The following is a 72,089-nucleotide window of genomic DNA, read 5'->3' as shown; positions in this document are numbered from 1 at the left end:
AAAAAAATAACAATGCAGGGTCTCAACAGAGGGCTTTAAATATTCATCAAAACAAGTTATAAATTGGTGTGCTATCATACTCACTATATTGTACTGTTTAAAGAGCGTTCACTTAAAATGGCACAGTTTACATATTTCTTAAAGAACCTAAGATAAAGCAATTAATGACAAACCACTGACTTCAACCCAAAATTTAGGACTGTATTAGCCAGTAACAGAGCTTTCTTTGTCCTTTAAAGCTCAGAAGTTCCACATCGACTTTCCTCTCTAACTACGGATGTATTTTAATATAAGGCTGTTTTATATGCATTGATAATCTACTGCTTTGTCTGGACATGCTCCTCAATTACTACAGGTGAATTTGTTAAGAATAATTCTTACATAATCAGTATCAGCAGTTTCTGCCTCAACTTTCACTTTTATATCGTGGATACAACTTCAATTTTAAAATATCATTAACCAAACTCTAGCAGTTGCTGTAAATTTGTCCTTCCCAGCTTCCTCGTCTTTATGGCATTGAAGAGTTCACAGACTCTAAATTTGCTTATGTTTGACATGAGTGTTGTGCTTATTTGAGTCTAAGCAGACTTGCAATGTCTCATCTTCGTTGCCAGATTTAAGAGATTTGGAACTAACTAGGAAACACTCTTGTGTTTTTCAGGTAGGTTTAGTTGAGGAGGGAAGACCCACTTGAAAGTAAATGAAAACATGATCATGGATGCCTAGTAAGTACCAATGTTCATTTCTCTGCCTTCTGACCACCAGTTCGGTGTGACCAGCTGCCTCATGCTCTTGCTGCTGTGATGGAGAGTAGCTCCAAATAGTGAGGCAAAGCAGGTCTTTAGATCACTATGTTGCTTTTGCCATGTATGATTTCACAGCAATGAGAAAAGTGAATAATATGGAGACCACCCAAAAATTCCCCAAAATAAGCAATAAGACTGCTTTGTTATGTTATTTCCGCAGTATTCACTAGAATTGCTGATTGTTCTTCATGAAACTTGACTAACCATTTGGCACAAGAATTTGTGTTCTGTTTGTCTCTACATTCTGCGTACTTATTTTTGTTAGCTCTGGCTGTTCTACTTATTGATTACGTGTAAGAGAGGTGACATATTTTTTCCTTTCACTTGAACAGGTAATGGTCTTTGCCCTGCTAATTTAATTATTGCCATGTCTTCAGAATTAGGAGAAAAGAGACTAGCCAACTAATGTGCACTCCTGAATTATGTACAGTGTCCTATATATAAATACAAGTTACAACTAGAAAGTCATAAGAGCAACATCAAAAGTCACTGGTAAAGCTTAACAAAACTGATACAACAATAATGAAACATTTCAAATTATTGGAAAAAAATGACACACAAACATGGATTGTGTGTATGTTTTTGGAAACATGATATAATAGATTTGCTCAATTCAGAGTAAACACAAAACTTCAATATATGAGAAATCTATGCAAAATGAAATAAGGTATGTAAAAATAAAATTACCCATGTCAATAAGCAGGAATTGTGGAAACAATTTACAGTGATGATCTGAAATGCTTCCTGGTAACTTGGGTATCACATGAAAACTAATAAGAATACGTGTTTTGGGGATATATCTGACATATTAAATCAGAATCCAGACATTCATCTACAACTTAATGCTGGTTGCTTTCATGTGATTCTGATGTACTCTTAAGTTAGAGAAACAGAGCTACAGTTGTACACAGTGTGATCTTACCTCTATCATGATAAGTTTTCACTTAGTTAAACGTTTTTATTTTTATCTCCTATTAACTTCTCATCTGAATATAAATTTACATGTCAACTTCTTCAACAAAATTGTAGAAGACTAGTTTAATTAGGTGTTGCCTAATATTTCTTTAAATACAAGGAAGTATGCAAGATAAAACAAATTTATGCATTAATAAAGATATTAGGGGATATAGAGATGGCTTTAAATATGAGAGATTGGTACTCTCATAAAGAATCCAGGTTCAATTCCCAACACTCACATGGTGGCTTACAGCCTCCTGCACCTCCAGCTCTAAGGAATATGATGCCCTCTTCTGGCCTCTTTGGGCACCTAAAATGATGCACATACAAATACAAATAAAATGAGTCTTTAAAAATTGAAGATATGTTATTATAAATATTATAAAGACATTTCAACTGATGGATAATTAAGGAATACTGAGTTAGGACAAATTACTTTCTATGATTGTGTGTGTGCATACTGAGGGGTGCATGCCAGTTGGAAGGTGGCTTCTATGAGCATTAAGTCATAGAATTAATTTAAAACACAGGTATAAGATAAATAAGGGGCTCTTTCTGCTATTTCTCTGAGAAGGCAGTTTACTGTCTTTCTGTCTGTCTGTCTGTCTGTCTGTCTGTCTGTCTCTCTTCCTCTTTTCTTCCCCCAATAAACTTTCCACTTTAAAAAATAACTAAAAATATATATATATATGTGTGTGTGTGTGTGTGTGTGTGTGTGTGTGTGTATGGAAATTGTGTGCAATGTATCACTAAATCTTTCTAGATCCTATTAAATAAAGGTTTTCAAATTTAACAAGAGTTCTAGGATGATGAACAGGGCTGTGTACATGTGATGCATTAATATTTAAAATATTTTTGTCTTCTTTAATTATCTGATGATGTTATTAAACTTCTTATTGCATTTGCTCTGAGACTTAAATGAGATCACATATGTAAATTTAATTAAAGCATTTACACACTGAGAGAGTAAATGTACAGATAGTGGCTGTATTATCGGTTGTACAAAGTTCCCAAAAGTTATGTTGTAAAAATACACTAAACCATGTTTCTAAGGTAGGTTTTAAGAAGCTATAAATCTCAAGAGCCAGTGAGATGGCTCAGTAGGTTAAGGCTTTTGTTGCTAAACCTGATGACCCAAATTCAATATCTAGAAATTACATAGTGGAAGTTCAGAACTGACTTCACTTATTATAGGTTTGTTAATTGTTTGCTAATGATGGAAATGTGTTTTGATCATATTCACCCAACTTCTCACACACAGAGACAGATGTGTTGTGGAAGAGGAAAGGGGGGGGTGCTAAAAAGGGAGGGCTTATAAAATAAATAAAGCAAAAGAATTTAAAGAAAATAAAAATGTATTCATGGGAATTATAGAGGTTCAAATTTGATGGTTACTTCACTGGCCTCATATATTAATATTAGAATCCTTGAGACATAGTGGTCAAAGTTCTGATTGTCGAATGGGATGTGAATATAGAATATAGCATAATCACAGGCAAATGGTGTAGATCCAGTTTTACAGACATGTTTCACCCCATCTCAGTCTCATCTCCTTGATGTGAAATTCTGAAAATAGCTCATTATTTGAATTCTTTTTTTCAAAGGATAACCAAGAAAATATTGGTTACCTATATAGAATTTGCATAGTAATGAAAAGTAACATGGAGATCTGAGTATCTGAGAATGAGAGATGATGGCTGCAGGGACGATGCTCACAGATTGAACACCTTGCTGTCGCAGAGGCTGTGTTTGAAGCTAGCTCAAAACATCAGGAATTCACAGAAGCATCCTCTTGCTTAAAGATTTTACTTTTATCTATCGTTGTCTGCCTGTCTGTCTATCATCTATCAGTCATCTATCTCTTGTATGTGTGTATCTGTGTGTGTCTGTGTGTCACAGCATGTGTTAGAAGCACAGAGGACACCTAACAACTTTCATGTGTCAGGAGTCCAGTCTACCCTTTTACCTTGCTGAATCTAGGTCTCTCACTTGTCTGCTCTGTTCCATATGGACTCCACTGGTTGGCCAGTACAGGAGAAAGCTTCTCTGATACTAACTGAACAAGTACAGTTTTAGTTTATTAGCCACCGAATTCTAGCTTAATAAGCACTAAATAACCACTGCATATAACTAGCAGAAAATCATTAGTAGTCATTTTATCAATATTTTTAAAGAACAGTAGTATTTGGATTTACCTTAAGTCTCTTCCTTTGGTTCTTTGTCACCCAAGCAGTGTTGGTCATGGATGCCTTTTCATGGAGTAGGCCTAACCTCAAATCAGACAAATCATCCCACAAGCCTGATTTTTCTCCTACCATTGACTTAACATATTTTGGAGAAGGACAGCATTTTTAGATCAAAGGTTTTGAGGCTGAGATAGTGTATAAGGTTTCACTTGTGACCAAGTTTCACTTGTGACCATCTATAGACTATCTTCCCATACCAAAGACACAAGAAATGTTTGTAGACATTAGCTGAACTTCTCCGCCTTCAATTGGGGCTTCTGTTCAGCAATGGGTTCTTGCTGGGCTGTTTGGGAAATATCCATGAGACTCCTTTTGCCAACAACTCAATTGGATGTGACTCAGACCTGGTACTGGAACTTTGATTTGGTGATAGGAGATGGCCAGTTGGTACTCCATCTCCCCCATTATTTGGAGACTTCTTTAGAGTCACCTCCATACATTTTAAGAGGTTTCCGCTGCCATTGGTTTCCATACCCCATCAAATGCCCCTCAATTCTGTCTTCCACTGTATCCTTCTTCCTTCCTATATGGTCCTCCTAACTCCCAGTGTACCCATAAGATGTACTCTATTTCCTACTCTCTAAGAGAAGCATGTTTCACCTAGTAACTTCCTCTATGCTTAACCTCTCAGGCTCTATAGATCATAGCTTGGTTATCATTTATTTAATGGCTAATATTAACATATAAGTGAATAGATGCCATATTTATCTTCTGCATCTGGGTTATGTCACTCAGGATGTGTTTCTTAGCCATTTGAGCTTCATCTACTCAGAATTCTGTTTGGAACCATACCCCATTTTTTTTCTCTTTTGGAAATTAAATTATTTTATTTTATTATTTATTTATTTTAACTTTCTTTTTGTTTATTCCTTGTGTCTTTCACAACATGTCTCCTGAATTCATCCCCTTCCCTTTATAAAACAGAATGAGATTTAAAGAAGAGAGAGTCTCTTCATGGAAGCTGTAGTTTATTCAGTGAGACAAGCACTAAACCCCTTTATCAATAGATTTTTTTTGCATTCATGCATGCATGCATGCAAGGGGTTATTCCTAAGAATCTTTGGTTTGACTTCAGGTCTCCGATCTCTCCTACACCATTTACACTGGGCCCTCATTAGGACTCTTCTTGCATTGGTGTTGTGGACTGGAGTTCTTGAAGCTCTGCATCCACATGACCCAACTGCCATGTTCCAGAAGATCATAGATTGGGGTGGATTTTAGGGTGTGCCAACACATAAAACTTTGATTCTGGGTCTGGGTACTTTCAGGGTTGGTCAGACCATGAAGCTCTCTCCTATCATCACCGTCAGGAAGAACTTTCCATCATTGCTCTGGCAAGCTCACCCCTTGCTATGACGAGCAGGGGGCAGGGCCATTTCTCCCACTTCCGTGCCATCAGGGTTCTTCCACGCCTATACCGTCAGGGGTCACGGCAATTGCTACTATGCTGCCCAGTGAGGTGTAGGGGCCATTCTCCTGAGTGCTGCAGCTGATGGAGGCAAGAACAGCTTTCCTGTTCAAATGCCCTCAGGATCAACTCTTCTACCCACCTAAGTCATTGATGGGAAGGATCTCTCCTCCACCCATGATGCCATGTGACAGATGAGTAATGGGTTTGTACCCCATTTTCAATTGGGTGACCTTTTTAAGATCTAGATTCTTGAGTTGTCTATACACTTTTGGATTCAAGTCCTCTATTAGATAAGGAGTTGTTAAAAAGGTTTTTCCCAATCTGTAAGTTGCCACTTTGTCCTCTTTATTGCATTTTTTGCAACATGGAAACTTTTCTGTTTCATGGGGTCCCATTCATTAATTGTTGATCTGAGTTCTTGAGCTAATGTTACTCTCTTCAGGAAGCTTCCTATGTCAGTGAGTTGAAGGCCATTACCAGCTTTCTTCTCTATAATGTTCAGTGTTTGTGTTTTTATGTTGAGGTCTTTGATCCATTTGGAGTTTAGTTTTATGCAGAGTGATAGGTATAGATCTATTCGCACTTTTTGACATGAAACCACCCATTTTGACCAGCCCCATTTGTTGAGTATGGTGTCTTTTTTTTCCATTGTGTATTTATGGCTTCTTTATCAAAAATCAGGTGTCCATAGGTGTGTGTATTTATGTCTGGGTCTTCAGTTCAAATCCATTGATCAACATGTCTGTTTTGTGTCATTACCATGTTTAATTTATTACTATAGCTTTTTAGTACAACTTGAAATACAGATTAGTGATACCTCCAGGAGTTCTTTTATTGTTCTAGATGGTTTGAGAAGGTATGGTCTTGTTGTAGGAAGTATGTCACTGTGGGGGTGGGTTTTGAGGACTCATATATGTTGAAGATATTCGCAATGAGACAATTCACTTCCTGATTCCCAGGGATCAAGATGTAGGACTCTCAGTTACTTCTCGAGCACCATGTCTGCCTGCTTAATGTCATGTACCATCATGATGATGATAATGGACTTGTATTCTCACCTGAAACTAGTGCCAACTCTTTCTGACCACATATCATATGGACATCACAAAACTGAGTGACATTCAACTGCATCAACATTAAATACTGAAAAAAAAAAAACTGAACTAAAACTCCAATAGTTTTCTACCAGCTCCCAATCTTTTATAGCTTATTTCTTAACTATTATTTAAATTTTAGATTTTTTTAAAAGCTTGTAATATTAGCATAGCTTTTAGTATTTTTCCTAAATGATGAAAATAATTTAGAAATGACCCTGATCTGTTTTTGAAACAAAAAATGAAGATCATGATATTATGTTCTCTTTATCGTATTTTGTTGAATTTTTATGCTTATCCAGACCTCCTATATTTTAAAAGATTATAATTTCTCACTGGCTTCATAGGGGTCTTTGTGTCATGAATTTTGATTGGTGCTCATAATAAAAACCTAGAGACAGATATTGGGGTTAAAGCTGAAGATCAGAGAATAAAAGTGGTCAGTCACTAGGGAGTTCTTACCTCTACCTTTGCTCAGACCAAAGGGGCGATCCTCAGAATCTCAGACTACTTCTGATTGCATTGCTACTCAGACCTCCTGTCTCCTCCCACCTTATATTCATTCATTCGTCTCTAGTGTATATCCTGAATACAGTTTCCCCTACCTCAACTCTTCCCAGTTCCTCCAACGTCCTCTCCCATCTGAATCCATTCCCTTTCTGTCTCTCATTAGAAAACAAATAGGCTTTGGTAGAATAATCATATAATACGATATATGTTGAAGCAAAAATTAACACATTGGGAGGAAAAAAAAAAAACAGAAAAACAGAAGCAAAAGAGCCCAAGATCAGACCCAAGAAACAGACTCGCCTGTTTGCACACTCAGGAGTTCCATAAAAACACAAAGTGGAAGGCTTAACATATATGCAAGGGTAAAGATTCATGCAGGCAGGCTCTGCGCATGCTGCCTAAGTTTCTGTTAGTTCCTAAGTGCTTCGATCATGCAGATTCGGAAGATTTTTTTTTCCTGGTATCCTTCATACTATCTGGCTCTTACACGCTTTCTGCCTCTTCTTTAACAGAGTTCATCAAATCCCCTTGACCCCTGAAAAGAGGGATTTGATGGAGACATCCAGTTTAGGGCTGAGTGCTCCAAATTGACTCCTTTTTACACTGATGTTGAGAATCAGAACTCAGGCCCTCGTGCTAATACAGCAAGTGTATTTGAGACATGATTAAGTCTTGACTGATCATTGATACTAAAGATTATTTTTACTGGAGAAGATAATTACTCTTTCGTATGCAAATTCATACTTCATTGCCAATAATATTTAAAGGTAATGTTTAAGAATTGTAACAAAACATTTTCTCCTTTGGATACAATTGTTTCTGTGAGTTTCAAGAAATGACTGATTGCTTAGGCTTTTCTAGCAGCTAAAAAAGTTTGCTCGTTTTTATGGCATGATTCACATATTTTTTAGACAGTTGCTATTTCTTATTAAGTTATTTTATTTGTCAGGTAGCATTTCATTTCTCATTACTGGTAATAAGATGAGAAGTAAATCATTTTGAAATGCTCATTATTTTTGTAATAAAATTATGTTCATCTTCCACCGTAAAAATTTTAGATTAGACTTCTGGGTATTAATGTTTCAGGACCAAAAGAAGCTGCTGAGAGGCTAGGGACATGGTTTAGCAGTTAAATGTGCTTACTACTCTTAGAGAGGACCTAATACGGTTCCCTAAAATTGTTCTTGTGACTCCAGGTTTAGGCTATCTGATGCCTTCCTCTGGCTTCCGTATACCTACAATCAAACAGTATACACTCTCATGGACACACACACATAAATAACAAAGGAAAATCCGTCTTAAAAAAACCTGTAAGGCAGTGATTTCCACTATTATTTTTCTTAGCTGGGAACTCATATAAGTTAATTATATGGAGAGATCAATAATTTCCCCTTATACATTATAACTTCAAAAATAGTGTACTATTAGCCATTTCATCTTATTTAATTTAGTCTAATAATAAACATGGGCTTCAGCTTTCTAAAATAGTTTAAAATAATATTTTCCATGCTTCAAAAATATTCTACAAAAAATACTCTATTAAGCTCCTTATGCAGATCTGTGCTTTTTAAGTTTTCTTATGCTTCTCCTCCTATCAAGAAGGGATCAGTGTGAGCTGGACTAGGTGCTATGAATTGGTAATCCCAGAATTTTGGGAGTCAGTGTCAAGGGCACCAACCGTCGGAGTGAGGCCTGGATTGCATGGTAAATTTGAGGCCAACATGACTTGCCTATGGGGACTTTGTCTTCTAAATTTGTGTCCTAGAGAACAGTTTGTCTATTTACATACATTTGGAGTTTTCCTGACTGGTGAGGGGAGATGACAGGAGTAACTGCCTACCGAATAAAATCTAAGAGTATTATTAAAGCAGATTTTATGGATGGAAGTTTGTGTTCATCCAGTCCTACAGCCACTTAGTCCAAAATAAATAAATACACAGGGGCTGATATTAATTATAAACTGCCTGGCTGATGGCTCAAGCTTCTTACTGGCTAGCTCTCTCTATTAACCTGTGTATCTCCATGTTGTTTTGGCTTACTGGTGATGTCTGGGCCTCTTTCTTCCTAGCAGCTACATGATGTCACTGTAACAACTCATCCCCTGCCTTCCTCTTCCCAGAATTCTCCTAGTCTGGTAGCCCTACCTATACTTTATGTGTGCTGACATCCTGCCTGTCCATTGGCCAAAATAGCTTTGTTCATCAATCAGTAAGAGAAACATACATTTATAGCATACAGAAAGATGTCCCCCATCAGGGTTAATATATTTAGGGACTTTCCATCAACTATAGAGTTTGATGGATTAGTTCTTTGTTTTTGTTTTAGTAGGCAGCGCTGTGTCTTTACACTGGGTTTCAAGGACTGAATGGTACTTTGTGCTAAGGTCCATGGTCTTACAAAGTTCTAGAAGCCTGTTGCAACTTAAGTAAATGCATGTATAAATAATACACACACACACATAAAGAAATTATTTGAGCTAACATGTCAGAAGTGCCAAACTGAAGAAGTTTCGTACTATGGTATTTCCTTTCCCAGCACACACATATATACTTAGCCCAGCATTTCTGTTGAAAGCACCACTGGCAGATCAAACATTATTGACGAAGTCTGTTTCAAGTAAAAGTGTTTAAGAGTTGCATTTAGCCAAACCACTTAACAAGTCATTCAACCAGTGGTCACTGATCAATAGTGTAATAAGCTCCATTAGCTAAAAACACTTTCACATAGGAATAATTTTTAAAATTCATATGAGCAGAAGTAATGCATTATGTGTGTGTTAGAAGGAAATAAATTAAGTATACATTATTATCTATGCAATGGAAATATTTAAGAGTATTTCTTTGGATGGTTAGGATACATCTGAGAGTAAAAGCACCTGTGAGCAATTCTTACCATCCAACTTGAAATCCCAGGACCCACTCAGTAGGGATAGGAAAGAACCAGCTCCCCAAACTGTCCTCTAATATCTATATTTGCCTACAAGAAACGGTGGAGTTAAATTATGTATTTGTTATTTTTTACAATTATTTTCTTAAATGTATCTGAAGCTCTTTACATTTTCATTACATCCATGAAAAGCAGCTATAGAACCAAGAAACAGACACTACTAACTTAGATGTCTGTTAATAAATCTGGCTTCTAAAAATTAAGCTAAGCAATATTTTGAGACATTTAAGAACAATATTCACCTTTTTGCACAATGGAGTAACATGACATATGAGCATATAAAATTCACAGTCACAAATGTGTGTGGCTATGTTACATCACAAGCCAATTTCAGACAATAACTTTCTAATACCTCAAAGTAAAAGTTAAAATCGGCTACAAGTGTCTCCAAATAAAGCTCACATATATTCTTTATGCCTTGCTTAAATCAGAGAAAATGGCATAAGAAATTGAAATGTTTTGCTGCCTACAACTCATTAGAAGAATTTTCTGACACTTCTGTTGACAGACAAATGATGTCCAACCTTATACATCTGTTCTCTGTCAAAAGCTACATTAGCCACATGGGCAATGAATCACAGTCTACACTTTAAATTCTTTCTTCATGTCATATCTTATTAAGCATTGTAGATTTTCAACTACAGCCTTTTATTTCTCTTTTTCTTTTATTGAAAATATATTTTTGTTTTATTTTGCCTTGCTTTATTATTATTCTTTAGATGCTTGTTTGTTTTCTTTTGTTTGCTTAATTTATTTTTATGACACATTTTTCTACATCCTGACCTCTGTCTCCTCCCAGTCCCTATGCACACTTCCCCATTAGCTCGTTCATCTCTTTCTCTTTCTATCAAGAAAAGGGCAGGCCTCTCATGGATATCAATCAAACATGCATACCAAGTTGCAGTAAGACTAGGTACTTCCATTCACATTAAGTCAACCCATGTGTGATAAAAATGGTCCCGACTCCTGTTTCTTTTTCAGTGACAGAAAGAAAGGGTGTGATTTCAATGAAAGGGAAAAAAATCTTTTCTCGATAAAATAAATCGAGAACAAAAGGAATAGATGTTTTACGTACAATATATTTTGGTTATGGTCTCTCCTTCCACAACTCCTTTGTATTCTCCCCCCTCCCACCTTCCCATCCCCATTCAAACATTTTCTGTCTTTCATTAGGAAGCAAACATCTAAAGAATAATAACAAAATAAAATGTTATTTGATAAAGTAGGATCTTAATTTTATGGTTTGAACATAAGCATCACATTTTTTTCCTTAAACCAGAATGAGAACTTCATGAAATGAATACTCATCTTGTTAATTCATGTTTCCAGTGTCATTTTAAGTAAATATTAGATTTTCTGTAAATGTGTGATGATGGTGTAAGCTTCTCTTGACTTTCCTGGTCCATTTTGGAGTCAATAATTTATATTCATGAAAATACACAACTTGAGACAAAATTGCAGAAACTTGAAATAAAAGAAGCCCCTGTTAAGTATTTTGAGTTTTACATTTGGTCAATTGTTTGGTTAAAGACAGAATCACTTACAAGGGAAAGGGGTGGCTCTCAGCCACAGGCCTCCATTATGTTCTCTTCTATCCATTGGCCTATGGCTGAGTGACACCTTCCTTCACAGCTCTTGTAAATACACAAAAGAGTTCGACATTTTTCTGTGTCCCTTTGAAGGAAATCAGACTGGTCTTGACTCACAGATAACTGTAGTTCAACTGATGAGAGCTGAAGGTTACAGCTACAGCTGTCTTCCTGACTTGGAGTGGGTAGCTCTGTGGATCAGTCATTGTCCATTCAATACGATCATGTAACAAACCTTGTCCTTAGTCCATCTCCAGTACAGATGCAGACTTGCTTCCTTGGGTCAGCACTCAGTGGTGTGACCCAGTCTAGGGGTTAGGCTGCCTTTCTCAATGGCTGGATTTGCTATTTTGGCCAGAGCCCATATTGTCTGTGCAGTCTTATCAAAGTTTTTAAAAAGCACTGCCTGTTTCATCATCGTAAAATGAAAACGAAAGTGATATTTGCGAAGTAGCCCTGAAAAAAAAAAAAAACAAACAAAAAGACAAAACAATATTGAGAGTACTGACTGACCCAAAGAAAGGACTGAATAAATTTTGAATTTTGAGTTATTAGAGTCACAATGAATTCTTACTTGGTATACTGCCTGTTGAATACATAAATAGCAGACTGGCTTAATTATTTATTTGTGTGTGTGTGTGTGTGTGTGTGTGTGTGTGTGTGTGTCCATGTGCTTACTACAGTCAGCAAATGGAGATCAGAAGACTATTTGAATAAAGTCGGTTCTCTTGTTTGACCATTCACGTCTTGGGATTTCTACCCATGACACCACGCTTGGCAGCACGTGCCTTTGCCCACTAAACCATCTCATGCTCCTGGATTGTACTTCCATATTTCCCTCAGCCACATAAAACTCAACTGAGCTCTACTGCACCTAAGAGTAGGACAAACAAGATATCTTCAGACTCAAAGCATTTGTATTGGGGTATAGAGGATATATCTCCAAAACCCTTCAGTCCTCTGAATCAAGCATTCAGGTCCCATTGCCAAAGTGAGGGACCAAGACAGGAAATTCTACTGGTTGATTGTTGATTTACCCATTTTTCTTTTGTTTTTACCCATAGTTTTATCTTTATTTTTCACGTGTGTATATATATATATATATATATATATATATATATATATATATATATAGAAATGGTGGAGGGGGTGGGGGAAGTGTGGGTGGGGACTGAGAAGAGTGGAGAGAGGGGAAACTTTGGTTGGGATGCAGAAACAAACAAAAATAAATGCAAATCGACCTTAGACCTTTCCTGGCATTTTGCACTGGTGAAGGGATGTAAATTTAGTCACCATGAGGTGCAACATGACCTGTTGTCCACACGCACCCAGCCATCTCTATGGTTTGTTGTTGTTGTTTTGTGTTTTTTTATTTGTTTGTTTGTTTTTTTCAGTTTTGAGACAGTGCCTCCTTATTATATCCAGACTAATCCTGAACTTGTGATTTTGCACTTCTGTTACACTTCTGGGAGTACACCACGTACGGAAGTCTGCTCTGTGTGGGGAGCGTCCCTGCTTGAGCTGAATAACCTCCCTCGTCTGGTTTCAGTGAAGCATAGCAATTCCAGGGTACTTCCCAGCTCACAGATGTCTAGGGCTCGCACGCTGTCCTTCCGTACTGGTACTTAACTCATTACTTCTCATCATATCTGTTAAGTACACTACATTTTGTTACAGCTCGGATATATGCACCTCTAAAAAACCAGATCCCTATGTTGTGAATTAGCTAAGGAAAATAAAAGGGGGAGGTATCTCTATAACGTAAGAACTCTGGAATTCCTGCACAGCCTTAAAATTTCCTCTGTGAATTTCAAGTGACATCAAGTTTCATCAGCATTTTTCCATCATGAGCCATTGCTAGCTGTAGGTAAGTTAGATTTGAAAATGGTTCAATGCAAGTACATACTATAGGTGCTAAAGCGATGAAACAGCAGTTACGGACACTTGCTGCTGCTTCCCAGAGCTGAAGCTCAGGTACTAGCAATCGCACTGAACAGTCCAGAGCCTTATAGCCTGCTGTGATTCAGCTGAGGTGAGCTGACAACCTCTGCTGTCCTCCATGGACACTTACACAGACTATATGTGCACATAATCTCTCTCTCTCTCTCTCTCTGTGTGTGTGTCTCAGATACATATATACACATAAATAAAAACAACACACTTTTTAAATAGAAGGTATCTTAATGCTATGCTTTATCGAGATCCAATTTGTGATAATTCTAAACTGAATTAAAGAAATATATTTATAAAATACGTGTGCTTGAGTGTACATGCTTACACATATACATGAAAAATAAGTGTTTCTTGTGCAGATTTGTTCGGTGGGACATGTTTCAGGATAGTAACTAGAGAATTCTCATTTCTGTTTTAATAATGTCTTAACCCTTAAAGCCAAAGGGACAGGAATTGCATTGATCAGTGTCCAAGTTTAAAGTGTCCTGCTTTTGTTTCTGCAAAATGCAATAACTTGTCCTCTTTGCGGTTGAAACCAACCTTTTTTTTGTGTCACTATTAACACAATGACATCTGCTTCATCTGACAGGGATTTAGGGTCAGATGAGGCCCTGATGGCATCAATGAACATTTCTTTTTTTCTGTGATTATGTAATTCCATGACGCTGAATTTGTGACAAATATACCTTTATAGTAAAAACTGGGTGACTGGAAAGATGTCTTATCAGTTCAGAGGGCATGCTCCTTTTGCTGAGACCCTGAGTTCAGTCCCCAGGTTAAACACGTGGCTGCTCACAACCATCTATAACCCTGCTTTAGCAGAATGACCACTCTGGCCTCCATAGACTCCAGCACTCATGGGAACATACTTACACACATAATTAGATTCAATACACATATTGTTTTCAACTGGAATTTTTCATTTATTTATTCACCCATCCATCCATCCATTTTATTTATTGATTTATTCATGCACTTGGGTACATTATTGAGTATACAGTGAAAGACGGCATATGGATCAAGAGGAAGGAACGTGGCATGTACCGCCACTTGGTGACTGTTGTCATTTGGAAAAGTTCCAACATTTCAAAATTGCAGACAAACCACCCTTGTCCAGCACCTTTTTAACTTTCATTCCTAATGGTTCTAGATATCAATGCCGTTCCCTTTGGGAAATTTGGTAGAATATAAGAACACATATAATAGTAGCCTAGGCTCTTTAAACAAGATAATTCTTTGGGAGTGGGGGACAAAATCCCCAACACCAGGGGACCAGGAATTCCATCATGCCCTCCCTAAGGACACCAAGAATAGGAAATATTAGAGATTTACTAGACTCACCTGATGGCCTACAATTCAGATGCAGAGAAGCCCATGAAAGGCAAGAATTCAGTTAATTAATAAATACAGAGAAATCAGAATGGTACATTATCCTAGGAGAAGACCAGATGTCAGAACCTTCCCTTTTGGGGGAGTCAGGAGAGGGGGAGAGCAGTGTCACTAAGCTAAACATCTGCTTGCTCCCCAGAAGTTCTATTCCAGAGATCAGGCATTTGCATAGGATCTCCATTCCTTCCATTGGGAGGAATTCAAAGGGCCTTCCATTATCATTTGACTCAGGTTGCCAGGCAGTGATGGTCCACACCTGTAATCCCAACCTCACTCACTCAGGGAGGCAGAGCCAGGTGTATCTCAGTGAGTTCAAGGCCAGCCTGGTCAAACTCAGTGAGTTCCAACACAGCTACACAGAGAAACCATGTCTCAAAGACAAACAAAATAGCAAAAATCAAAAATCAAAACAAAACAAAAACAAAAAAGCAACAGCAAAAAACCCAAAGACTAAAGCATATGATGCCTGGTGTCTATTGTTAGACTCCTCAACCCCTGACCTCAAGTCACACCCCAGTACACATTCCCCTCATCTTCCATTTCATCCTGGGTGCAACTATGAGGTGGAATATTTTCTTAATGAAATGCCACTGGCATCTGCCTCTGCGATTACACATCTGCCTGTCTGTGACATGCAAAAAAAGAAGAAACTTCCTCACCTCAGTATAAGAAGGAAGACTCCTGATTCACTCAGGTGATACAGGTTCTAAAAAGGCTATGTGTGCGGAGCGGGGGGGGGGGGGGGGAACGACACTTCCACGATCTGAGGGTGAATCAGGATTCTGTCAATATGCATAATTTAAAATAACATAAAACTTTAAAAAGAAACCCAGAGACAGATTATTCAGTGGGTTGGTGGGGCACTAGAGGTGTATGGAGGTCAAAGGACAATTTCTGGGAGTTTGTTTTCTCCTTCAACCATGTGAGTTCTGGGATTCAAACTCTGGAGACCAACCCACAGTTCTGGGGGTCACGGGGCTTTGTCGCAAGTACCTTTACTGTCTGATCCATCTCCTTGTCTCAGAAAACGTGAAAATATCTAACTGTCTTACTATGGCGGTGATGTTTAAATGCAGCTTTATGAAGTCCAGGTGAACCATGAGCTAACTTAAGCTGAAATGATCTCAAGTGCCCAGTCCCTTGCCTGAGACAACAGCCCTGTGTTTCAGCACCCAGGCTTTGCCAGGGAATGAAGCATGTCCTTTGGCATGTTAGTCTGGTTCTCTAATTACCAAGTTATAGCCCTTGCATCCTGAGTTTCTTTTGTTTTACACCTCTTTATATTGAGTAGAAGCAGGGGCCTCTGTCTCTGTTACAAGATAGAAACATCAGATTGGATTTTAGATAAAAAATTCACCTATGTGAAATATCTTTTGCAATTGATACAAACATCCCTTCCAGTGCTACTTTGGTAGGCTGCCCAGTTTACCGGTTTGGAAGACACTTCCCTGCGATGCCTTGCCTGTCTGAACAGGTTTTCCTTCAGTGTCACTTTTCTCCCAGCATTTAGTGATGTTGGCTAAGTAAAGACATCTGTGATACAGTCAGCAAAGCAGCAACAATATCATCAGGAAACAGAGCTTTAAAAAGCAGAAGAGTGGCCAGGTACATTGACAGCCGCAGAAGAGATAGTGTCACAAGGCCACAGATTGACAGCATGATCAGCAACAGCAAAAGGTGGTGATGTGTCCCTCCAAAATTGCTGCAGTTTTGATGGTGGAAATAGCAGCAAGAGTTGGCTGAACATTTTAAGAGAGTGAACAAGGCAGAAAAGAGAGAGGTATACAATTAGAAGGAGATGAAGCCAGAGTAGAGAGCTAAGGATATGTCTTAGTTCAGGATTTTACTGTTGTGTTACAGCACTGTAACCAAAGGCAAACTGGGGGAGACACAGTTTATTTCATCTCACAACTCACAGTCTATTGTCCATGCAAGTCAGGGCAGGAACAGTGGCAGGGACCTAGAGGGAGGGACTGATGAACAAAAGATGGAGGAGCGGTTCTCGCTGGCTTTACCGGCTTGCTCTCTTACTTTGGCTTGTTCACCCTACTTTTTTATATACTGCATGACCATCTGTCTAGGGGTGGTACTGTTCAGAGTGCCCTAGGTCCTCATATATAAATCAGTAAGTAAGAAAATATACCTCAGGTTTCCGCACAGACTAGTCCGGTAGACACAGTCTCAGTTGAGTTCCCTTCTTCCCAAAGGACTCTACCTTTGTATCAAGTTGACATAAAATTAGCCAGCACATGATGCGGAGGACAGAAAGCTGTGAGGGCCAGAAAACACAAATCCTGTCCAAATCACTGGAAAGGTTTGACAGAGACCTGGCAAACCTTTAGACATGAAGGTCTAAGATACTGTCTTCATTGCTTTCCTTATTGCCTTGAACAACCTTATAAGAATCAAGTCAAGGGTAAAAGGGCTTGTTCTGGTTCCCAGTTGGATAGAATGCGTGATGGAAAAGGCAAAGAGAGAGGAATTGAAGGCAAGCTGGTTATACCGCATCAAAAAAGAAGAGAAAGCATAGAAGTGGTGGTCAAACTATGAAACCTCAAGAACTGACCCAGTACTCCAGTACTTTCAGTAAGGCTCTGCAACCCAAAGGTTCCACAACCTTCCCAAGGAGTATCAGAAACAGTGGACCAAGTGTTCAAACATGAGGGCCTAGGACAAACATTTGACAATCAAACCACAGCCCTCACCCTAGGTTTAGGACCTATAACGCTGGCTGAAGCCAAGAGCAGGAGAATCTTGATATCTAGTATTCCGCAGAAGCTGCAAGCCAGCCATTGCCAAATGCTGAGGAATGCCCACTTCCTGCTAGGCCTATAAAAGAAATACATCATGTGCAGAGCTAAGGGTCCTAGCATCCTAGAACAGCACCTACAGCGTTCATGTTCGCTTTCGGGTTTGCTTATGCTCAAGCTCCACTATTCTACTCTTGGTTGACATGGGCTCTCCTGCCTAAGGAATGGTACCAACCAGAGTGGGCTGATTCTTTCCATATCAACTAATTGAATCAAGACAGGTTCACAGGCCAATACAGTGTATATATACAATCCATCAGGAAGACTCTTTTGCCCAGTGACCCTTGATTGTTATAAGTTGACAATTAAAACTAAGCATCTCACCAAAATCACATGATCACTCTTTGGTTCAGAAAATATAAGACCTTTTTGTTGTTGTTGTTAATTCAGGGTTCTTGCATCTATCTAACTACATTGACTTGGTGAGAAATGATTAGAGTCAGTGTTATGTAGGTAAAGGTCTGTCACCATTAGATGTATGGGAAGCAGAGACAATGAACTATGGAGGGCATGGCCACCAGTAGTCCCATTGTCTGTGGCTAATAAGATCTTGTACATGGAATTTGGCACAGGGGATAAGTCTGAAGGAAAGGTCATGAGATAGAAACCAAGGTCATGGGATCACACAGCTTGAACTATCAGACCCTGTCCAGCAGAAGACTCAGTAGTCTTTCAGCTTGTTTCACTCTCTAATGCATTTGCAAATGCAACATGAACCCCTTAAGGCATTTACCTTACCCAGCATAGACTGAGGGTGTCTGGAGATATTATCTGCCTGTTTGTTCACATACTTCTAAAGATCCCTGGATTTCTGGCTCACCAGCTTTTGCCACATTCCTATGTACACAGATGGAAAATATAGGGACAAGTGTTATATACTTAGTTAACATATCACCAAAGTTCATCAGAGAATGTTGTACACTTCTGATGTGTAAAAGTCTCTGAAATGAGTGTAACATAGTAAAGAAATTTTTATGCTACATGATCTGGTGAGAAGCCAGGTCTCAGCCTATGTAGTCCCATAATTAGTGGAAGCAGAGAGTTAAAACAGAGCTCATCTGGAACCCAGTACACACACCAAACCTGGGGATTTCAGTGTTATAAGACAGGAAAAAACTAACTCCAATTCAACTATCACTTCTGGGCAGAATTTTTAAAACTTGGGTTTTTTCTAATTATACACCTTTACTGTTTTTATTCTATACATTTTAGTCTTTAATCAATGTTTTTCTCTTAGTTCTCGTATTCCTTTAAAAATATTTTTGTTGAGCCACACTTTCTCTTTTCTTTTATTGTTAATTTTGTTATTATTAGGGAAGACAATAGAAAACTAATGTGTACATCACAAACTCCATCTTAACTGTTCATATTCTATGCTGATATTTCCAACAATCTTAATATATCCCTGCTCTGGAATGTTCCTAACTCTCAAAGTTGTAATAACATTTGACCGTGTCGTTGGGCAGTTGTCTATTTGTATACTTATGTTTTATAGCTAGTATGAACCTCTCTAATTATAAATGATAAACATACCTCCACACTGCGAAGACAGACAGACAGAAACACACACACACACACAACTTTTAAAACATCGTCGAAAAGAGCTTTGTGAGGTCACCCTGCCCTTACTCTGATATTTATAAATTTGGTAGCATGAATAAATTTGATTTTGAGTTTTATGTTACTCATCTTGACTGTCAGCCCTGGGATGTTGGTTTGATCTGCAGTTTTGCATTTACCTCAAGTTTACTTTATAGTGTAATTCCACAACAGCTTCTTGTGGCTAGCATGCTTTCTGTCATTTTCTCAGATCTAAACATACACACACACACACACACACACACACACACACACACTCACACACACGGTAAACATTGAATTATAGGCTTTGGTGATGTCTGTGTTGTGAATATATCAATCATGGAAAATTTCAAGTAGCAGTTACTGAATGGTCTTTGAAGTAACAACAAAAGAATACTACTGGCTCCTCATGAAGCCCCATCAGTAAGCAAGTGTATTAGGACCAATTTGTGAGTCAGGTCTCGTATTTTATGTCAGAGGCTTCTCATTTTTGTCTTCCTGGGGCCTTATTGGATAGAGAACTGCCTTGAATAACATATCATAAGGAAAAAAGTATTTTTCTCCCTTCTTCTTCATTGAGCATCAATGGCACGCAGGTGTCTACCTGAGAACAAGATAATACATCCTTATTTTTCTCGTCTTGATTTATTCTTCCACACTTACAACTGTTGTTTTGACCTTCCCAGGAGACTGAATTCTAATGTTGTGTGACCTCTGAGCCCAGGGGACAGTGAAAATGTCTTGTTCTAAAATGTATTAGTTGTTCCTTAACAGTCTCTTTGCCATTAATGAATAAAGAATATAATCTCTCCTCTCCTTTGTATTTTTCTGATGTGTGTCCGTACTTGCTGACTTCTGTTTGTCTTTCATTTATTTGTTTGTTGCTTTAGCCAGGTAAACAGTGAAAATCTTTCTCATGAGTGTCTCATCAGGGTTTGAGATGGCCTTAAGCTGACTTCATACTTAGCCATCTTCTCTTTCATGGAAGGCTCATATTCATGTTTTTATCCAGACAAATGCTAAACATGAAAGATATGTTCAATATGACCTAACTCTCCTTTGTTCTAGGAAGCCCATTAATCTTCTCTTGCCTTTCCTTGGCAAAAATAAGATATGGTTCCTTCCCACAGAGGGCTCACTGTGGGACATACAACAAGGAGCCCACAGTGATCATTTCCTCTGTGCTTAATGGTCTAAGAAAGTAATAAACCAACATTTTCTCTTGAGTGAAGTGTGTGTGTGTGTGCGTGCGCACGCACACGCGCGCAATTGTCTAGACCATGCTCGTGCATGGAAGAAGGAAAGGCTAGGCAGGCTGTTCTCAAACAAATCTTCCATACAATGTCTCCCACCCCACTCTGCATCTCTTTATATCATCATAGCATATTGGTTGCACCTCTGCATTTTGATTACATCTTTTCCAAAACAAGAATAGAATGTGGTGCCAACTATGGGATGCAGTAACTCTTAGGTCTTAATTAAGGGGGCATTAACTTTGATTTTAAGACAAACATCTTTTTGCTCATAACTCAGGGTTGTCTGTACTCTACATTTAGTCTTGAGTGTTGCAGTGCCCCCAAGTATATATGCTCCAAACCCAGCCAGTGTGTATTAGATCTCAATACTTTAAAAAAGATATTTTACTTTTAGGTATGTGTATGTGATTGGAAGTATACATGAGCATATATGGAGGCCAGAAACCCCCTTGAAGCTGAAATTAATTGAGGGGGTAGGGTAGAGGGGTTGAGGTAGAGGGGTTGAGGTAGAGGGGTTGAGGTAGAGGGGTTGAGGTAGAGGGGTTGAGGTAGAGGGGTGTTGAACTTCCTGATATTAGAGCCAGGAAAGGAACTTAGGAACCATACAAGAAGAGAAAACACCTTTAACCACTAAGTCATCTCTCCAGCCATAGATCTTGATACTTTCATCAAATTAGCAGCTAATAATCATGCAAAAATGATGTCTTTTTCTAATCAACTGCCAAAAGTGGATCTCATATTGTGGATTCAAACAAAAGAACACTTATACATATGTGGCTAGATAAACATCATGCCTAACTTCATATTCATGAGATGAGAAACTAGAAAATGTAGACAAAATATCACAGCAGATGAAATCAAATACACCCTAGTTCCATCTTCCACCAGAAATCTGGTCTGAACATTTTATTTTCCCCCCATGCAAATGAAAATATTCCTGGAAACGAACTTACTGCTCCTCATTTTCTTCTAGTACTTGAGTTCTGTGATCCTTCCTGCCCTGCTTCATACATAATATACAGTCAGCCAATCAAAAACTTTCTTTTAATTTTACTGGTAGGGTGCCCTTTTCATTTTCTTAATCAACAATTTTCCCTTTGGATTTTGTGTCTCCATGTAAACTACAATATTTTGAAGAGATTTTATGTGTATCACTTTCATTGATTGACTTATTTCCTTTCAGTACCCACAATAACATTGTCTCTTGTGGTATGAATTTGCATTTTAACAGGTATTAGGCCTTAATCCAAAAGCACACATTTCTATAATGGAAACTCAGGTATCTGTTAATGGGAGAGATTCACGTAGGGGACAGATGATCCCTATTTTGTTCTTAGAGAAATCTTAGTAATTAGACAAACATCTGTGACCTTCTGCTCATAAATCTGAGTCAAATTATGGGTGTTAGTCATTTCTTTATTCTATTTTAATAAATTTTACTTGACTAACTAATCTAAAATTGAAGTGTTTATAAAACTATCCATTTGCCAGGATACACACCAGTTGTAGATATTTATGTAGAATCCCTTTGAAGTTCTCAGAGCTGCTAAACTAGATGTGCAGTTCTACCCAGCAGTCTCTCTCTCTCTCTCTCTCTCTCTCTCTCTCTCTCTCTCTCTCTCTCTCTCTCTGCAGTACATTGCATTTATTTTCTTGGGTTATCCTACATATTCTTGGATTATTATTTTTCAGGTAATTATGAAATAACTAAAGGTGGGGGACACAGTATGGAGCCAGAGAGATGGCTCAGTGGTTAAGGTCATGTACCCCCTCTAGGAGAGGACTCAGGTTCTATCCCAGGACCTACAGGGAGACTCTATCTTCCATCACTGCAACTCCAGTGGATCTCATGCCCTCTTCTGGCTTCTTTAAGGCCCCAAGCACACAAGTGTTGCACAGACATACATGCAGGCTAAATATAAATTCATTTTTAAGTGAAGGTAATGTATTATTGTCATTTTTAAGCATCCCATACAAGTGTGTGAAAAAGTGTATAGGTTTGGAAAAATTATTCACCTCAAACATTTTTATGATTTCATCAGTCTTAATTTCAGGAAAGCTGGAGTGCTTCTTTCTTTCAGGAGGGACTGCACAACTCAATGGATTATTATTTCATCTGTAAAATGTGTGAGCTTTAAGGAAAATGGCTGCAATAAAGCTGACAAGCTTTAATTCTTGTCTGAAGTTCAGTTTTGGTTACCCAGGCACCTGGTAAAGTGACATAGCTGAGAAAGAGTTAAGGCTAAACATACGATGTTTTACAAAACCGTATCATAAATCACATGATAAACATACAAAATTACAGATGGAACTGATGTTATTGACCAATTCTGAGAATGGAGTAATTAGACTTAAATTTTTCACAGTGAAGGACTTTTACATGTGAACCCTGGTGTGCTCTCTCTCCTGGGTGGGGACAGCTTTCTTACTTCATTGTCCTAAAACCTATAAATAAAGGCAAATAAAAAAAGTCATAAATTTGAAAAGTAATTACTCATGTCGTTGAGGATAAGACAATATCATTGGTGACACACAGAATACCAATTTCAGGCCATAACAACTTTCCAATATAGCAATCACACACATTGGGGCAGACAGAGACCTAGAAAGCCGCTCGCTCACATCTGCTGCAGCTGTGAAGCATAAACCCTGACACACACCGTTCCTAATTTATATCACTGGAGAGAGGGGGGAAAAAGCGATCCTGTGCCTTTAACTTCCCTTTCTGAGCAGAGAAGGCTGCACAGCCCTGACAAGCTCACTTGTTCCCGTCTTTAATGTGCAATCTGTTTTCTCCAGCGGAGGGCACTCAGTGTATCACAAACTCGAGCATTAGCACCGACCAGCTCTGAGCACCATCAGTCTCCGGAAAGCCTTCTGAATTAGACAAGGGCTGCCTCTCAGCACAGCTACAAAACACTTTCAACCTGACCAGCTAAATGGATAAACCTAGCCCGCATAGCTTTTAAACTGGGGTCTCACACAGCACAGGCGGCCTGCTTGCTTCAACTACTGAAAAATCCCGAGGATGAATTGCTTTATCTGGGAATGGCAAAAGCCAGCACAATAAGGAATGCCAGGTACTCTGAGGATTTTCTTTCTGTCTTTCTTTTTTCTTTTTTCCCCTTCTCCGGTCTCTGTCTTTCTCTCTCTCTCTCTCTTTTCCACAGAGAAGTTGGTTACCTCCGAGATGGGCTGTAGCTCTTTTCACAGATTGCCAATTTACCGCTAATGTGTCCCTACTGAATTATACAATGGTCCTCAGAGCTTAGAGGCCCTCCCCCATCCGACCCCCCACCCGAGCGGCTTCCTCTTTCCTGCCCCTTCATCCCACCCCTGCTGATTTTTTTTAAGTATACATATGTTTAGTGTGTGTGTGTGTGTGTGTGTGTGTGTGTGTGTGTGTGTGTGTGTGTGTATGTGTGTGTGTCTGCCTGTCCTCTCCGGGGAAGTTTACATGGGGCTACTGGCTCACATGCGGGCTCAGAATGGTTTGAATGACAGCTGCACAGTGTCATGAAGGTGGTGGTGAATTCTACCGGAGAGACCAAATAAGAAGAAAGCAGAGAGGAGGGCAGACTTTTTTTTTTTTTTTTTTTTTTTTTTTTTTTTGATGACAAAGGATGGGTAAGCGAACTTTGGTTGTTTTCCTCTTTGCAAAGCTGATCCTAACCGCTCATCTTCAACCGGGCATTAGCTGCTGAAGGACCAGGAAGCAGGCACAAAAGCAGGAACCTCTCTACTTTACCAGTTGCCTCACTATAGTTGCTATTATATTTTTAGAACCTTTCCTTTTGGCAGTTTTTTTTTTTAAATCCATAAATGCATAACGCGGACTTAAACACACTCTGGAGAGATAGCTTTAAGACTGTCTCTAGCGTCTGCATACCCAGAGCCTGGAAACAGAGCATGAAATAAATACTGTGTTTGCTTCTGTTTCCTGATAATATGAGCCACGCTTGTGTTCTTCGGGTTGCTGTCAGGATGACTGTTAACACTTGGCTGTGTGTGTGCAGGGGTGGGGTCCCTACTTTATCAGAGGTGACACCCGAGGCTTGTTTGATCTTGGAAGCTGCATCCTGAATACAGCTTCCAAATTTCCAGGAGTGATTTGCCAGTTTTATTTTTTTCAAGTGTGACTGGCTTTTTTCCCCCTCTGTTTCTCCTGTCTGGGAGAGCTGGGTTGTATTTTATTGAGTCTGTAGCTGACAAAAAAGACAGAGTGCAAGATAAAGTTAATTAAAAATAAACAAATAAATAAATAAAAGAAGAGGAAAAAAGAAAAAAGGCAACTCTTCTAGAGAGGGAGGATTTTTGGACTAGGATTTTGGCTGATTCTCTTGGTTAAAAGATGACTATTAAAGAAGAAAAGATATTTCAGCCTGCAGTAGGTTCCTCCCACCCAGTTCTGTCTGTCTCTCTTTCCCCAGTTAAGAAATGATTTACCTACTGTTGAAGGTGGGCAGGAGTCCCCTCACATGCAATGGCTTGAAAATGCAGCATAAATGCTAATAGATTACAAGTTTGCAGGCTTTCTGAAGTTAATGGAGGCAGAGAAAAACCAGTCAGAGACTTGAGCAGGTCAGGATGCTGGGGATGTTGGTATTGGTCTTCCTTGCTATTTCTCAAATTTATGCTGTTAAAAAAAAAAAAAAACAGCAATTGCTCTAATAACATAAGTAGTTAATATTCTGCACATTTTGAATAAGAATTTAACATCTTAGCTAGCACTGGGGGTGGCTGTGGTATGTGTGATCACCTATCTTAGCTCATGCATCTCTGGGCATGGGGCCAAAGTATGCAATAATGTATGTTTATTAACCAACTGAGGGCATCTCACATGGCTATGAACCATGCTCTGTGGGCTGCCTGTTCATATTCCTATGCCAGTTTTCAGGGCTCAGACTGCAACCCTTGTAGGCAGTCAGTCAGTATGTAATTCAGGCAGAACAAACTTGGATTACTTTGACTACATCCCAGAAGCTCTTTTGCTAAATCACAGCCTATTTGTTCAGCTGGGAAAGAGGTGCAGGAACCAGGTTTCCTAAATCATAGTTCTGACCTTACTGAAAGCTGCAATATAGTCCGGTGGGTTGACACAGTGACAGTCAAATGTTATTGTTATTCAAATGTCAGCATTCAGGAAAAAGAAATGCCCTGGGCTTTCCAGGGTTGGGACAGAGAAGGACTCTGGAACTCAGAGGGTTTTCACAGTTTTACAGCTCTGTGATATTAAGAAAATGAAAGAAAGACTGAACTCTAAGCAGCAAGCTTGGAGCACTAGGGGAAAAGAAGATTTTTAAGTGTTGAAATGTGTTCTTAAATGAACTATCCCATTCTCACGCTAGAACGGACACTCCCGATCCCGACAAGCCGGCGTGCGGTATTGTCACTCTTTGACAGTGTGCATCTGTGTTCTGTTTGCTATGACAGGTTTCCGTCTAACCCCGCAGCTGAAAGGCATGAGTGTGTCTCTGGTGCTATTTCATACCCTGCTGCTGGTTATGCTGACAGGGGCTCAGAGAGCTTGCCCGAAGAACTGCAGATGCGATGGCAAAATTGTGTACTGTGAGTCTCACGCCTTTGCAGACATCCCAGAGAACATTTCTGGAGGGTCACAAGGTTTATCCTTAAGGTTCAACAGCATTCAGAAACTCAAATCCAATCAGTTTGCCGGCCTTAACCAGCTTATATGGCTTTATCTTGACCATAATTACATTAGCTCAGTGGATGAAGATGCCTTTCAAGGGATCCGCAGACTGAAAGAATTAATTCTAAGCTCCAACAAAATTACCTATCTGCACAATAAAACATTTCATCCAGTCCCCAATCTCCGCAACCTGGATCTCTCCTATAACAAACTTCAGACCTTGCAATCTGAGCAGTTTAAAGGCCTCCGGAAACTCATCATTTTGCACTTGCGGTCTAATTCCCTAAAGACAGTGCCCATAAGGGTTTTTCAAGACTGCCGGAACCTTGATTTTCTGGATTTGGGTTACAATCGTCTCAGAAGCTTATCCCGAAATGCATTTGCTGGTCTTCTGAAGTTGAAGGAGCTCCATTTGGAACACAATCAGTTTTCAAAGATCAACTTTGCTCATTTTCCTCGTCTCTTTAACCTGCGATCCATTTACCTGCAGTGGAACCGGATCCGCTCTGTGAGCCAAGGCCTAACGTGGACCTGGAGTTCCTTGCACACCTTGGATCTATCAGGGAATGACATCCAAGCGATCGAGCCTGGCACATTTAAATGCCTCCCTAATTTGCAAAAATTGAATTTGGATTCCAACAAGCTCACCAACGTCTCCCAGGAGACCGTGAACGCATGGATATCCTTAATATCCATCACTTTGTCCGGAAATATGTGGGAATGCAGTCGGAGCATCTGTCCTCTATTCTATTGGCTGAAGAATTTCAAAGGGAATAAAGAAAGTACCATGATATGCGCAGGGCCAAAGCACATACAGGGCGAAAAGGTCAGCGATGCTGTGGAGACTTACAACATCTGCTCCGAGGTCCAGGTGGTCAACACAGAAAGATCACCCCTGGTGCCTCAAACTCCACAGAAGCCCCCGTTCATTCCCAAACCTACCATCTTCAAACCGGATGCCATCCCAGCCACTCTGGGGTCAGCGAGTCCATCCCCAGGCTTCCAGATCCCAGGTACGGATCACGAGTATGAGCATGTGTCGTTTCACAAAATCATCGCAGGGAGCGTGGCTCTGTTCCTCTCGGTGGCCATGATTCTCCTGGTGATCTATGTGTCTTGGAAAAGGTACCCAGCCAGCATGAAACAACTCCAACAGCACTCGCTTATGAAGAGGAGGCGGAAAAAGGCCAGGGAGTCAGAGAGACAAATGAATTCCCCTTTACAGGAATACTACGTGGACTACAAGCCGACGAACTCTGAGACCATGGATATATCGGTTAATGGATCTGGTCCCTGCACATATACCATCTCTGGCTCCAGGGAGTGTGAGGTATGAACCGTGACCCTCCTAAAACCATTTCTACTGCGGGGAAGGAGAGGTAAATGCTTGAGGCTCTAGCGGTGTGTCTAATCACTAGAAAGATTAACGACCCTTTTGCTTTGGGGTTTTGCTCAGTGTGAAAGGTTACTTAATTAAATTGCAACCACCAGGAAACTGACTACTTTAAAAAAAAAATGGTTGAAACTTGAAAGAAAATCATTCAAGGATGGGATTAAGTTGTAATAAAATACTATGTTAAAACACCTGTTTTTTTTTTTTTTTCTATTTTTTTTCTTCTAAAACAGTTTGTATAAAGGGGTTCAACTTAGAAACATGAATTCTCACAAACAAACTCATTCTGAAATTTATGTCTGGTTCTTGGTGATTGACTTTTTGTAATGGTGTGAAGTTGGAAGGGCCAGTGTAATTTAAAATTCAAGTAAGCTAACCAAAATGATAGGAGGTAGGACAGGTTTAAACCAAAGAGCATTTGACCCAAGGTTTGACTTTTTTTTTTTTTTTTTTTTTTTTTGCTGTTAATTTTTAGTTTGAATTGAAGCATGCAAGCAGGAAGTCACAGCCATGTCACATGTGTTACCTTAATTATTATACCAGCACAGAGAATATGGAGGGCCTACTGTAGAATTGTGTAGAATTGTATAATCTTCTAAGTATGCTTTCTTCCTATTGCCATCGCTTTCCTTTTGGTTTTAATTACTGGGACATGGATCACTTTCCCAAGCAAGGTTCCTTAAGTGATTGCTATCTGTGTTTTATTAGACGGGAACTGAATTTCCATATTTTGCCTGCTCCTCTAGTAACTAATAGAACACCAGCTTCTAGTGGATGACTTGGCAGTCACATCATGATGAGCATCAGAGGGAGTGCTCGTGACCTTTGTCAGTTTGTCACCCTCAAAAGGAAAGACAAGAAGAACTCTTGTCAATTTGACTCGGAATGCTTCCGAGTAAAAGGCGTAACTTTCAATAGTCTTCCTCTTTTGCATAGAATTCTCAAAGGGGTGTCTGGGTTTTATGTTGAGTTCTTTCCATTTATATGAGAATAAGTTTGGTCCAGTTTCTGAGTATTTAATTTAAAAGATCTCTTATCAGAACACTTTACCTGAATAGAACAATGGTCTCCTGCTTCCATTTTGTGACTGAATTATATTGGATGTATGTTCTTTCCTTGGTAACATCATACTGTGTAACATCCAACTACCAGGTTTTATTGCCAGAATACTTTAGCTAATAGAAGTTTGTTCTGGCAATTGGCTTTTTTAGTATCTGATTTTACCTAATTTTCAAAAGTGAGTTTTAATGAGTGTTCATTAAAGATGGTGCTCATTCTAATGCCACTTATAACAGTTAGGAAACATAATTTGTTCTTTGGTAACATATACCAAGGTTTCCACAGTCCTAAATATAGACTATAATGAGTGTTTTCATATGCTTCGGTGAATTTAAAATAATTTCAAATTGGATTCTTGGAACTGTTCTTTGCTAAGTTTGTTTTCTCTTTCTCTCTCTTTTTTTTCTTATTTGTGTATCATTGAAAATAAAAGACATAATCCCAAATAATAAATCCCCCAAAGAAACCTGTATAAGCAATTGCCCTTAAAACTGGAAGAGAATAAAAGCTTTCTATGAAAGTCTAACAAGGCTTGATGTTTTTCTTGCAAGCCCTCATTGGTACGTTAGAGGTGAATGTACAGAATGCAATTTCATCTTATTTTATTTTGGGTATTCCTTATATCTATGACTCCCTGAAAGGTTGGTGCTAATTGAAAATCCATGTCTATCCATTTATTTTCTCTGGATTAGGAAGGTCATCCAGTACTCACCAAGAAGGCAGGAAGACTTCCAAAGAAGGGCTAGAAAACAGGTGTTCGAAACTTTTTCCAGAGACGTTAAACTATAGATACTTTCCTTCAAAAATCTTAGACAATACTATGGTATAAAAGAAGAGATCTCTTATCTCATAAAAATGTAATTGAAAACACAGAATACCATATTTACCATATATATATTTACCACATATATACCATAGAGGACCATATACCAATGAAACTGAACAGGCAGGATTGATTGTTGAAGCATTGATCAACAAGTAGCTTGTAAACTGTTGTAATCATTCTGTTGAGTCAAGTGGAACCTACTTGGGAGGATCAAACACTCTTTGTCCTGGGATTTGGAAGATGGTTGGCTATGTATCTTTTACAATGTTACCTTCATTGAGCCAAAGCAAGAACTTAAGAAAGTTAAACCTTAAAAATCATTTGTTTATTCAGAATCAGAAGTGAATTCCAATAATGCAGCCATCTCTCCTTCTTTGGATATTATATTCAGATATTGGAGTAATAGATGATTTTTTTTTGAATTAGTTAAAGAACTAACTAGGGAGGTCCTCAACACATCCTCTTTGTCACAAAATGTTCTGCTGTTGAGAGAATGGCCCTTTTAAGAAAAGTTCTGTGCAAAACAGCCAGGAAATGAGGCAACTATTTTCCCAAATTGATATTTCAGAAGTTACAGTATACTGTCTTTGAGACTGGAATGTTTATATAAAATCATAATATCAGCAGGGTAGATGCTAAACAACTATTTGTATGTTTGTAGTAAAATTATTATGATAAAAACTTAATAAAAACTCTATCAAATAAAGAAGTAAATGTTCCACTAGAATACATTATACTGACTGGTAAATTTCTATGCCAATTCCTTAAAATATAAGCTATTCGATGGGAGATCATTTCAACCAAATTGTGATAAACTAAACATAGTTGTCATAAACTAAACATAGTTGCAATACATGCTTATTCTGGTTACTAATTTATGAAACTGTTAGGATCTCTCACTAGGATGGGAACTGTGAGCAGCCACTCAGAAAACATCACCCTCAAAGTCAGTACTTTGCCCTGTGTGTTTTACAAGGGGTAGTTTTGTGCAATTCATATGCAAATTTCAGACTAGCAAATTGGGAGAGAATATTTTAATTGCATAGGCAGTAAAAATTTCTCACATCTATAAAAGAAGAATTCAGCAGATAGTTGTGAGTGATTAGTCTGATTAATGGAATAAGTATGAGAGGCATATACATATATGTCACCCTCCCGAGTCAATCAGTGCTTGGCTGAACAGTCATCTAATTCGCTGTCCTCAGAAGAACTAAACAAAATTAACTGGAAGCTAATGGATTTCACCTAAAACGTAGGACAATGTTACTAAAACCAGAAGCAACGGCAATTTCTTATTTTCCAAAACAGCTTGTGATATCTTATGGGATTTCTTCTCATTAATCATATCACAGGGATAATGACTGCATACACATCGTAGTATATACCATCTCACCCCTAGGTACGGTCAAGAACAACCTTTGGAATACCTGGTTCTTCTAAGGTTTACCTTCTCAACCGATTGAAATAACGATATTTACGAAGTTAGCCTACTTGAATGAAGAAAAACGGAAATCAGCTTCTAGTTTGTCTTTCACCTTTTAAAGCATGAAAGGCAGTGAGAAAAGTCTCCAAGCTTCTTCATGGGAAGGGCTTAAAATGTGAAGTCCTAAGAGTTTATCTTGAAGCATCCATTCCATAATGCTAACAGGGTTACCACTAAGAAAAATGTCAGCATGAGCTGTATGTTTTCCACATTTTTGATGTTTCCATTACATACGTTGAAATAAGTGTATAATGTAGACAGTTGACCCTTGTCTTTCACAGCTTGCTGTAAAGTGGCATAGGCTTCAGCTAAAAGTTTGTGTGGACATAACTGATGGTATTAGATCAAGTCAAATGCTTGACTTGAGAAGTAATGTTATCTTCTTTTGGCACTTTAGAAGTTGGCTTTTTGTGGCTTGATAAATGGATTCCCAAGAGTAAGAAGTCTGTAATATATATTGAAAGAGGGTTCTTAGGTGAGGTAGGCCAGTGCAGTTGTCTCATTAACCACTTACTGAAATAGTTATAGAGTATACAACTCTTATTTTCATTACTTAAATGAAATCAGGGTGAACATTTATAACTGAAGTTACATCTGGCAGAGTCATGTACAGATGATTTGTGTGTATGTGTGTATATGTGTGCTTTTTATAATAACGTGTACATGTATGCTTCAGCTTATTCATATGTCTGTTAATAGATATATATATACATTTGTACAAGGCAACAGTGGTAAGGGGGGAAATATATTTTGCCATAGAGTTAATGACTAATTTCTATATTAATGAAAATCATATGGTATGAGCATTACTAAGGTTTATTAGAAATATAGCTGTCAAGGTGATCACGTATTCTATTTTATAAAAACATTTAATGTATTCCAATTTTAATCTGTATGACATACTGGCATTTTATTGTGATAAGGGATTAGTTATTCTCTTTCTTTGACCTATAACTCATGTTATATTCAACTAGCATAGGATTTCCAAAGTCAAAGCAGTCTTTAATAGAGTAAATTTTGTAAAATCTATGCAGTAATGTGCAAAATTAAGTCCAGAAAGATGAGACATACAGAAGAAACCAAGCTATTTTTTTTCCTTTGTCTTTGAGTAAAGGAATAAGGGCTGCTCAGGTGAGTGGTTGGTCATACAATCCCCCCATTTGGGAGAAGATGTACATACCACACATCAGCATGATGAGCATTCAAGCATGCAGGCATACATACCTGTGCTTGTCTTATATTCTGCCAAGTAGCTACTTATTCTGAAAGCACTTAAAAGTATGAATGCCTTTTAAAAATATCGATTGTCTGAACTGATCCAATTAAAATCTCTTTGTGAATGGTGTTTTCATTAGAATTTGAAACCAGTACTTGTGAGGAGTGACAGCTGCCAACAATATCTGACATGACAAATTCAGGAAAGCCTTTTTTTTTTTTTTTTTTTTTTTTACTGACTAAAATGGTTCAGTTCTGTTCCAGAATTCACTGGGAGCAGTATCTAAAGGGTTGATTTGATGCATGGATTGTGCGGAGAATCCAAGCTGAGGAGTCTAAGGAGTCAAGTATATATAGAATTCATTCAGTATAATAACTTGCATAATTCCATTATCTTTTTCCATGCTGATTTTTTTTTTCTGTATTGGATGAGGCACATCACATCCACCCTCCAATTTGCCTTCACATGCAACAGTGTGTTTTAGAGGCTATTCGGTAACATCACCATTGGTGACTCATCTGTCTGTTCATGTCTCCAGAGTTCTGTGACCCAGTAAATCAAAGGGAGTGTGACACCTTGTACGTTACCAAGTATTGGGAGTTATGAAACATTAGTTTGTCTTTTGGTTAGGAAAACATCTGAAGTGATGTTGAGTACCTTTTAAAAATTAAAATTGCTTTCTACAGAATGAGAGGAGCCATAATTCATCCAGTCAGTTTAATAAAATCTCAATATTCATAAATGGTAGAGAAATTATGAGTCTATTTTTTTTCATGCTTTCCATAAGCCATTGAAATATTAAGTAGGGGTTGAAGAAAGTTGACAAAATTCACAGTATTTTCTATGGTATCAAAGTATTTATTTTCAAACCAGTAGTTGATACATATTAGCAAATCTACCCTTAAAATCCTGCTTTTAAAAAAATGAAATAATGTTTGCTACTCAGAAATAAAGTTTAAATAAATTCAACAGTTGAGAGTTTACTCTTCTGAGGAAAGATGTTTGATTGCATCATATACATTGAGATTTTTATTTCAACATGTTATTACATTTACTTATATATGTGTGTGTGTGTGTGTGTATAATTCCATATGTGCATGGAATGATGCACAGGTAGAGTTCAGATAATAATTTTCAGGTGTTGGTCCACTCTTTCCCCCATGTGGGACTGAGAAATTGCCCAGGTCTTCAGGCTTAGTATAAGTGCGTTTAATCACTAGGCCATCTCATTGACCCTTTTGCAATGTCTATGAACATAAGATTTAAAAGTGAAGTACCAGAAAAGCTTTTAAAACTTTTTAAAAGTTTAAAAACTATTTAGATATATATTATTCCAAAACTAAAAAGAAACATGACTAAAGGGAAAACATTGACCTTGTGAATTCAAATAATGAATTCTTCATGTATAAAATAATGGTACAAGACAAAATCATTATATTATGTTGTAGTGATTTTGTTTATAGCATTATTTTATACATGGAAATACTTTAGTGGGATAATCTCCAATATAAGCATCAAAATACCTCTGAAATACTCTCATACTCTCTTTAATGATCCACACATTTAACATCCATACTCTTTTATACATGTTGCTGAAACACAATATGTATACACTTACGTGTATATATTAGAATAACACAGACTTTTGTGTGTGTGTGTGTGTGTGTGTGTGTGTGTGTATGTGTGTGTGTGTGTATGTGTGTGTGCATGTGTGTGTGTGTGTGTGTTTACTAAATTACAGTTTGTGTGATTTGTCTTCAGAGTAAGTACCACATGAAAATGTTCAATAGCATCCTAAATCATAGGAGTACCTTTCTTGTTCTTTCTGTTGTTTTTCTCTGTCCCGCTCTAGTCTGAAATTTGAATAATCCTCACTACCACCTCATGAGCCATGTGTCTTGGGCTTTAACTCAGTTTTCTTCCATCCTTCTTTTCCCAAATAGCAGGGCAAATGGCAAAGATATAATCATTAACCCTAGATATAAAGGTCATCTTATTAATTCCTTGTTTGCTTTTCTTTAAGTGGATATTGTCCTGTCCCTGTAATCATATAAAGAGAGAAATCATATATAGATTTAAAACTTCTACATGAATTTACAGCACTTACTTCTACATAATATTCCAGTGCTTAGGAATCTTCACATCACACTGAATTAAAGGATGGACTAATGTTTTCATTCAAAGCAGATGAATATAAACTAATTGCTTAAGAGAGCTATTTCTTTGGATTTCCAGTGAAATGTATATTTCATATTACAAGTATAGAGAATTATACTTCATTTCACTAGGGGGATTTTGAAGTTGAAAACTCAACAATGTCAATATTACTTATGTAATAGCAATAATTATCATTATTCAGGGAAGTCAATTGCCACCAATTCATTTTCATTATCTACTTTCACCTTCAAGGAGTAACAGTTTTGTTTACTAGCTTTCTTTTAAAATGAAAAGTCATCAGATGTATCAGATTAAAATAAAATAAAAAAAGAACACAAATTTTGTATCTTATTTCCTCATTTCTCTTTTCTTTCTCAAATCATTGCTGCAACACAATTGAGGTGTTGAAATCTATTAAAAGTTGGTTTATTGCTTTCCCTACTGATCTGACAAATGTGTTAAATGCACTCATGTTCAATTAAATCTCTCAGATTTTCATCTTATCACATCCTGAATTTGATCACGATGATGTCACTAGTAAACAGTTTGATTGTTGCAGTTTTGGCAACAACAATTGACAACAATCTACTAAAGACACAAGCAAAAGGAAATAGAAATAATTTCTACATCTTCTCTTTTGTTGTCATGATACAAGAAGAAAACTGGTATTTCTTTCTGTGTTCACAGATCTGTAGAAGTAAGAGCAGGGAGGGCATCCATGGACTGTTCTAGGTTGACTGCTACCTACTATGCAGACCAGTCTCTCACTGGTCCAGTGGTTAGATCAAAGGGTGAAAAGAGGTCACAGATTTGGAGCTGACTCTTTTTGGTTTTCCTAGATTGGACAAGTAAATATGTTACTGACCTTTCCATGATGTAATTTTTCTATCTATTGAACTGGGATAATAACTTTCCAAGTAACTGGCTGACATGATTAATGAGGTACTGTTTGAAAACTCCACACTCCTTCACTGTAAATATAAATGATTATTAAATGGAAGCCTTCCTGTCTACTGAAAAATGCAATATCCAATCTTGATGCATTATCTTCTTTGCTGTTATTAGTTATAATGATGCCAATAACGCACGTGATGTGGAAACGAGTGTTCTGCTTATGTTTCTTCTGAACTGAATAATAAACCTGATCTTTCTGGCCCCTGTCTGAGGTGCAATTAAATTTTGGTACAGGTACAGTAATATTTAATAATACCTCATGGTTTTTAAAATATTACATTGACTGAGACTTTTATTCACCTTTCTAAGAAAGCAATACTTATAATTCGTTTATTGGTACTAATCCTTAAAACAAGAAATTTTTGGGAAACAGACCTCATAAATGTCTGGTCTCATTAACTATTACTGCTCAGTTCACTTTCTTAAAAAACCAAAGTCCATCTAACCTCCCCCAAATGTTCATATCCCTAAAATGGGAGTTTTCAGGAAAATATAGGAGATAGTTTGTGATTTAGATACTAATTTCAAGAGGATGTGATACTTCCATAGTGTATGTCTCAGTAATGTCAGTAAGATTTCAGTTGACTTGACCAATAACCCCTTCTCTTAGACACACATGTAAAAATGTAATGTAGTCTCTGCATCATGCATAAGGAGTAATTAAATGTTGAAAACTATTTTCTAAAGAAAATCCGGATCATGGTACAGTGCATATGAACACAAACTAAGGTGATTTCATTGTTGAGAAGTAATTTAATACTGTAGGGTTATCCTTATATAAGCAGTTCTTTGGTGATTGAAACACTGATATGTGAAACATGGTTATCTATGTATCTCTTATCTATCCACCCTATGCCTGTCTCTATAAATCATGCATGTGTATGTAACATTTTATATTTGTGGACATACATATTCATTGACTATAATCCAAGTTATTTTTATAAAAACCTACATCACCTCATTCTTATTTTCCCCATAAATCTAACATAGTATGAAAGAATAACATTTTTAGCTTTTACTAAGGACTACTTAACAATGAATGTTACTAAGTAAGAGGCTAATGCTGGTCAGGGCCCTTATCAAATAAAAAACAAATACAGACAGAACAGACAAGAAGGACCTCCATTGGTAGAGTGCTCACTTAGTATATATAAAGCCCTGGACTCAAACATCCCCAGCAATAGAAAAAAATCATGGAGAATTCCAGAGGTGAGACAGGAAATCCAGTTTTCAAAGTCACTGTGGCTACTTGTGAATCTGAGGTCAGTCTGAGAGCATGTGGTACTTGTTGGGGAAAAGAGAAAGAAAGAAAGACAGAAAGAAAGAAAGAAAGAAAGAAAGGAAGGAAGGAAGGAAGGAAGGAAGGAAGGAAGGAAGAGAGAGAGAGGAAGAAAGAAAGGAAGGAAGGAAGGAAGAGAGAGAGAGGAAGAAAGAAAGGAGAATGGGAGGGAAGGAGGGTAGGAGGAAGGGAAGAAGGGAAGGAAGGAAGGAAGGGTGGAAGGAAGAAAGGAAGAGAAAGGAAAGGAGATTGGGCGGGAGGGTAAGAAAAAGAATGTATACTAACTTTAATGGGTTTAACAACTGGCTGGCTGTAAGATTGAACAGGCTGAATCACACCTAATTTCTCATCATGTTTTAATTTGCTGATCAATAACTGGGGTCATAACCATGGGAATAATCATGGGATGGGATGAGGCACACAACATTAGGCAGACATGAGCTCCTGAAACCTCACTGTGGAGGTCACATTGATCTGGATCCTAGATTTCTAGGAATGATCATTTCAGAGAACACATCAAAGAGTAACTAAGGGTCTGATCACTTATCATTTCTCAGCACAGTTAACTTGATACATTCTGGCATATCCCTTCACAAAAGTCTTGGAAAAAGACAGTTAAATAATGTTAATTTTCATACAGGTGTCAGAGTTCCTCCTCAAGTGGCTCTGACGTTGGTTCTAGGTGGGATCTGTGTAAGTAAACTGACTCAGACCTTGGAAATGATTGTAAAAATGTAATTCTCTGAAGTCTAACTGCAGGTAGATCTCAGATAACTTATTCTAGCACTCCTCTGCTTATACAAACTATTTAACATTGTTCTTTCCTAGGAACCCTATGACCCTCTAGCCAGCCTCTCCTTTGTCTGGCTTTCTGAGTTCTTTGTTTTCCTATCATTACAGCAACTCTGTCACTATGTATACACTGATGGAGTGATGACCCTAGGCCTCCCATCATGCCTTTGATCCTATTTTACTTACAGGTAATAGTTAGATAACAGCTGTTCCTACTTCCAATTCTAAACCACAGAGGACAGCCTCCCAAGCACTATTCATCTCGACTTTATCCTTCTGGCCTTCTTTCTGGTGCATCCTGAGACACAGATTTTGCTACTGAAATCCAAATTTATTTTTTCTTTTAGTCAATTTTAAAAAAAGAAAACATACTTAAATGCCAAATTTGAAATTTGAAAGGCAAGGGGATATAAAATTTACAAAGTTGCAAGCCAAAATTCCTTGAATGTCCCTGTTCACAAATGTGTCCTTTCTCAAATGACAATATGGTAAGAATCACTTTAAAACAGTATTCCATTGTATTCCCCTTCATCTTGAGAATAACTAATTTCCTCAGGATTGTGTGTATGATCAGCCACTGGATACAAAGATAGATAAACTAGGATAATTACACTGTATATGTGTGACTCATACTAAACAATTAGTGTATTAGTATTAGCACTCCTATATCTGATATAATTATCTAAAAATATAAACAAATATAATTTTATCGATTAACTTAAAGTTTTTGTTTATTTCCTGTTATAACTTTATTAGAGGAACATTTTTAGAAATTTTGAAATGTTCAAAGATAAAATTTTTTATATATTAAGCAAAACTACTAAAATTTTAGTGTAGAGAGAAATCTTTGAGAAATTTAAATGTTTACCTCTAACTTATTATAACTCAGGTGGATGAGTATAGGCATGTGTCTTAAACAATATAAACCTGATATTGAAACCTAGATGTTTAAAGAATCTAAATGGATTCTTTAAAATCCTCATTTTATGATAATAAGGAATATTTACTAAAATGATGTACTTTATTATGTTAATATGATATTTCATATTTCCCTTAAACCATTAAAGAGTTATGAAGGTTCACAGTTCATACCTAGTTCTGTTTTATAATTAAAACTTTATTGAAAGAACTTACAAATTAAAACATAAGGAAGACAGGCCTAGTTGGTACATATCTTTAAACCCAACATCAGGGTGGTTTGGGGCAAGGGCAGAAAAATCTCTGTGAGTTCCCTGTGCAAAAAACAAACAAAACAAACAAACAAACAAAAAGAAAAAATGTGGAATTTTATATTTAGATTGTTCACTTACACTTTCAAATATATTCAATTCACATGTACATCACCAAAAAAGGAAAAACCCACGACAGGTTTAGAACTAGAAAAGCCATTAACTTTATATCCTTCTTCATGACTCATATACCCATTCCCTGCATTCCACCCTCCCATGGCACCTTCTATCAGCCCTCCCTGTTATCCTGTAGCCACACATACATGTTCACATGTATGCATATTGGATCCTAGTCACCCCTATTTTTTCAAAAACCTCCTCATGCACATGGATTCTTAGGAGAAAAACGTGATCCAAAAGAACAAAGTATGACAACTTTTCTCTCACTTTCAAGTTACTTTAAACAATACATGGCTTTTTATGTGACCATATAATTGACAAAAGTGTCTGCTTTTTGTGCATGCACACCAACATCACAGCCTTTTGCAACAATCTGAAAGCCTTGTTTTGTTTTGGGTTTTGTTTATAGTTTGTCCTTTGATACAGGGTCTGTAGCTCAAACTGGACTCAAACTCCTTACATGGCTTTGAATTCCTGATGGTTTTGCTTCTACCCCCCCAAATACTGAAATTGCAGCAACACCGCAGTTTCAATTTCTGCATTTAATGTAATAAGTTTTATTTTTAAATGTTTTTCTATTTGTTATTCATATATTCATAATATGCCATCTAAACAGACATTAAGTCTACATTATATGACAGGGGTTTTGTTGTTGTTTGTTTTTGTTTGTTTGTTTTGTTTATTTTATAGCAATCCCTATTGTGCATGTAGTAGGAATTCATTATGTATTGATTATTTTCTCTACATGTTCAATTTTATATTTCAGTCTTTAATCTCCTCAGAACTTATTTGAGCACAGGATGGGAAAATAGAGACTAAATTGTTTTTCTCATTAAAGAGTCACATTTTTATCCAGAATCTTTAACTTAGAGGTAGAAATGAAGGCATTCATGTATTCCAGACACCTTTGTACTCTCTAAAGCTGTCCATATTTCCTTTGCAGTGCTCCAGAAGCATACTTGTAAACATTAGTACAAATTTTCTGTTTATGAACAAATACATGTCCATCATATAACATCTATATTCAGCATAAATTTCTTAAAGACCACCTTAATTCTATTTTGATATGTACATTTGAAATAAACATTTCAATACTTCTGTATTTTCCCCTTGAAAATACACACACACACGCACACACACCATACACATACATGCACACTTACTCAATTTACCTAGAATATTATGAGTCTGTGAATCCTTTTAAAGGAATAGGAATCTCTGATTATGTAATCATTGTGGATGAGGTGATAGTGGTGCCATGCTCCGTTTAGATCAACTCCTCACCTAAACAGTAGCTGCCTGACATTACTCTAAACTTTCAAAATATTTATGACAGGTTGTAGTTGTTATTTTTATTTAGTATATGATTTTAAATTCTAGTTCAAAAAATTTAAATGGAAATTTTATAAATTATACATTAATCTCTCATAAAGAATGATATTTAAATTTTTATAGTAAAGTTATTCCTTCACGTAATTCTTTCCCAGATTGGTACTCATGGACTGGAAGATTTTATTTCTTCTTTTGTGTGTGTGTGTGTGTGTGTGTGTGTGTGTGTGTGTGTGTGTGTGTGTTTCCCAGCAGGTGTTTTAAGGTCAGAAGACAACTTGCAGGAATAAGTTCACCCTTCTATCATGTGGGTCCCTGGGATTGAACTCAGGTGGCCACACTTGGCAGCAAGCACTACGATCCTCTGCGCCATCTCCTTAGTATCCATTTCTTCTTTTAATAAATGGCTTCATATGGCTTTCCATATCAATGACTTATGTTTAATAATTTATCATTTTATGAAAACATTAAAACAGTGCAGAAATTAACTTTCCTTGAATGTATAAACTATCCATAAAGTTTGTCATTGTAGAGGCCCTTTTTTTAATTTTTGGTGAAAATATTATATTTTTTAAAAAAATATCGGTTTAAATTATTTGGCCTTCCTTGAATCAGAATTATGAGCTACTGGATCCTAGAAAATTCCTCGTGCCTTCGAAAGTTCAGAGTGTACAGCAACCCGCTTGCATCATAATTGCTCTGTCTTAGATTCCTGTAGTCATGTATGTGTCATGTGCTCTCATGTGTTAGTGAACTATCTCTGAACACAGTGTGGGAGCACCAAATCCCTTCTTGCTGAGCTTGCCAATGGCTTCATTATCGCTGCGTCAATCATTTTTGATTCTGTGCCTTACTTAATATTTCAGCAATATTAAGCTCTAGGACTTTTCTCCCTTTTTCTCGATGCTCCTTTCTTTGGACTTTTTAATTTAAGACACTCACCCCCCCCACACACACACACACATGTTTTTATAAGCTCAAATACTTTCTACCTGAGTACCATATAATGCTTTCCTTATGTAATAATCATCACCCTCTTCTCATCTCTTCCTAGCTCTAGCTCTCTCTCTCTCTCCTTGTCCCTCTCTCCTCCCCTTCTCTATCCCCCTTTTTTCCACAGAGCTCTGAATAATGGCCCCACTCACTCCTTCTCCCATTCTCTTAGGAAGTCAATGTCTTGGCTTTCTTTGTTATCTTCATCTCATTTGTCTTCTTCCTCTTTTCATGCCTTCTGTAAACCAAGTTTTAGAATGCTACTCAACTCTTCCGAATTAATTTCTATCCCCAAAACACCATTAAAACCCTGATGTGGCCAAGATAATACACAGCTTGCGATAATGAGCTCTCTAATATCTGTCATTACTTTGAGCCCCATCCACCCATGGAAAAATAGCATGGAATCTCTAAGTCCACTAACTCATGCCCTGTCTTGACTCAGTAGGAGCTCAAAATACTAACTGAATGAAAGAAATTGTTATACTTTTCAAATTTCCCTTTGCTTTCATTACTGCCTTTGAAATATAGACTCTCAACAGTATAATTTTTTATATAATTAGTCTTGACTCATTGTGATATTTAGTTCATTATGGGTTAATGTAAACAACAGTCCTAGGTTTCAATGTGATAATTTTTAACACACACACACACACAGCCATATATATGCATACACACACACCCATATATATGCATACACACACACACACACACACACACACACACATATGGCATACAAATAAGTATTGTAAGAAAACTGAGATAGGGCATTTCATTTACTATACTGGACAAATCTTTATATGGCCATGAACACTCATATAACCAAATATTAGTGTGTAATATTTCATTTTATTGAGGTTGCAGTTGTTCTTGTTAGTTATTTGGAATAAAAAAATTTGGGGTAATCTCTGAACTTGAGTTTATGCTAATACATTTAATGATTTACAATGTGTAGTTATATTACATGTCATTTCACCATTCTAAGGTTTTTACTTGAAGGTGGTGTGTTTTGGTTATGATCAAATATATCTCCTGTTCTTTTGGCTTTTATAAACACTGTGATCATTAATGATATACGTAATTTCTCCTATTTGTACGAGCTGTGTATTTTCAGATTACTATATTAGATACTCCTTTTCATTGCTTGTTCATAATTTTACTGGCTCTCATAGATTGTACAATAATTCATTAAACTTTTAGTTTTTATAACCTCCTGCATTGTGAATCACGGAGAATAACATTTGTTGCTTTTTATTATTAGAAATGGTATTTTGATTATATAATCACAAATTTATTTTCCTATAAATTACTTTAAAATTTGTTTTACCAGTGTCTTTGTTGTATTTTATGGAGGTTTTCTCTAAAAATATTAAATAAATTTTCATTTTACTTTTACTTAATAGATTCATGGTGGTTTTCTTTAAATCTTTATTTTGCCATGCAAGTCATTAACTCAGCTCAGTTCACATTATCAAATATTTTCTATAGTTCTCCCAACCCCTTTTCATTTAATCACAGTTCTAATGTTTTATTAGCAACTTTAAACATTTTAAGAGTTCTTTATATGCATATATTAACATTTTATTCATATATTTGACATGCTATGTTTAAGGATTATGTATCCATTAACCAATATGTATAGAGCCTATGCACAAATATTGATAGGAAAGCAATTACTTTTCTATTAAACTTTTTAGTTTGGTGTGTTTACCATGCTGACATTCAATATATATACAATTGCATTCATTTTTCTTATCTGAAAATTCTGGCTATTTTCATATAATCTCTGTATTGAATTATAAAATAATAAACTATGGCAATCATTGATTTGAGATTTAGTTCCAAAATAATTATGTGAGATGTCATTCTGTAAATATGTTTCTCATATTGGTAAATGAATAAAGTACTATTGGCCAATAGGAAAGCAAGATAGGCGGGACTAGGAGACAAGGAGGATTCTGGAAGTAGTAGGGAGGAGATTCAAGATGCAGGACTGAGAGAGCAGAACTCAGGCCCCTCTCTTCGGTAAGATGAGACCACATTGAAATATTTAGATTAATAGAAATGGGTTAATATTTAAGGCATAGCTAGCCAATAAGAAACATTAAAAATAGGGCAACAGCATTGTATCAAAAAAAAAAAAAAAAAAAAAAAAAAAAAAAAAAGGAGAAAACTGCTCATAACAAAATGATGCCGAACATGGACCTGAGAACTTCCACTTAAAACTTAACAAAAAGCTTTAAAAAGGGGGTTTTAGAAACAAAAGAACAGAGACAATAAGCAAGGCTTCTTGATAGCATTTTTCTCGGTTGGGCTCTGTTTTGCACGGCTTCTTTAAGGGAAGTTTCCTGACTCAGCATAAGTGGCAAAATCCCCAAGGCTTTTAAAGAGCTCTGCTAGCAACTGAATGCTGTGTAGGAGAGTTGGCAATGGCAGTGACCACATCTTCAAGCCAGCAGCATGCTGCTGGGTGCAGCGTAGACTAAGGCAGTGAGCACAGAAATCAGTTCTGGCGGTAAAATAGCCACCAATCTTGGATAGACTGCGGCTAATACAGCTGTGGCTTTCACTTAGCAATGTTGTTGTTTACCAGATAAAGACTTGTGGCCTGAAAAAGAGTAGCATCTGGCTGGGCAGATGCTCAAGTAAGTCTGTAGAAAATAAGGACCAGAAAGATATTCTTTCAGGAATATGCATATGTTTTTCCATGGGACTGTCAGCCTTTTTTCTACAAAGAATAAAATAGATAAAAGGTTTCTTAGCCTCAGCACATCTGTGGTCTCCATCCACAGTACCTACATCACTCCCTACCTTTCAATAAAGGTAATCAACAGTGCTTACACATCTTGCAGGATGTCCTCCATGGAAACTCTCGAATGAGCACCATTGTACTACTTAGAATTTGTTTTCACAGGACCTAGTAGACTGTCTGTAATTCATGAGGGATCACTAGCAAGCCTAGCGCCCTGGGTTAGAGGACATATCTAAAGGCAGAGACATAATCCACACACAGATTGAAAGCTACTTCTTAAGTAGATTCAGACTCTCTTCAAAATTGTGGGATTTCTGTGTGCAGGCATTTTTAAAGTGTCACTAATATCTTAATTCAGGGCCCGCAGATAATTACATAAGAGTTAATAACAATTGCCCCTCTTACAGAGGACCTTGGTTTGGTCTCTAGCACCCATAGAGAGTGCCTTCTCTTCCTTCAGCTTCAGGAGATTTCCTCCCCCTTCTGGCCTCTGTGGGCACCACACTTACATTCAAAATCCCATACATGTATACATATTTTAAAAATGGAAAAAACACTTTTTAGAGACTTTGAATATATAATTGATATGCTCCAATAGTAGTACCATAAGGCTTCTATGAATTTAAAACTGATATTTATGTTAGAAGTTAAAAATAAATATTTATGTTAGAAATTAAAAGTAAAGGTTTATAGACACAATAATGGTATTGCATAGAGAATGCTGTGTAAGATGTGATATTGGTGGGCAAACATGGTAAGGATAACACAACTTCCTTTGAGATTTTTAATAATTTTATGACACATTGAGAGCACCAACCAGTCCTAGGGAGTTAGTTGCCCTGCTCAGGTGTCTGTGAGTTTGACACTCTGCCTTTGCTCATTGCCTAATCTAGTATAGAAAGGGGCAGGAACCTACAAATGGTTCCTGCATTTGGTTCTGTGTTAGATATTTTGCAAAAGACAGAAAGTAGAGAATCATAAAATAGAAAGTGATTTCCAAAACACTGGACAAAACTATGCAGAAAAAAACCAGCCTCCAGAAAAAAAAAAAAAAAAATGTGAACTTTGGCCCAGACATTTCTGTAATTTTCTTCCCTCTCTAAGAAGACAATTTTTCAAGGGATATGCTCTATTGGAAGAAGCAATTTTCACGGATGGTAGAATTTTCTCCTATTATGTGGGGAAGATACGGTTAAAGTCTTGATGAAAGATTTCTTCCAATTGAGTTTGAGGCTCACATGTAATGAAATCTGAACAAATTTGAACAAATGCCACAGAGTGACATAGAGATGCTGAAATTAAAACGAAAAATCTCATTTTTCTTTTTTTTCTCTAGAAATACATTGAAGTCTAAATCACCTGGGAACAAGCAATTGCCTTCCCACATTTAGCCATAGAGTCATGGGCAGAATGTGCAGCCTATGCCAACTTTAGCTATTAAAAATGGTCTCCTATTTATAAAATAATGATTTTCTTTGTATGCCACAGAGTGATACCAAGATGCCAGGTGGTACAAAACATTATGCAATTTCTGTGTGTAGTGAATGCCTTTAGCAGATAGTAACTATTTCTGTCTCGTTATTCTGTTTTCAAAGTCCTCCCCCAGACATCATTTCTTTTTGATAATGTTTGTTAAAGTCTAATTTAGAATATGTCTTATGATTTTTTAAATATGTAATTATGTAAGGTTATATATACAAATAATTACATAATACATTATATCCAACTAACTACATGAAAGTATGCATATGTTTGTATGTGCTATATTCACATATGCTTATATATGTGTGTGTTTGTGTAAATGTTATAGTATAACTTATTTTATTTCATATATTGAGTGATAAGGCATGTGTGCATAGGTAAGATACAAATGTGTATGTGTGCTATATAAAACTAATACATTAAATACATAATGTACAGCTTATATACTGTATATATACATAACACACATATATATACATATTGGGGCATGTGGGGTTGTAGATGAAGATTTAGTCTCTAGATGGTTGTTCTGTTGAATTCTTCAAGGCAGTGAAAAGTGTCACATAGCAGGAAATGTAAGAAAAGCTCGACTGGAGGCTCTGGAATGATGAAGTCACATCTGGTGCATCTGTTAGAAAAGCCCCAAGTCAGTAGCTTAGCTTCTGAGGTAGTAAGCTGGGGTAGAACATTTTAAGAAGTAGGACACTGATAATGAGGGGGAAAGTTGGAATGTATCAGAATTAAAGCAGAAACATGAACAGAACTTGACTGTGAGAAATCAACACAATTTAAAATGTCATCTAGATCCATCTTTGACAAAGTCCAGTCCACAAATTACATGTGCCATGAGAGATGTGTCACTGCAGGTACAATGCATCCTCAGAGCCAAGCACACTACAAGCTTATTTTCCAGTGAATTTAGGAATCTGGATATGATTTGTAACTTACTGAAAAGGCCTGAACTACCAAAATGGAGTGGAGAGTCCTCGGTATCATGAATATCCCTATATCTCTCACAAAAAAATTATATATTTATAATTCCTTTCACAAATAAAAATATAAGAACAGATAGAATCATTTGCAAATTCTGCAGAGCAGTAGGGAAAAAATCCATATTCTTCATAAAATGAAGATATCTGGAGAGAAAATTGAAGAGGTAGAAAGCACAGCATAACTTATTCAAATCAAAAAGAAGACAAATTCAAAGAAAGAAAATTGGAGGCAAATATACCTATGTATGTTAATGTAAATGTTCTGTATACATTTTAGCAAACTTTACTCCAAAATGTATAGTCATGATGAAGTGAGAGCTAGCCTTGCAGGAGCTGGGTTAGGATATCATCATCAACTCAATGCATGAAACTCATCGTGTAATTGGCAGCTAATCACCTCAGCATATGCAAATTAAGCAGTTGACAAAATCCAACATATATTTTCTAAAAAAAAAAAAAAAAAAAAAAAAAACTATCATGGAATGGGAATAGGAGGAAATGGGAAATGTCTTTAACCAGAGAGCTGGAGAAAGAAATAAAAATGATTATTGATGATATATCAGGGTGCTAATAAGATCAGGGACAGATATAGATGCCCAGGATCACCACCCCATTCACTTCAAAGAAACTGTCTAGCTAATTCAGAAAGATAAGAGGATAAAATAGACCTGGAATAGAGGAGAATTGGCAAATTACTTTCAGGTTCTAATTGCAATGTAAAAAATGGAGGACATAAGATAATATGTTAAAAGTACTCACTACAATGAGCAACCAAGCTTATAGCATACAATTTTTTTATGCAGTAAAAATAATTGTGTTTTTGTATTAAGAAAAAACACAACAAATTTAAAACTATCATTTATGATATCACCCAAATCAGGAAACACTTAGGGCAAATCTCATAAATGTACTATAGATTTCTGCTCAATGGAAGACTTCAAGAGGTCAGCCTTCTTAGGCTGACCTATACATCCAATAACAACAAAACTGACATCCTATCAGACTTATTTTGTAGAAATAGACATACTTTAAAATTCTATATTTCATACCAAAATACAAAGGATCAAGGATAAGCAAATGAAAACTGCAAAGACAGATGGTACATGTTATTACTCAGTGCACAGTGAACATAGGAACATGTGAAAGTCATGGGAACCAGTGAATGACAGTCTGAATATAAATGTACACATGAAGACAACTGGTCTCAGGCAACATTGGAAAAATAGTTAGTATAGTGGTTTCATCAAAAGATGGTTTTTATCCACACTTAAAAGAAGAATGACTCCATATGTCCACGCTTCTTTGACTCTGTGTCTCACAGGCTTAAATAGGAAGCACGGTTCAAGATTGCACACTATTGTCTTTGTGCATCTCAAAGTATTCATGCTGAATGGAGATGGAAAGTCAGAAAAGGAACACCTTAAGGGACTGTGAAGCTTAAAACGAATCTGGCAAATTCATACTAGCAATCTAGTGTTGGTGGGACTGCAAGGAGACACAGAAACAGTCAAAGAGAGGAGAGGTTTGTTCACATGGTGTTTTGTCTTGTTTTGTCTTCTGTATCAACAAACACATTTTCTAAATTATAGAAAATAATCACTTCAAATAATGCAGCACACATAAATCTATTGCGGTTCCCCAAAGCTGCCAAAAAATGCATATAAAATTTAAGGAATACAGAATAAAAAGAAAACAAAATTACAAAACAAAACAAAAAATAAGAGACCTGGGGAGCTTGCTAGGTAAGACTGAAGAGTAGAAGTAATAACGAGGAAAGGCAGACTCCATTGCTCAACTTTATTCTTTTCTGATCTAATGTCTCGAGTTGTTACAGGAAGACTTCAGGTCATGTCTCAATGTTAAATATCTGTGGGCTGAGGGACCAGTAGCATGATTGACAGGTAATTATGCATCAATGTAGATAATGTGATGTTTTGAAGAATAAGATTGAGTTTGTAGCTTAAAATTGGGCAATAGATTACCAATGGAATTTAAGGCAGAAGCACAAATCTAAAGAGTCTTTCAAAGCTGTGTCTATACATTATACATATTTTTAAATTTAGTATTACCTTTTCCTCTTATAAATGTCTGTCTCCTCGAGGAGACATGTAGTGGGTGTCTGTTATATGTATAACAACAGCCATAAACATTACCTGAGAGTGTTTTTCTTTCTATTTTCCAATATTAAAAACAAACAAACAACTATTTCCTTAGTTTCATGAGGACTTTTTCAGAAGCGAATAATAAAGTTTACTGCATAGCTATGTCCCATCTATGGAAGTGATTTGTGCAAACCCATTAACAAAGCAGAGCTGTGAATATTCTTACCTTTCAATCAACTTCCTATCATATAACTTTTGAGAGAGTGTATTTTCTAAATTAAAAAAAAATTAGATTAAAAATCACAGTTCTTTTCTGTCCTCAGCCTTATAAATCATTTCCTTCTCTTTGATCTCAAATTTTCTTTAAATGCCAATATCTAGAACATTTCTTACACCCACACAACAGCAACAACAAATTCTTACTTCTTCATTTTCCTTTCTACAACATATACTTGTTTCAAAAGTAAATCAAAAGTGTATTTGCTCACTGTATAGTTCCTGATTTCTTACTGCTGGTGAAGTTGTTGCCTGTTTAATTTTTCTGAACCTGTATCTTTTAAAGCACGTTTTTCAGTGTTTATCACACAATACATGCACATTTTCCTTTTGAAAGTTTTACTTAATTGATACATAATAAAGGCATATGCACCCTAATACTGTTTCAGATGACGGTTCTGGTTTTATCTTCAACCTATAAATTATGTTGGATGTATTTCTTACCAGTAACAGGTTTCAAATAGATTTCTTTTGCTGTTTGGCGTTGCGTTTTGGCATTAGATTTAGGAAGGAGAACTAACATTTTTCTTGTAGCTGCAAAAGTATAGGTCTTTAACAATAATTCCAGTTAATGTATAGTTTCATTACATAATTGCCTTCATTTTTCCCTTTTCTTTGCTGAGCAATTTTCATATTACCTCAGTAGATTCTCAAATATTTCAGAAAGCATATGTTCTTTTGTATTCTTAAAAACATGGCCTTTACATATATAAAAGGAATTTTTAAAAGCTTGATTATATGAGTGAAAACAACAAACAAAATTTTATCCTTACTATATAAACAAAGAATTAGATATTTTTATTTTCTCTCATGGTTAAGCTATTAAAATGACACTTGTGTTTTCATACATACTCTTCCCGTTCATTTTTATATTTCTTCATTTTATTTTCCATTAGGATTTTGTGGCTTTATCAGTAATGTTTTCTTTCTCCACCTTGCAATGAACATTGTCTGTGGAGTCCTATATCATTACAGCATAGCGATTATAATTTCACTGAAGGACGTTGAATTTCACTTTCCTTACGTTTGAATTCAGTCACAACTCAAAATTGTAGTAATGATAGTATTTGCAAAGCATTGCAAAGTCATATAATGTGCATCTCTGACATAGACTTAATTATTCATCTTGATTTTTTTTTTCTTTCCACTTCTGTCCCTTTGGTTTCATTGGGATTGGCCGTCACTATTACTGTCATTTCCCTTCTTTTTTGTGATTGTTTCTCAACATTTCCTTCTTCATTTTTTTCTTGCTTTTCCATTCAATTTTTTTTTTAAGTTCTCCACTGTCTCTTCAATTTTCAACAACTTGCTTTCCTCTGTATCTCTTCAAATATAGATCATGTTTGTTCGTGGTTGATCATCACATAATTATGTATTTTTCAAAAATTTGATGTAATGGTTTAAACGACTTGGATTACATTTGAACTTAGGCACACCTTGCAGAATGGCTGATTTAAATTCATGAGAGAAACTGACTTAACACACAAGAAAATTTTTGGCAAGGAGGAATGGATCCACTTCCTCAGCAGTTGGCGCATGACAACAATCATGAGATAGGATAGCTTTTCTTTATGCTACACAATATTATTGGTTAGCAAGCTCACAATGTATTTATACAGGCTTTGCAAAGATGTAGAGTATCTGGGCTGACAAGTGCATCTCGCTGTTAGGTTGTGTCTCCTGCTTGCAGCAGCTGTGGAAGTTGATTAGAAACAGGTGCAGACCCCGTTTAAATTACCAGTTGACTTTCTTACTGGATTTTCTGTACTGGAATTAGGACCTTTCTCCCAGTCCTTATATCTTCCCCATATCTTCTCACACTTGCCCTGATATTTTTCTATTTAATATTTTTTCTTATTGTATATATCGATCCCAGTTCCCTCTTCCATCTATCCTCCTGTGCCACTCCCCTCCCAAAGACCTCCTTTCCCATTCTCCTTCCACTTCCCAGAGAGGGTGAGGACTTCTATGACTGATCATCAACATCTGTCAAGTCTTTTGGAGTAGGGCATAAGCTCTCTTCGGTGTCCCTAGGCTAAGGGAATGTCCCTCCATGGGGAATGGTTTCCCGAAGTCTGTTCTTGCACTAGGGGTACATCCTGGTCCACTGTGTCCTTGATGATTTTATGTTATGCAGAAAGCTATAAAGAAATACAAATAATTGTAATTTGAGCTACCATCACACACATTCTCATAACAAAAATATCCTATGACATTGTTTTCTTCCTGTGGTGGGAACCTTCCACAGCCCAGAACTTTCGTTCTTCTCTGAGTATGCCCAGTCATTATCAAAGGTACATCTGTATGAATGTATTTCTTTCCTTTCCTGTGCTATATTTTTAATGTTTTGTATTATATTTACTCTGATTTCTGCATGAATACTATACTCAAACATATAATATATTGTCAATGCCCCTTTACTTTTTTAAATCTCTGTTTTATCCTACAGTTCTTAAATTTTCAGCTTATAGTGTTTCCTCTCATCTTATCAGGTACTCAATCTTCAGTTCAGTTTTTAAATGACACTGAATTCAACAATGTCAATGCTGGGATACTTCTAGGCATGGAACTTTCTCTTTACTACCTTCATGCTCCCAAAGTAGCAAGGCCCCCGTCCCAAATCCTTCTTAGACACAATTCTTTTACATTTCTGATATGTGTCGTTGTAGACATGCTGTAGACAACCATAAGCTGAAGATCTGAGAATTTTCTTTGTGGCACTGTGGGGGAAACAGTGGAGTGTATGTGCTGTTACATGCTTGATTGGCTGCTTTTTAGGATCACTCTCTCCCAGTGTTGATTGTAGTTCTTTAAGATTAACTTGTTTGGAAATATCACTGGCTGGCTGTCTTCTCTAATAGATTCAGAAAGATATCTGCTATCTATGAGTGCATTGTTTTCCCTTGCTTTACTGTTCATTCCTACTTAAAATTCTTCATACGTATTTGGTAAAAATTTGGAGAGGAAATAGAAAGTTTGACTGGTTATATACCATTGTAGATTTCAGAAAGTCTATAAATAGACTATTTACACCTACAAATATCTTAGTCAACTGTTATGAGTTCCATTCTTCTGATATACCCAACTTTAAAATACACTGATCATGTTGCTGTATTAGAATAGATGTATTTTATAATATAATATGTATACCAAATGAATAAATTCAGTTTTGAAATACCTAAATACATCTAATATTCAGATGAGACAATGTGATCTTCACAGGAGGCAGATCTCGTCCTTTGAACAAATCGTATCTATTTTATCAGTCTTTAACTTTCCTTTCAGTATCATGAATCCCAGGGCAGAGGGAGGGTGGAGGGAACATCTAAAAATTGAGCGTATTCACATTTCTCATGTTGGTGCAACAGTCTGCAATGCTTTGCAGTTGCTCTCTTTGCAAAGCTGAATTATTTAAGCCTGTTCTGAGGCCATGATAATTATTTCACAAGCTGTGTGCATTTTCAAAATCAGCTAAATTCTTGAGGGTGCAAGCATTTTGCAAATGCTGATTATGTTTCTTTTAGTTATTTGTTTAAATGAAGTATTATTCTTCTGGTCCTAAGTTGAGCGATAGGAGAGTTGCTTGAACCCAGGAACTGGAGGCTAGTTTGAGCAACATGGTAGATTTGTTGTAAAAAAAAATAATACTAAAGTAATTTTGTTTGAATTTTTAAACAAGCTACTCTTAGTTATTGTCCTATTAATTAGTGTAGCCACAAGTAACTCTATAATAGAAAATAACTCTTAATATAAAAGCACAGTTCCACCAATCACAATAAAGCTGCATTTAGTTAAAAATTTGGAAGGCTACCTATGAAATAACACATGAGCTATCTGCTCCCCAAGAGTAATGTTTCCATGTGCTCAGGGGGAATGTAGCATCCTAGACAAAAGGCAATTTTCAAGATAAGTATCAGAGACTACTACTGAAAAATCAAGATAGCAGGAGACCATTTGACCAACCTTGATGTATTGCTTATTCATAACTCTGTCAGAGTAGTAAGATCTGTGTAACATCCTATTTATTGAATATTGTAGTGATCCAAGTTGATAAGGTTACTAAAGTCCTTCATCTCATACCAAATCGTTCAGTACTTGAGATAAAATTCTTCCTAGAACAAGATTCATACAATGACAAAGGTTTTAAGTGAATAAATAAAAAGAGAAGCTTCAACTCAGTTCTTTTCAGTACTGAAATTGATCAGGCTCTAGTGTTAGAAATTAATCTTTGTCTTTCTCCTAGTACCAAATTGTCATATTACTGGTTTATATGTAAATATCTCATTTAACAATTTTATTAAGGTTTCAACATGCTCCTTTCCCCTTTCCTTTCATTTCCTTTTAGTTTACACTATTTTTTTTTTTTTAAGGTAGGGCACTGTTGACTTTGGGCTGGAGATCCCAGCTATGCTCCTAGACTGAGCTGATACCTCACTATGGGTTGGTTCCACATGTGATCAGTGATGTTAACACATCTTTCATATGCATGTTGTGCATCTTCCTTAGGTTTAGTGACATTTGCCATTTGTAATTTGTGTATTTATGGTATGTTTGATGTTGAAATTGTGGAGTTTCTTACATATTCTGCTTATTAATCATTTGTCAACAGATTGTATGCTGTTTTCTGGGCTGCCCCTGTCCTGCTGTGTACTTTATCAACCCTGCTTGTCTCCTCCTCTATTGCTTCTTGTGCAATACCAGCTTCACCGTCTTTGATTTCCACAGCATTCTCTCTCTCTCTCTCTCTCTCTCTCTCTCTCTCATGTGTGTGTTTTCATAGGGGTAGATGTATTGTTCAAATATCCCTTCCACTTTGAGTTTATTTCTGTAACTTGTGAAAAGCAGAGGTCTAATGAGCTTTTCCTTTTTCCTTCACATAGAGATAAAATCCCTCTGCAGCATATTTTGAGACAATTGTCCTTTTTTCTGGAATGCCTTTGCAATGATTGGTTGGGGATTAGTTAGCTATGGTCCTGTCTTCTGTCCTTCTGATGTAAGTATCCAGTGTTTATGCCACAAACATGGTCCTCCAATTCCAATCACTTCAATTTTTTTTTGGGGGGGTAACAGGGATCACAAAGCTTTGTACTTTGCCCAAGATAACATTTGTTTTTGTTTCCCCCCCCCTTTTTTTTTTTTTTTTTTTTTTTTTTTTTTTTTTGCATTGATTCTTTGAATTGCTTTCCTGATTTCTACTTTATTGATTTCAATCCTCCAATTGCTTATTTCCTGGGGTCTATTCCTCTGGGGTAAGTTTGCTTCTTCTTTTTTTTTTTTTTTTCTATAGTTTCCAGACTCTGATGTGACTGTCCTCCATTTTCTTCATGTGGGCACTGTGCAATGAACTTTCCTCTTAGCACTGTGTTCAAAGTGTCCCTTATGTAGTGTCTTCATTCCCACTGAATTCTAGGAAGTCTTTAATTTCTTTGTTATTTCTTCCTTGACCCAAGAATGGTACAATTATCCATTATTCAGTTTCCATGAGTTTGTGGAATTCCAACTTTCAAGCATGGTGGTCTGATATGATAAAAGGGACTATTTAATTTTTTTTTTTTGAGGTTTGCTATGTGTGTGGTCAATTTTAGAGAAGGTGCTGTGTGGAGCTGAGAAAAAGGTATATTCTTTTGTGTTTGGATAGAAAGTTCTATAAAAGTTTGTTAAATCAATTGGGATATAACTTCTGTTAGTTCTTTTGTTTCTTTGTTAAGTTTCTATCTGAAGGTCCTACCTAGTGGTGAGAGTGAGGTAAGTGTAGTCTCCCACTACCAGTGTGTGAGGTTTTATGTGAGATTTGAGTTTTGGTTATATAGTATTTGGGGAATAGATGTTCAGAATTGAGACTTTGTGCTAATGGATTTTTTTTCTGTGTTGAATATGAAATGACCTTTATCTCTTTTGAGTATTTTGGTTTGAAGTCTAACTTGTTAGATATTAGGATAGCCACACCTGCTTGCTTCTTGGGTCCATTTGATTGGATGATCTTTTCTCAACCCTTTGCTCTAAGTTAGTGCCTGTCTTTGAAACACAGGTGTGTTTTTTTGTATGTAGCAGAAGGATGGATTCTGTCTTCGTATCCATTCTGTTAACCTGGGTTTTTTATAGACAAGTTAAGACCATTAATATTGAGGGAAAGTAATGACCATTGATTGCTAATTCTTGTTTGTTTTGGATTTGTTGTTGGCAGTGTTATTGTGAGCATATTTGCCCTGCTTTTTCTTTTGCATTCTGGTAAAGTGGGATCATTTATTGCCTATGTTTTTGTGAGTGTAGTTAACTTCCTTGGGTTGGAGTTTTCCTTCCAGAACTTTCTGTAGAGCTGGGTTTATAGATATGTATTGTATAAATCTGGTTTTGTCATGGAATATCTTGTTTTCTCTATGTATTGTGCTGGTATCCATGTTCTTTTAGTATTTGTAGAACATCTATCCAGGACCTGCTGGCTTTTAGAGTTTCCATAGAGAATTCAGATATAATTTTGATAGGTATGCCTTTAAATATTACCTGGCCTTATGTGGCCAGTAGACTTTTTTTTTTTTTTTTTTTTTTTTTTTTGTTCAGTATATTTAGTGTTTGGTACGCTTCCTGTACTTTCATAGGCATGTACTTCTTCAGGTTGAGAAAGTTTTCTTCATTTATTTTGTTAAATATGTTATCTGCACCTTTGAGCTGGGCTCTTTGCCTTCTTACGTTTTTTCATGGTGTCCCATAGTTCCTGGATATATTGTGTTAAGGATTTGTCAGATTTAAGATAATCTTTTGTTGATGAATCTGTTTCCTCTAGTTTATCTTCAGTGCCTGAGATTCTCTCTTCCATCCCTTGTGTTCTGATGGTTATGCTTGCATATGTTGTTCCTGGTCATTTACCCAGCTTTTCTGTTTCCAGCATTCCCTCAGTTTGTGTTTTCCTTATTATCTCTATTTCAGTTTTCAGGTCTTGAACTGTTTCAATTGTTTCCTTCATCTGTTTCATCTGTTTAGTTGTTTTTCCTTGGCTTTCCTTAAGAAATTTGTTCATTTCTTGCATTTATTTGTTTTGTATTTTTCTCTATTTCTTACAATCTTTTATTTTTTTCTTTGCTTTTTCTTCCATTTCTTTAAGGAATTTTCTCACGTCATCTTTGAAGGCCTCTATCATTTTCATAAAGTTGTTTTTTAGGTCATTCTCTTCTACTACATCTGCTTTGATATGTTCAGGTCTAGTTGGTGTAGAGTCCCTAGATTTTGGTGGTGTCATATTGGTCTTTCTATTTTTAAATGTTTTCTTGTAATGCCATATCCTCCTGTGATTAAAGGATTTATTCCAGTAATGAGAGTGTTTGATTTCTTTGTTTATAATTTATTTTATTTAAACTTGAAACAAACTTGTTTTACCTGTCAATTCCAGTTTCTACACCCTCCAGTCCTCCACTGTTCCATCCACCAACCCCCCCCCCAGGCTCCTTTCTGCTCCCCGGGGAGTAGACTACCATGGGGAGTCTTCAAAGTCTATCATATTTGGACCAAGGCCTAGGCCCTCCCCCATTTATCTAGGCTGAGAGAGTATCCCTTTATGTGGAATGGGCTCCCAAAGTCCATTTGTATACTAGGGATAAATACTGATCAGTTACTAGAGGCCCCATAGACTGCCCAGTCCTCCTAACTAATACCACATTCAGGGGGTCTGTGTCGGTTATTTGCTATTTTCCCAGCTATCAGACTGGAGTACTGGAGTCCATGAGCTACCCCTTGTTCAGGTCAGCTGTTTCTGAGGGTTTCTCCAACCTGGTGTTGACCCATTTGCTCATCACTCCTCCCTCTCTGCAACTGGATTCCAGGAGTTCTGCTCAGTGTTTAGCTGTAGGTGTCTGCTTCTACTTCCATCATTTACTAGACAAAAGCTGTGTTTGTCTTTTTGTGACTGGGTTAGCTCACTCAAGATGGTTTCTTCTTGTTCCATCCAATGCCTGCAAATTTCAAGATTTCATTGTAGTACTCCATTGTGTAAATGTACCACATTTTCTTCATCCATTCTTCAGGTGAGGGGCATTTAGGTTGCTTCCAGGATCTGGCTATTACAAATAATGCTGCTATGAACATAGTTGAACAGACGTTCTTGTTTATGAATGTGCATCTTCTGGGTGTATGCCTTAGAGTGGAAATGAGATAGACTGATTCCCATTTTCCTGAGGAACCACCATACTGATTTCCAGAGTGGCTGTATAAGTTTGTATTTCCACCAGCAGTGGTAGTAGTGTACACCTTTCTCCACATCCTCTCCAACAATAACTGTCTTTGGTGGTTTTGATTTTAGCCATTCTGACAGGAGCAAGATGGTATCTCAGAGTTGTTTTTATGTGCATTTCCCTGATTTTAAGCACTTAAGTGTCTTTCAGCCATTTTAGATTTTTCTATTAAGAATTCTCTATTTAGTTCTGTAGCCCACTTTTTAATTGAATTATTTGGTATGAGTGTTTGGCTTCTTATTTCTTGCTTTAGTTGGTGTTGATTATTATAGCTTGTTTCCTTGTGTTCACTATGAGGTTTATAATATATTTTAATTACACAGGCTACTGTGAAGGGCAGTGACTGAATATGAAGAAGCTATCCCACTTGAACCCCAATAAAGTCAATACTTTCTTTGTTATTGTTAACCCAACACCTTCCTCCATTCTTGCAAAATCCTCCTTTGATTATTAACTGCATATTGTCCCCATGGCCTGTCTTAGACTACAGGTTCTCTTCTCTGGATGATATGAATAGCAGTGTTCACAGAAACACTTTTAATATCAGTGTGCTTTCTCACCCCAAGGACCTTGGGTTCTTTTTAATCAATTCTGTCTTCTCATTAAATTTCTTTTTCATAATAATTTAACTCATTTCTCTCTTTTTCATGAATTTTTCCCCATCAGGTTTCTTTAAAATTGTCGTTACAAATTTTACATGTGAATGCTCTCTTGTATTGATGACCATCTGGCCAGTTTCTAGAGCCATATTTTGGGGATTAACTGAATACACCATGAAAGCTCTTGATGTTTGTTACTTTGAAAAGTGCAGTCTTGGTTCAAGGATTGTCTCTCTCACTTTTCATTATCTGCTTGAGCCTGGGTCAGTCTGTTTCAAAAGCATCCTCATAAAAACATTTCTTCCTTAACTATTATTGTTGTACCTCCCTCTCTCTTTCTCTCCCCTAACCTGCTACACATGAATTCTTCATTCCTTAATTATGACTGTTTCTCCCATTGCTCTATTTCTTTCTCTTTCCCTCTCCTTTTCCACACCCAATCCACATCAGACCCCCCACACTCAAGGAAAAAAAAAAGATAGACAGATAGACCAATAGAAAGAAAGGAAGAAAGAAAAATGTAAGAGAAAGAGAGAGGCACATTTGTATATGTAAGTATAATTTGTGGGGTCCATTTAGTGGTACTAATACGTTGATGGATTTAGGACCAGTCACTTGAGATCAGAAGCTGGTTTCTGCAGAGATATGATTTTCTTTCTCTTATTAGTCATTAAATACTTGTAACCCTTCATCTAGGCGGTGATGCCTTGTGCAATTTCTCCCATCAATACTGAGATGTCACCTGGTGTTGCCATTGTCCAGGTCTTCTTTAGGATCATGTTGTTAGTGTGGATTTTCACTCCTCATGTAAGAAATATCATTTTGCTGAAGATATGAATTGTTACCGAAATCTGCTACTTGTTAAAATTGGGTAACAACTGACTGTGGGGTGCCCAAACATAACTGATAGCTCTATAACACAGCTTCACTTAAGGTTCAGTGAAAATCTCAGAAGTGGGTGGGAAGATTGTAAGAACCAAAGGATAGTATGTCTGTGGCAAGACTGTATCTGTGTGTGACAGGAAAGCTGCACCCATAAAATCTTTTACAAGTCTTAAACGAACTGTTATTTTTTGTTTATTTTGACTTTCCAAGACAGGATTCCTCTGTGTAGCTTTGGAGTCTGTCCTAGAATTCACTTTATAAACCAAACTAGCCTTGCACTCACAGAGATCCACTTTCCTCTGCCTCCTGAGTGCTGGGATTAAAGACTTGCACCACCAAAACTCAACAGATTGTTTTCTGTGCATCTGAAGAAAGTTGGATTTTTTTCAGCACTAGTTGATTCCAAAATCCATTTTTTTTAAATTTTTTTAAAATTTATTTTATATAACAAAGTCCATTTAAATGAAAACAAACATTTATAGACAATGTTTGAGAATTTGGGCGTTGTTCTTTCCAAACTATTTCCTGCTGGTAAGGGGCACTGTCATCGGGGATTCGAAGAAGATTCAGAAATCCTGGCTGTAGTCTGTAAGGCTGCTTTGTCCAGCTGTTTTGAATGTAGGATCACCTGGTACTCTGTTTCAGGCAGTCTGGCTTGATCAAACCACATTAGTCTGGAAGGAATCCACATCTTTTCATTTTCTGTGGAAACAAAAATAAAAATCCTTTTCCCCAGTAACTTGTCCTTGAACTTAAATTTTGGAGTGAAAGCATTTTTTTTTTAAATTTAATTTATTATTTTACATGTTGATCCCAGTTCCCTATCCCTCCCTCCCTCCCTCTCTCCCTCCCTTTTACCCTCTCTGCCCTCTCACATGCACCCTAACCACCCTCCCCTCCCATCCCCCCACCCCAATTCCATATGTAGGGGAATGCCATCCAGTTGGGGTCATGTAGATCTGACAGGTCATGTAAAGTAGGGACTAGGGCTTCTCTCCTGTCTCTAGATTAAGGCAGTTATCCCTCCATGGGGGATATGTTCGCAAAGTCCTTTTGTGCACCAGGGATACATCCTGGCTCCACTGTCTGAGGTCCTTTAGACTGCTCAGTCCTTCTGGCTGAGACCCATATTCAGGGGGGCCTGAATCAGTCCCGTGTTGGCTTCCCAGCTATTAGTCTAGTGGCCAATAGCTCCTCCTTGTTCAGGTAAGCTGTCTGTATGAGTTTCTGCCGCCTGGTCTTGTCCTCTCCATCTGCATCTGGGTTCTAGTTCAACTCAGTGTTTATGTATGGGTGTTTGATCCTGTTTCCAACAGGCATGAGTTGAGGGCTCCATGGATAAGTTAGTTGTTGATCTCACTCTCCGGGAAGGGCATTTATGATAGCCTTTCCACGGAAGCTCAAATTGTTAGTTGGGAGCAGTCTTGTAGTTCTCAAGACCTTTCTCTGTATTCAATTTTATCTTCAAACCAATATTGGCTCCCTCTTTTATGTTCTCTCTCTCTCTCTGTCTGTCTCTGTCTCTGTCTCTCTCTCTCTTTCCTGTCTTCTATTCCTAACCAGGCTCAATCTTCCTGGTCGCACATGTTTTCCTTTCCTTCCCCTCATTTTCTCCTACTTCTGTCTCCATTCGCTGCCCCCCTCCACTTCCACTGAGCTCTGGGTTAAAAAAGTCACTGTTGGTATGCTGTAACTTTCTAAGTTCCAGGGGGTTACTCTGGACAATCCTGTCAAACAAACAACTAGTGTGTTTAGTAGAGATCAACAAGGAGAAAGTCTATACTGGGATTTTCATTCCCACAGGCAACTTCAGTGGACTGTGAGATCACAGAGATCTTTTACATAGACATTAGTATATGGCCATATATTGGAATTTTACTACAAATACAGACCTGTCCCAGGCTCTTATGCCAAATGCCATCAAGTGTCCTCATATTCTGAGCCTACAGACTATTAAGAAAAAGCAAGCAATGGGACAGGACCATGAAGGACACTTCTAAAATCCTTACACCACTGAAGTAGACTCATTATCATGAACACTGTCATCAGTCACTAGTGATATATTCTTGTGATTTATATCATACAGGTGAAGATTGGTCATACAGAGTTTCTATTTGCACACGATATGTTCTAGAAACTCCATCGATAAGTATGCTTCAAATTTGGCACTCTTGGGATCTGCCTAGTATTAGCTGTCACAAGCCTGATGTTACATTCAAAGGAAATGGCCTATATTTGGTGCCATGTCTAACTCTCAGCAAGTGAGGGCTTGTTCCATGCTGCACTTCCTTAAGTTTGGTGGCATCGATGAAATTCATCACTTGCCTACCTACACTTATGATAAAGTGAGTCATAGCTAAATCACACAGTTGCAAAGATATACACACACCAGGGACTTTATAATTGATATTGGTACGGGCTGAACCCTGTATCTATTCTGCGACCATCCAAATTTTCTCCTGGTTCATGGAAGATCCAGATTTTTCCACACTGAGCACAGAACTAGTTATTTCTGTGATTTCTGAGGTTAAGGACTGGAGGGTAGACGGTCACCAAAGTTGATATCAATCTGAATCCTACCTGAGTCTCAGCCACTGGAATCTGTACCATCTTAGATATTGTATACTCCAGACACATTAAACAGCTGACAATAGTTTTTGTCAAAAACCAAAGTCTGTCCCTGAGGTGTGAAATCTCTGCCTGGCAAAAAAAAAAAAAAAAAAAAAGGAGGCCAAGAGGCTATATCTCACATCTCCAACCTGTTTTCAGGTGTACTTATGCTGTGGTAGTATCAGATACTGAAGTCCAAGGTGAAGTCCTTTGCTAGCCTTTGTGCCCCATCCCATAAAATCACTGACAGATCTGCCCCTTGAGTTTGAAGGAGGAGGCAAAGCTGGTCTTCTTGGCTGACTAGTTCCAGTGCTGTTGCCTACCACACATGTTTTCACCTGGCAACAGGGATATAGGCTTTGTCAACTGTAGATTTCATTCAGTTTCAAATGCATGGCCTCTGTCATGTGGAAAGCCTCTCCAGGTCATGCTTCTTGGTGCTGGGAAACAGGTGATGATTGTATACAATATCTAAGATGGTACAGCTTTTTCCATCCTTATATCTGCAGCACATATTTTTAAAACTAATTATTTATCCTCTTCCCAAGTCGTATTCTTCCATATCCTCAGCGTCTCCTAAAAGTCAACCGTCTTACTTGATCTGTAGCTCTTGTAAAAGAAAATGTGTATGTGGAAAGCTGTTGAAATTGGCATGTCTGTGGGTAGACCATCTTTGGAAGATTTTGACTTTTCATTCCATTTCCTAAAATTTAAACTTAGTTAACAATACAGTCTTTCTTTCTCATAAGAAATATGTGATTATCCTGAATCCATCCTTATAATCCAGGATTCTTAATTATACCAGCTCCTTCTTTAATGTCGTTATACCATGAGTACATTGGAGTTTCTTACTTAAAATTCTACTTTAATGAATGCCAGAAAGTACTGTTTTCTTTTCTTAAATGGGAGAAATATCAGAATGGAATGTAATATTCTCTCATTTCTTCTGTGATTAGAGAGGAGATAGCATGCATGAATTTTTAATTTATTCCTAAAATCCATTCACAACATGCTGTTAAATTTTTAATAGACCCACAGTCATCCACATTTGCTTCTGACAAAGTTACTTTATTGTGTAAAAGGCAGTGGACACCCTGATCAATGTAAGACAATAGCCAATTAAAATAGTCTTTAAGATACAACCAAGGAAGAGTTATCAGTTATTACCATATGAAGTATTTATTTTTATAAATGCTGTATCAGCTGGTTATAGAATAATGCAGGATTGTAAACCTAACACTTCAGAGGGGTTACAGGACAATAAGGAATTCAAGCTCATTCTCAGTTCAAGGTCAGCCTGGCCTATATGAGATAATGTCTCAAGAAAATGTCATAAAAATGAATGTACAAGTAACACATATTAAAATTGTTGTGGACCTCCTTTAAGGAAGTGTGGCCAAGAAGGTGAAAATGTTGATGTTACTTAGTAAATTTAGGTTGACTTCTTTAAGGATAAATCTTATGGGCTGAGTATATGGATCAGTCAATAAAGTGCTTAGACTACAAGAGTAAGAATTTCAGTTAGGTCTCCAGAACCCTCTTTTTTCTGGGTATGTTGGTACATGCTAGGGAGGCAGTAGTTGGGAGAGCCTGAAGCTCAGTTGACCAGCCATCTTAGTCTCAAAAAAAAAAAAAAATGTGGAAAGTGGGAAAGTGATTGAGGAGAAATACCTGATCTACAGCTGTTGTTTCCAAATGCACACACACAGGCACATGTACTAGTATATGCAGATGTCCAAATCCATACTTAAAATCACACCACACAGTATAGTAACAATAACACACACACACACACACACACACACACACATACACACACACCCCTTAGGTTTTTCCCTTTTTGAGTCTTGGCTAGCTTAAAATTCTAACAATAGTCATTTGAAAATGAAATGCCTCCATTGTTTTGAAAGGTTGTGAGCTCTATTTGAGAGGCCTACCTAGAGGAAGAAGGTTACTGTATTCTTCAGGTTTCATTGCTTGGCTCTGGTCATACTCTCCCATTGCTTTTTGGGTGACTGACACACGAACAGACAGCTTCATATTCTTGTTGCCACAGCTGAGAGCTCCTCCTGCCATTCTGCCTGCCTCGGTGTGATGGAATGTATCCTAAAACAGGGACCCAAAGTAGTCCATACATCTTTAAATTGCTTTTGTGTTTGGTATTTGGTCATAGTAATAATAAAAGCAATCAACTCAGTAGCCAGATATAAGTCTTTTTATCAAAAGATTTCAAATTTGTTTTTTAAATTAAAAAAAAATGCCATTTTGTCACTAGATTCTTGAGTTCTTTGTATATTTTGGAAATCAACCCTCTGTCAGATGTGGGTTTGGTGAAGATATTTTATTCTGTGGGCTGTCATTTTGTCTTGTTGACTGTGTCCTTTTTTTACAGAAGCTTCTCAGGTTCAGGAGGTCCCATTTAGTAATTGTTGACATCAGTGTCTGTGCTACTGGTGTTACATTCAGGAAGGGGTCTCCTGTATTAATTTGTTCAAGGGTACCTCCCACTTTGTCTTCTAAAAGATTCAGTGTGGCTGGAATTATGTCGAGGTCTTTTATCCTTTTGGACTTAAGTTTTGTGCATGGCATAATTCAATCAAAAAGTGGAGTATAGAACTAAATAAAGAAATGCTCCCCTTACTACTTTTTTCTTTTGTTTGATCTTGCTATTCTTTATATGTATTTATTGTTTTTTCTTATTTTGCATATCAATCCCAGTTCCTTCTCCCTCCCTCACATGCCCCTGACCCCACCACCACCGCCCATCACATTCCCTACCTACTCAACAGGGAGGGTGATGCCTTCTAGGAGGCATCATCAAAATCTATCAAGTCATCTGGAGTTGGGTCTAAGCCTTACCTCCTGCATCTAGTCTAAGGGAGTATTTATTTCTAGTGCACAAATGGACTTTGGCAGCCCATTCCCCATGGAGGGATATTCTTTTTGTCTAGATACAAGGAGGAGGGCTTAGGCATTCCCCAGAATGATGTGACAGAAGTTGATGATCCCTTATGGAAAGCTTCCTTTTCCCTGGGGAGTGAATGAGTGTGTGATAGGGGGCAGTGGGGGGCAAAGAAGGATGGGAGGGAGAGGGAACTGGGTTTGATATGTAAAATAAGATTCTTTCTAAATAATATAAAAGTGGCAAGCTTCATTATATCTTTTTCCTTTGAAGATGGATCTTATTGGTCCATGATGGTTTGAGTATCATACTTCTCTCCAATCACTAGATGCTTTTTATTGTTTCCTATTATATTTTTCTACTTGCAAAATCACCATCATTCAAGATACAATTTTATTGTATTTTTTAAGTGAAAATGTAGACCTCTTGTGTTTGCCCAAAACTTCTGCTCTACAGTATTCCTTCTCCTTAACCACACCTTAGGATCTGAATTTGACCATCAGGATCAGCGTCTTCTATAGAATCTTAGGGACTGAACTAGAGTCTTCAGACTTGCACAGTAGCACTTTACCATCTGAGCCATCTCTACAAAACCCAGATCTACCCTAAGGGAAATGTCATTTATATAATATTTTCTACAGTTGAATTTGAATTTATTAAATGTATTTATATTTTACATTAAATAGTTTAGTAAATTTTATGACTCATGGAAAACTGTAAAATGAATTCTTAAAAATCATTTAACAAAATGGTAAATAACTCATCAAAACAAAACTAACAAAGAAGTATACAACTTCTCTTGATCTCTTGATTACTCGAGTAATAGTCTTATCTTAGGTTTTTTTCTTTGTGTATTGTGGGAAAATGTCTTTGTGGGGCTGCAATCGGAATCAGCTGATCGGCACCAAGTTTATGCCTGAGTGGGAATGTTGATGAGGGAAAGGCTAGATATATTTGAAAAGAAAAGACAGAGAGACAGAATAAAAGTCAGGAGGGCAGATCAGTCAATACTGAAATGCCCTGAGTTTATTTTTCACCACTCTTATATACCTTAAGCAAAAGGAGGAACATGGTATCATGTATATGGAACAAACATACTTTTCTTCCCCACTTATTCTAAGGGTTCAGTAACCACACCTTAGATTCAACTTCTTGTTCCCTAGCCTAGAGGATCAGGAGTGGCTACACTTCAGATTCGGGTCTGTTGTTATTTAGATAAGACAGCCAAACACCCTACTGTAGCCACATCTTTGCTGAGGACAGTTTTGAACTCTCTGTCCTTGTGCCAAAACGGAGTGCAGCCATCTTTATTCCTTGATTCTCTTTATTGACAAACAAGCCGTTAGCTGCAATTTGTGCTGGATAAAGTCAGGTTACAGTAATTAAGTGCACCGATTGCAACATTGTTCTTTATTGACTACTACAAAGAGTAAAGGGGTTGTGACTTTATCAGTAAAATAAAGAGAAAAAACTCTGTAAATAATGTTTAGCTTTTCATATTCATGATTAGAAGTATTTTTGATAGATTTTAATTAAAATATAATCTTATTACTCTCTTTGCTGCCTTTCCAGGCACCTTCCCTACAACCTCTCCCATACTTCCCAACTCTTACATTAATGGCCTCTTTCTCTTTAACTATTCTCTACACACCACACACACCACACACGCACACACACACACACACACACACACACACGCATGCACGCGCGCGCGCACACACACACACACACACTTACAAAATAATTTCTAAAAAATTGAAAGTTTATAAAATAAACTTTTGTTTTGTTTTTTGCAGACAGGGTTTCTCTGTGGCTTTGGAGGCTGTCCTGGAACTGGCTCTTGTAGACCAACCAGGCTGCCCTCAAACTCACAAAGATTCACCTGCTTCTGCCTCCCGAGTGTTGGGATTAAAGGTGTGCACCACCACCACCTGGCTAAAATAAACTTTTTTTTTTTAACAAAAGCAAAATTGTCCTTAATTAAAATAATCCTGAGTCCATAGGCATCACTTGTCCCCTCATATTTTTTTCCCCAAACTATGGTTAGCTACCAAACTAAATACAGACAGTTCACTTTGCAAACAGATTAAATCCTACCACTTCGTAAAATATCTTCCACAGTGACAAGACTGAGAGATAAGAAAACTGAAAAAGAACATGTAGAATAGATCAGAAACATTAGTGTGTGAGTGGGGACTAATAGGGTTACCTGGGAACTCAGCTGTGCATAGCTAGAGTACTTGGCTGTCCAAAGGAAAGATCCCAGGATTTGATCTCGAATATTCAACTTCACACCTTATTGGAGGCCTTATTCTTCTTTACATGGGTGTTTCCAAAAACTCTTTTACTCAGACTCCAACCATCAATCTTTGTAGCCTAATTCATTATATGATGCTGTAAGATTCAGACCTTCTAAGACTGAGTTATCAGAGACTGAAAATCACACAACACATTGAAACTACTGTGTTAGAGTTTCTATGTCTCTTATCTGAAATGTGTGGTCAATTTATGTAGATTATAATAGCTACAGATTATTATCATTGCAGCTACAAGATGATTTACTGCCTAGGATAACCTAGATTAATGCTACTGAAATGTGTTAGGTAGAAGATTGTTGTTTTATGTATTGGTTTACAAAATATTTTAAAAATGTTTTCTTATTTATGTTGTGCATTGCATGTACATAGGAGCCTCATGTTTAAGATACCTGTTATATCATGTAAGAATTTTAGACAACTTTCAAATGTATTATGTAATTATTTAAGTGTTCTTTTCTTAAGGCACTTTTGGAATTTGTGAGTTCTTCTATTTAAGTATAGTTGAATGTGTGTGTGTGTGTATATGTACATGTATGTATGGCTGTGAGTGTGTACATGTGTGTATGGCTCTGTGTGTGTGCGTGAGAGAGAAAGAGAGAGGGGGGAAGAGAGAGGGCAATCCTCGGGTTGTTGAGGTATTTTTGTTTTTGAAACTGAATCACTTTCTAGTCATTTGGATTTTTTTTCTTTGTCTGTCTTTTCTGTTATTCCATGGTGACTCCACAATCTTACATAGGGTATCTGATTTATAAGTCAATGCCTCAGAGGGAATAAAATGGGAAATAAATGTGTCTCTCATTCTCTCTCAGTTGGAATAAATATCAGTTGAATCACACTGGGGAAAAGCAGCAGCAGTTTTAAATTAGTGAGAATCATCTACGCATGTACACCCTGAGCACTCTCCATCCTTTACTGTCTACTTTAGAAAATGGCACACACTGAAACATGTAAGGTTTCACTTGAAATTATAGAACATTCTTCCATATTACTTTCTTGTTACTGCTTTGAAAGTTTTAGTTCATAAAAGTTAGAGCCAATTTTAGAGCTCTGTGTGCATCATGGCAGATGCTAGGTCCCAGAGAGTCAGGGTCAGGTAACAAAAGAAATAGAGAGTAAACACAGACATACAGAAACCATTCAATGTTCTTAACCCTGGGTTTGTGTTTGTTGTAGGAAATAAGTTATAATGAAATTAATCCAAAGTTAATTTGTTTTATGTATTTTTTGAAATATAATCGTACCATTTCGCCCTTCCATTTTCTTGCTCCGATTTCTTCCCTGTTGTAGAATATTTATTCAGTTAGGCAAAAATGTGTTACGTTCATTTGTTTATACTGCATTTGTTTAACTATGTAAAAATGTGTTGAATTTGTGTTAGTGAAACAAATAGTTGAGAGAAAATAGAAGTGAAGAGGGCCACTGTGGGCATCTTAGTTGCGATGGTGGGGATGCAGCTAGGAGACAATGCTAGCCGGTTGCTTCTCTTAACACTCTGAGCTTACATGTTTTCACCCAAGCCTTTGACTCTTGACGTTTATTAGAATGATAGAGATTTCGTTACAGCTACCTTATTGGCAGCAACAGAGCCATTGTCTGGAGGAACAGAATTCCTCTCAGGCTGCAGAAGCGGACCTGGTAGCAGTTTAAAGCAGTCACCATAATAAAAGGAAAAACAGCATTCTGGTACCACACACTGGGCACCAAATGTAGCAGGCTTTCTTTTGAACACCCAATTATCTCCCAAATTATGTCACAGAGACTTATTATTAGGTATTAAAGCTTGGCCTTATCTTGTGCTTGTCCCAACTAGCTCTTATAACTTATTTTAGCCTGTTTCTCTTCATCTACATTTTTTTGCCTCAGGGCTTTTTACATTACTTTTATTCTAGATGTCCAAACCTATGTACAGTTAATGGGTGGCTGCCTGGCTGACTGTCCCCAGGCACCTCCCTCTTTTTCTCCCTCCTTCTCTCCTCTGTTCTTTCTTGAGCCTAGATTCCTTCGTCTACTTCTTCTGTCTTCCAGCCATCCCCAGGTATATCTCTACTGCACAACTATTGGCCGTTAAGATTTTTATTAGACTAATCATGTGTCGTAGGCAGGCAAAGCAACACGTCTCTGCACAGTTGCACAAGCTCAGCATAAAATAATATTCCACAACACTTTCCTTTCAAATCCATGGCCCTTTTTTTTTCTTTGATTATTATTGTTACATATATTTGTATCTATATCTGTATTACTTGCTGACTTAGTTTACAGTTGCTTGTGTGTGTATGATTTCAATGCTGGCCAACTAAAGAACTTGTCCCAGAGGAAGATGAGTGTCTTCATCTCTCAGCTAGTAACTTTTCACCCTTTGGATAATCATGCTATCGTTGCAAAGGGGACTTTCCAGATTTCTTTCATGTCCATAGTGGAGAGAAAACTGGCCAGAGAAGAATGCATGTGACACATACCATCCATCTCCAAAATTATCTTCACAAATTAAAAAGAGAAGAACATGGAAGGAGAAAGAAAGGATGCAGACCAAGAAGATGAGAAATCAAGCAGAACTGCTTTTATTTCAAGTTATCATTAGTTTTTGTGTGTGCGCATGTTTCTGTGTGAGTATCCTGTGTGAGTGAATGGGTTTCTTACAGCAATTATATTGAAGCGAGTGGACAAAACCAGAATTTGGTCCCTACATCCCATATTTGTTGAGACAGCATCTCTTCTTTGATACTGTGTATGTCAAGTTAGCTGGCCCACAGTCTTCCAGGCATGTTCCTGTCTCCTTCTCTGTCTCTCTAAGGACACAGAGATTACAACAACATATAGTACTGTGTCTGGCTTTGTGTGAGGTGTGGGGCTTCTAGCTCAATTTTTCATACTCAGTTACCTTCCTAACCCTATTTCTGAATTATTTCACAGGGGTTTTACATTCAAGTTCTTGGGTAAAGACAGAGTACATCTAACTTGCCCTAGTTGTTCATTCTGCCATGTGCTAAAGGAAAGGGTAAGGAGTAGATTGCCTTGCTAAACCTAAGCCATTCATTTCTTCTCCTTGATATTGGTCATGAATATCACGGCAAGGTCTCAAGTCAAGCTGCTGCATTTAAGGCTTAATGACCCCATACTTTTGGGCTGTAATCCTGAGAAAGCCTGTTTGTTTCTTTGAGAATCAGAATTCTTCTCTGGGAGATAATGATAGTAATTGATTATGACTCACAGACTTCCCGCAAAAATTCAATAGAGGGGATCGGTGCAACTGCTCAGCAAAACACTTTGTACAGCAGACCTGTTCAATACGGTTGGCTTATATTCCTGAGCAGGGTTGTCAATGGTAAGTAGTGATTGTAGTGAAATTACTCTGTGCATCTACTCTCTACTGTGGTTCCTTCATCATGATAATTATCCATGTTAGAGTAATCCAGATACCAACATTACTGGATTCTAATTGCTAACCTGACAAAATCTAAACTCATAAAGGAAAGGGAAATTTTTTAGATGAGTGGTTCTCAACCTACGGTTCATGACCCCTTTGGCAAACCTCTATCTCCAAAGATATTTAAATTATTATTCTTAATAGTAGAAAATTGCAGTTATGAAATAGCAATGATATGTACTCACTGGTAAGTGGATATTAGACATAGAGCAAAGGAAAACCAGGTTACAATCCATGACCCCAGCGAAGCTAGGAAACAAAGATGACCCTTAGAGGGACATAATGGACCCCACCCCCAAGAAGTGAAAAGGGACAAGTTTCATGAGTAAATTGGTAACATGGTCGGAGGGAGGGAAGAGAAAGAGTAAGGGAAATAGGGAGTGGGGAGGAGAACATAAGGGATTAGAAAGGTCAATTTGGGGGAAGAACAGAGGAGAGCAAAGAGAGAGAGAGAGAGAGAGAGAGAGAGAGAGAGAGAGAGAGAGAGAGAGAGAGAGAAAGAGAGAGAGATTGACAGAGGAAGCCATTATGGGCTTAACAAGAACTCTGGCACTAGGGAAATTCCCAGGACTCCAAGAAGGATGACTCTAACTAAGAATCTAAACAATTGTGGAGAGGCTACCTGAAATTTCTTTCCCCTATAATGAGATTGAGTACTATCTTAATGCCATCATAGAGCCTTCATCCAGTAGCTGGTAGATGCAGAAGCAGAGCTAAGCACTGAGCTGAACTCTTGGAATTCAGTTGTAGACAGGGAGAAGTGATGAGCAGAGGGGTCAAGACTATCCTGGGGAAACCCACAGAAACAGCTCACCTTACCAGGTGAGAGCTCGGGGACTCCAGAATGACAGCTGGGGAAACTTAGAAGACCGAACCAGGGGAAAAGGAATGTTGGTGCCAGTTGGGGGCTTGGGCAGTAAATGGGTCCTCTGGCAATGGAGCCAGTATTTACCCCTATTGTATGAATTGGCTTTTGGGGCCCATTTCCTATGGAGGGATACTCTCTCAGCCTAGATATGGTGGTGGTGGGGTCATTCCTGCCCAAAATAATGTGACAGACTTAGATGATCCCCTATGGGAGGCCTCACCTTCTCTGAGGAATGGGTGGGGGGGTGGGATGGAGAGATGATGGGGGGAATGGGAATACTGGAGGGAGAGGAAACTGGAGTTGGTATGTAAAATAAGATTCTTTTTAATTCAAATAAGAAAATTAATATAATGAAATAGCAATAAAATAATAACTTTATGATTAAGGGTCACTACAACACAAAGAATTGTATTAAAGGGTCACAGCATTAGAAAGTTTGAGATACCTTTGGCTAGATCAAGTTCAGTGGGCTTGCCTTACAGTGAAATTTCCATTATATTCACTGAGGTAGGGGTGCTCAACCTAACCCTGGTAGCCTCATTCCCTAGGCAAGTGGCCTTGGGATACGTAAGAATACAGAAAGCAGTCTGAACACTAAAAAAATGTGTGCGATAAATTCTATCTGCCCTTCACTGTGGATGTGCTGTGGTCAAATGTGTCACGTTTCTGATGGTATGTCTTGATGGCGATGGTAGCAGTCACATGGAATTTGGAGGGTAAATGAGCTCTTTTTCTTGCATTGCTTGTTTCCAATATCCTTTATCGTAGCTTTAAAAAAGAAACTGGAACATAGAAGATAATAAAAAGTCAAACAGATATAGATCGTGTAAACTAGACTCATCTCTCTTCTTTATTCCAAACCCCAGTCCTGCTAACACTGATGGGGGATTCTAAACCCGTGAAGTAGGCTAACTGGGTGGTTGTGGTATCTTGACCACGTGTCAGCTTAGGCTAAGGGTACAGATGACCTTAGATCTTAATAGAAAATGAGATCAGCTGTAAAGTACGAACTGAGATGGAAGCATGCATTCCTTTTCCCCTAGTCTCTGCAAATGTCTAGATTATTAGAAAACCAGATATTTGGAGGCTTTGTGGAAACATCAAATGTACAGTTGCTCTGGGGAGGTCTGAAGAGCCAGGGACATGACAGGACAGGAAACAACATGAAGGATTGGCGGGACTGTCCTCTAACCCTGAACACCTCAGTGGCTCCTGTGACTCACAGGATGGCCACTCATTGTGTGCTTAATGCAGGTCACACAGCTTTGCCTGTCAAGGTCTCCTGACTGTTAGTCTTCTTTGTTTAAGAGTCTGGATAGATTAGCTTCCAGCTGAGGTTCACTATCCAGGATTTGTGTTTTGAAAATTCTAACAATTTTGCAAAGTGGATTGTCTATTTTATCCCTTTTTTTTTCAATTGTCCTTTGTTAACAGGGAAAAAAACATTTCTAGAGTGTCAGACTTCCTATATGTCTTATTAAGAGTGTTACAGAGAATGTTATGAGACTCTCATATTTCCTCTCATAAAAATATTTCTCAGCACATACGTTAGAGTTGTGTTGCTTGGTCTCTTTGTGAAACTCTTAACAGTGAGAGTATGGGATGTCTCTGACTCTGGTACCTTCTTTG

The 72,089-nt window shown here is 37.4% G+C and overlaps 1 protein-coding gene across 1 annotated transcript; it reads left to right on the top strand.

The window, feature by feature from the left end:
- Positions 1 to 23,273: 23,273 nt before the first annotated feature.
- Positions 23,274 to 28,032, top strand: Lrrtm4 (leucine rich repeat transmembrane neuronal 4). Its single transcript, XM_051202954.1, has 2 exons — positions 23,274 to 23,628; positions 25,982 to 28,032. Exons 1-2 carry the CDS (start codon positions 23,622 to 23,624, stop codon positions 27,532 to 27,534), a joined length of 1,560 nt encoding a protein of 519 aa, XP_051058911.1. The 5' UTR covers positions 23,274 to 23,621; the 3' UTR covers positions 27,535 to 28,032.
- The last annotated feature ends 44,057 nt before the right edge of the window (positions 28,033 to 72,089 follow it).

Source organism: Phodopus roborovskii, unplaced genomic scaffold (assembly GCF_943737965.1).
Source record: "Phodopus roborovskii unplaced genomic scaffold, PHOROB, whole genome shotgun sequence".
Taxonomy (NCBI): Eukaryota; Metazoa; Chordata; class Mammalia; order Rodentia; family Cricetidae; genus Phodopus; species Phodopus roborovskii.
The sequence above is the reverse complement of the archived record's forward strand: the minus strand, read 5'-3'. Positions and strand labels throughout refer to the sequence as shown.